The following is a 62,231-nucleotide window of genomic DNA, read 5'->3' as shown; positions in this document are numbered from 1 at the left end:
AATAGGCATATGGATCTCAGCTTTCAGCTTTTGATGAAGTCATTTTCATCACTAACACGGTAAGAACTACTCAATTGATTATTTCCCTTTTAAACTTGTTGATAAATGGATCAAATGCAGGCGAATTTTTACGGTTTTCTTATTAGCATATTACTTTTTTTCTGGATTATTCTCTTATACTGATGTTACACCCCAGTACTTAATCCAGTAAGGAAAATCTGCCAGCGTGACACTCTCGATCCTTGGCTCCTTTGCCGAGCTCTTTGCTTTCACTATGCACTCTAACCCCCTGCTTTTACAGTAAGTTCAATCTTACTCTTTTTAGTCTTCATGATAGCAATAGTCCATGAGTCTTAGCCATCATAGAAGCGAGTTTGCTCTTGTTTCCTTGCCTCAGGTACTTATGGTGCTGGAGTTTCTCTGACCGAGGCAGCGTACAAAGAAAAGTGTGGCTGACCCAGCACCACTGAAGAAGGTACGCTAATTGCTCTATCCCTAACACCTCTTCATAGATAGTCTATAGGATTCTCAACTTTGACCTTCTTGATTAAATTCCTACATTAATTACAAAAGAGAAAATTACTTTCATATTGTTTCTGGTTTCTTATTTTTATAATTGGTTATCCTCCCCTTAACTCTTTTGACTGGCTCCAATTTTTTTTTAAAGTGCCGGCCGGCCTAAAATATTTGGTCTCAGTCAAAAGTGTTGGGAGAGCATAAGCTATATATGATTTTCAAATAAAACTATATATGTATAATATATATATTTTTTTTTCTGGAAGAGTGTGTATTGTTGTATGCCCCAAAATTATTTCTACCGAAGAATCTAATTGTTGAGAGAGGGTATGTAGGCAGCTCAAATATGAGTGCAACCATATTTGCAGATCAGTCCTTGTTCGCGGGCCCGTAACCAGCGATCATTCAGATGGGCAAGATTTTTCAGAGTTGGTTTCTCAGATTGTTTCCATGAGTTTTGAATCCACTGGCTTGCATTGGAGGTTCATATCTTCTGACCATGGCTCCTTATCTATAGATAGTGAAATTTTTGTCAGCCACGTCTCATTCAAGTTTTTTCTTTATTTTCCTTTGAATTACACTGACTGGTTTAAATGGGGGTGATAAGACTCTTCTTGTTGATTCAATTTACTTGAAGTTACTGTGGCTTATGTTTTGTGATTATTTTCTTTCTTTTCAGGTACAATTTGATGGCTAATAGAGTATTACTCCTGTTGGCTATGGCATCGAGGAACAACCCGAATTCGTCTCCAAAAATCCTGTGTGAAACTGCTGGTTTGCTCTACTTCTTATGTTTTTCGTGATTTCCTCATTTTAGTTATCATGCTTTAATGCTGTGTTTTAGTTTTCTGCTCAAGCCTTATTAGTGAACATTCATGGTAATGCTTTACAGGTCGTTTCTTGAAAAACTTAAAGAGCTAGCAACGGTCCGGATTTGGGAAGCACCGTGAGAGGCCACAGAGGGATGAGCTAACCCACGGGCCACGGCCACTAAATTAGGTATAGTGCTTCTACTAACGATCTACATTAATACGCGATGCATAATCTTAGGATTCTCAACTTTGACTTCCTATATGAAATTCCTAAATTGATTACAAAAGGGAAAATAACTTGCATATTCTTTCTGGCTATCTTATTTTATATATAAAAAAAATGATTGGTTATGCTCCCCCCTTTATTTGTTTGACTGGCTTTAAATTTTTATTTTTATTTTTAAGTACCGGCTGGCCCAAATTTTAAAACTTTTTTTTTTTTTGGTTAGTCAAACTGTCGAGGGAGCATAATCAACCTCTTTGATTTTCAAAATACTATACTTATACATCTTTTTTGCTGGAAGTGTGTGTATTGTTGTACTCCCCAAAAATAATTTCTACCGAATAAGAATCTAATTTTTGAGATTGGAGTTGAGGATCTTAAGATTATGCTTTGATGTATTGTTGACACTGTATATTGTTTTGGGATTTGATTTCTAACATTTTTTACTTTTCGTGTCCTGTTGATATATGAACTACAATGGCTAGATCCCTCTCTCTCTCTCTCTCTCTCTCTAAAAAAGAAGAGAGAGAGGGTATGTAGGCAGCTCAAATATGAGTGCAGCCATATTTGCAGATGCATGAGACATTAAAGATGAGACATCAAATATGTAGGCCCGTCTCTTTCACTCAAAACCATAGAAACGTGTGAGTGAGCTGAATCAATACCAACGAATAAGGTAAAGTGCTTGCTTTTCCCTAATGTCTCTTCAAGGATAGTATATTAATAATCTTGATAACTAATGTAACTGATACTCTATGCATTCAAATGTATGTATGGTCTTTCCTGAGGAGTTCTCTTTTTTTTTTTAATTTTTTTTTTTAAATACTGAGAGGTAGAGGAATGTGAGTTAATTTGCGCGTTTTGGATTCTCAAGATGTGATGGATTTACATGAATCTGTAGGTTTTTGTGGGATTTATCACAGGTTCAGAGCTATTTTGTGGAGTGTCTAAATGGATTGTAAAAAAAGTAGATTAAAACAGTATTGTTTTTAATCATGTAAAAAATTAAGCAAGCCCTAAATATGTTTTGACTTTATACTATGCACTCTTTTCGGAATTTGTTCGTTAGAATAATAGTGAGGTGTGCGACTTTGTTGCAGTGCCTTCGGGTGTGAACAAGCTTACAGAGACAATAAGGCATTCCATGGTGGCGGCGAATCGCACTTCAAATTAGCCCGTGGAAGTCCATCTCATCTATGGTAACGTTCTTTCTCGAATCAGGATAAGAATGAATCAGCCTAAAAATCAAATTAGATGATGTGTTCTGTCTCAGGTACGTAGTAATGGAGAGTCACAATGCCTTCTTCATCACACTCCACCCCAACCAAAGACACCAAAGAAAATGAGAGGTTTTGATTTGTTAACCATCATGTTAATAAAATGAGCAGTGTTGTATTGTTGTAGTTCTAAAAAAATGAGCACTGTTGTATTATATTAGCTATAAAAAATTGCATCTTTGAAATGAAATACTATTCGTCTTGGTTATAAGGTTTTCTGCCCGGAAGGACAGCAAAGGTCCATTGGAGATCGGATTACGCACACAACGGAAATCGGAATGAGAATGAAGGTAAATAAACAGCCTCCTTTTTGTTCTCCTTATTATTTAGCATTTATTATTATTAAATGCTTTACTTAGTCTCATGGTAACACTTGCCCTTGTGTTTAGGTGCACATGCCATCTGCTCTGTGCGAAGCTCTGATGTAGCGATGAGCTGACCCACGACCACTGAATCAGGTACACTGCTTGCTCTTTCACTATTTCCTTTACTTAAATTTAATGTCTATGCATAATCTTAGGATTCTCAACTTTGACTTCCTTCATGAAATTCCTAAATTGATTACAAAGGGAAAATAACTTGCATATTCTTTCCGGATATCTTATTTTTTATATACAAAAAAAAAAATTGATTGGTTATTCTCTCCTTTATTTGTTTGACTGGCTCTAAATTTTTTATTTTTCTTAAATTGCCGGCCGGCCCAAACTTTAAAACTTTTTTTTTTTTTTCAGTCAAACTGTTGAGGGAGCATAATCAACATCTTTGATTTTCAAATAAAACTTTATATGTATATTTTCTATGCTGGGAATGTATGTATTGTTGTATTCCCCAAACATAATTTCTACCGAAGAATCTAATGTTGGAGATTGGGGTTGAGAATCTTGAGATTATGTGTTAGATATATTGTTGACATTGTATATTGTTTTGGCATTTGGTTTCTAACATATTTTACCTTTCATGTCCTATCGATATATGAACTACAAGGGCTTGATCCCTCTCTCTCTCTCTCTCTAAAAAAGAAGAGAGAGAGAGAGAGAGGGTATGTAGGCAGCTCAAATATGAGTGCAGCCATAATTGCAGATTCATGGGACGCCACAGATCGGTGCTCGTCACAAGCGGGTGGGGAAACGTGCGCCGAATCAACACCAGCGAATCAGGTACAATGCTTGCTTTTTCCTAATGCCTCTTCAGGAATAGTATATGCATAATCTTGATGACTATCATGTGGTCCTTAGCATCTGAACTTGAACTCTGACTCAGATACAAGAGATTGGATGGGATAATCTGGTGTCGCTGAGAAAAGATCTCAAGTTCCTTCGAGGAGAAAGTCCTTGCTCCTCAATGATAGAATCGATTCCCTTGCCCTGATCTCTGGTCTTCACAGAGTCTGTCCTTCTCTCCCAAAAGGTAACGGTCTGTCCCCATAACTTTTTTTTGTTGACCATTTTTTTTCTTTTAATTATTACTAAAAGACTTCTGTTCGTCCTTATTATAATATCTTGCTCACTCGAACTTTCCATGGTTGTCAATTTCATACTAGTCTATAAATTCTTCGTGTGTTCTTGTTTTTTTTTTCGTCTAAATAAAATGATGTTCGGGCTCCTCTATTTATGTTGTAGTGATTTCTTCGTTTTCTCTTTAGTCTTTATGCTATGTATCGGTTTTCTGCTCAGCCCATATAAATGAGCATTCATGTTTAATGCTTTTCAGGTTATTTTTATAATAACTTGAAGTGTCAGCTTCCTCAAACCATAATATCTTGTTAAAGGTAAAAGTTTTCTTATCACCTCTATTTGAACCATTCCTGTCTTTTTTCTTGTGTTTAGGTCTGCTACTGGTGCCGATCGAGAGGCGGTGGATCATCAAGGTTCGAAATTTAGTGTACTCAGAGGTAAAGTTGAGTTCCCTTGCAATTTTCTATTGAGCACTTACTTTATAAGAACTTTTAGGTATTATCTTGAGTCTCTTGAAAACTGACTTGTGAGCCCGTGAAATCGGAGAAACCCTCTCTCAACCAACGTTTCAATCTTATGAACATAAATGAAAATCCATTGGTTGAAACAATATGTTACCAAATCCTAGTATCTATTGTTTGCTTGTTTTCTTTAAACTAAGGTTTAGCGTGAAATTATGGGAAGATAGTATTTAACTTTAATATGTGATTTTTGCTAGCTCAATAATATTTTGTTTTCATTGATAAAAGACTTTACGCCGTCTATTTTCTCTGCTTCTACAATTGAAACCAAGCATTGATGATTAATGTTGCTCTGCTCTGCATTAATGAAGGCCTGCACTAATCAGGAATTTTTCTGGAAGACCTCATTCTGACACCAGCGCTGCTCAGTTGCAAGAAAACAGGTACTTGATTTGATATATACAATATATGATTAAGAGGTGATATGAGACTAGGGTCTGATCTCATCTCATTTGATTGTTGTTTCAGCCTTTGGATAGGACTTCGGATCTGGTGGATGTTTACTATCTAAACCCAGCAACGGTTCGGATTTGGGAAGCACTGTTGGAGGCTACAGATCGATGCTCTTCAGCGGGCTAGTCACCAGCCGCGTGGATTATGAATGAAGCTCTAATGTGGCGATGAGCTAACCCACAAGCCACGACCACTAAATTAGGTATAGTGCTTGCTATCTTCTACTAACAACTCTACATTAATACTCGATGCATAATCTTAGGATTCTCAACTTTGACTTCCTTTATGAAATTCCTAAATTGATTACAAAAGGGAAAATAACTTGCATATTCTTTCTGGCTATCTTATTTTATATATAAAAAAATTGATTGGTTATGCTCCCCTTTATTTGTTTGACTGGCTTTAAATTTTTTATTTTTATTTTTAAGTGCCGGCCGGCCCAAATTTTAAAACTTTTTTTTTTTGGTTAGTCAAACTGTTGAGGGAGCATAATCAACCTCTTTGATTTTCAAAATAAAACTCTATACATATACATCTTTTTTGCTGGAAGTGTGTGTATTGTTGTACTCCCCAAAAATAATTTCTACCGAAGAATCTAATTTTTGAGATTGGAGTTGAGGATCTTAAGATTATGCGTTGATGTATTGTTCACATTGTATATTGTTTTAGCATTTGATTTCTAACGTTTTTTACTTTTCGTGTCCAGTCGATATATGAACTACAATGGCTTGATCCCTCTCTCTCTCTCTCTCTCTCTCTCTCTCTCTCTAAAAAAGAAGAGAGAGAGAGAGGGTATGTAGGCAGCTCAATTATGAGTGCAGGCATAATTGCAGATGCATGGGACGCCACAGATCGGTGCTTGTTAGCGGGCCCGTCACCAGCGGGTGGGGTCGTTGGCGTCGAACAACCGCGGAAACGTGTGAGTGCGCTGAATCAACACCAACGAATCAGGTTCAGTGCTTGCTTTTCCCTAATGTCTCTTCAAGAATAGTGTATTAATAATCTTGATAACTAATGTGTTCTTAACTGATAACCTATGTATTCAAAGGTGGCGGCGAATCGCACTTTCCGTAGCCTGGATGAGTCCATTTTATCTCTGGTAACGTTTTCTCTCAAAGCAACATAAGATTGAATTTGGTTTATTCTAGAAACTTGATAACATTGTTGCGAGCCTAAAAATAATATTAGATGATGTGTTCTCTGTCTCAGGTACGTAGTAGAGGAGAGCCACAATGCCTTCTTCATCACACTCCATCCCGACCAAAGACACCGAAGAAAATGAGAGGTTTTGATTGGTTAACCATCATGTTATTAAAATGAGCAGTTTTTGTATTGTTGTAGTTCTAAAAAACTGAGCACTGTTGTATTATATTAGTTATAAAATAATGCATCTGTGAAATAAAATACTAAAATTTTTATTCGTCTTGGCTATAAGGTTTTTTGCCCGGAAGGACAGCAAAGGTCCATTGGAGATCGGATTACGCACACAACGGAAATCGGAATGAGAATGAAGGTAAATAAACAGCCTCCTTTTTTTTTCTTGTTATTATTCTTTCTTTGATGGGTTTTTGTCTTCCTTAGAAAACACTCTTCTTAAATGCTTTATTTAGTCTCATGATAACACTTGCACTTGTGTTTAGGGTTTTTTCGGTGCACATGCCATCTGCTCTGTGCGAAGCTCTGATGTAGCTGACCCACGACCACTGAATCAGGTACACTGCTTGCTCTTTCACTAATACCTTTACTTAAATTTTATGTCTATGCTTAATCTTAGGATTCTCAACTTTGACTTCCTTCATGAAATTCCTAAATTGATTACAAAAGGGAAAATAACTTGCATATTCTTTCCGGCTATCTTATTTTTTATATACAAAAAAAAAATGATTGGTTATCCTCTCCTTTATTTGTTTGACTGGCTCTAAATTTTTTATTTTTCTTAAATTGCCGGCCGGCCCAAACTTTAAAACTTTTTTTTTCAGTCAAACTGTTGAGGGAGCATAATCAACATCTTTGATTTTCAAATAAAACTTTATATGTATATTTTTTTATGCTGGAAGTGTGTGTATTGTTGTATTCCCCAAACATAATTTCTACCGAAGAATCTAATGTTGGAGATTGGAGTTGAGAATCTTGAGATTATGTGTAGATGTATTGTTGACATTGTATATTGTTTTAGCATTTGATTTTTAACATATTTTACCTTTCATGTCCTATCGATATATGAACTACAAGGGCTTGATCCCTCTCTCTCTCTCTCTCTCTAAAAAAGAGGAGAGAGAGAGAGGGTATGTAGGCAGCTCAAATATGAGTGCAGCCATAATTGCAGATGCGTGGAAGAAACACCAAAAGAGGTTGTTTTTATGCTTTAACAACCATCCAGCACTGCCTTGGCTTTCAAGGTCCAATTGCAGGCTCTCTCTCTCTCTCTCTCTTTCTCTCTCTCTCTCTCTCTCTCTCTGTCTCTCTCTCCTGTTTCATTTTATTTATTTTTGGCTCATATTTGTTTTGGTGAGTGAAATATACTTAATAGCAATAATATTTGTGTAAGCTAATCTTTAATGTTATTATTATATATTTTTTGCTACTTTTGGTTTTTTGAAATCTTCTCAACTGCTGGTATTGTTTGTTTTGTTTGTGCAAGTTATCTTTGGTGCGATTTATAATTAAAAAAATAAATAAATAAATAAATAAATTGGCTGCTTGTTTTGATGCTGTGAAAACTATTTGATTGTTGCTAATGTTTGTGCCAGCTTAATCTTTGGGATTTTTTTATTTATTACTATTTGGTGTGAAATCTTATTTATTGGTGGTATTTGTGTAACCTAATATATGGTGTATTTTGCTATTTTTTGGTGGGGTGAAATCTTCTTGATTGTTAGTATTGTTTGTGTAAGCTAATCTTTGGTGTTTTTTTTTTTTTTTTTTGGCTACTTTAGTGGTGTGAAATCTATTTTGATTGTTGGTATTGCTTGTGCAAACTTTTTTTTTTTTTTTTTAATTTAAATTCTATCTAATCAAGTCATTGTGTGTATAATATCTGCACCCTTGTAGATTTTGTATAAATAATTATGATTTCTAACATTGTATGAACTATAAAGGCTTAGGCTTGATCTCTCCTAAAAAGAGGGTACATTTGCTACTTCCTTGTAGCTCATTTATAGTATTTTCTTCAATTAATTATTATTAATATTTTAGTCTATTTTGGCAGGGATGGAAAGACTTTGCACAATGGCTCATTGCAACTAGGAACCATTTGCATTTTTTGTATATTTGTAATGCCATTTTTGGTGTATCAATCGGTTCTGCAATGTTTTTTATCCCTCTCTTTTTGTGGTGTTGAACTGAAAACAACTAGAAGGTGAACTTTTTTTAATTTGACACTAACACCCTTTGATTTTTTTTAATTTGACACTCTAACGCTTGAAAACTATTCGACATCATTACTATAAACATTTAAAATTAAAGAGAAACTTTTTAAAATTTGATACCGACATGCCTAAATTAACCTTTTTTTTAATCAGACATCTGAGGAAGCCCGAATCAGTTAGTACGTGTATCCAAACCCTGTAATACTAACTTTTTTATAATTATAATAATAATAGTAGGAAAAACTGCTTATCTTTATTCCATTAGCATGCATATTTGTTTGGCATGTTTTCACTAGTGGTCTACTTTCTTAATAAAAATGAAATTTGAGATATTTTTTAAAAAGAGTGTATTATTGAACTATTAGTTTAATTGTATTTGTTGCAACTAATCAATCATCTACTTTTTAAGGATTTATCTCAAGTTTCATTTTATTAGAGAAATAGTCCATCAGATTAAAGTTAAATAAATTAATTGTTCACTTAATTTAATTAGCTGAAGAGTAGTTGTAATTAGCCCATTTTTTTTTACCTCATTTTAAGAATCTAACCAGTACATCATTTAATTTTCATACAAACTCATTTATTGACAAATTTAACAAATTTTGACAAAACTTGCAGACTTTAAAATTACTTAAAAGTAGATTTGGAAAAGTTTTAAAATTCAATAATATATAATTACAATCATAATTAGCTACGAATATAATCAAAGAAAATTTAATTTTATGCGAGATTTTTAAGAACGCAAGATCGAGAGTTAAAACACACTTTAACATTTGAGGGAACACGAGACGCGACGACAAAGAAGAATCTTAGCCCGATGGAGATCCAACAACATAGAACACGTATGTGGCGAAGAAGAACAAATTTGGATACTTAAAAGTCCGTCGAGAAAAACAGATAGACGGGGAGTGAGTGTCGATAACAGATTGATGAGAGAGAAATCGAGAGTTAGAGAGAGAGAGAGAGAGTGGAAAGACTAAACTTGATGAGAGAGAGGGATGCATTAAATGAAAAGGGGAGAGAATTTAATAAGGAGGGTAAAATTGTTAAAAAAAAAATTATGAATTTACTGATTGAATTTGTCTTATTTGTAAGAATATCTTGATCAAATCCTTGAATTTTTACTATTATAGCATCCAAATCCCCATCTTCAAACCGAATTCCTACGTAATCGAAGTTGGGCTTAATTCACACCTTAAGCCCACAATATAAACGCAAACCCAAGCTACTCTTCCACATCTCACTCCTTGTTAAACCCTAACACATAAACCCTCATTTTCTCTCTCCTCTCCACTCTATCTCGCGGAAAAAAAAAAAAAAAAAAAAAAAAAATTTAACCCGCCCAAAACCCAGAAAGAGCAGAGAAGAGAAGAGATGTCTGAGAGCACAGAGTCGAAGTCAAAGCCTGAATGGTTAGAGCAACTCTCAGATGTTCCAATGGCGAAATTGCCTCCTCACGTGGAGTTTCAAAGGACACGTGTCGAGTGTAAAGCCGACGCTCCCATTTATGTACCCACTCTTTATCTATTCTCTCTTCTTCTTCTTCTTCTTCTAGAATGAAAAAAAGTACAGAAATGGAAATTCTTTAGAGTGTTGGTGTTGAATTTGAACGATTAGTTATGTTGACAATAAGAAATGGGGGTTCTTTGATTTTATCAGCTTAGGAAGTTAGCTCAATCTTAATTGACTGAAATGAATCACAAGGTTTTGGATTATCTCTCTCAAAAAACATGAGAGAAAAACTGTTTTTATGTTATTCTGGTTGAGAAGCAAATGTTTATAGTCATTTAATTTATTTATTTGAATTATTTTTTCGTTCGTTCGCAGACCGACACTTTGCAATATTCGGGCGCTTATGCATCTTCGGGCGTCGATAACAGCGTCCGATTGGACAATTTCTGCGATAATTTTCGGGTTCAAGTGAATAGAATCAGCCTCAAAGAGAAAGGGAAAGGAAAAGAGAAAGAGAAAGATGAAATGGAATCCATGGAATTCGATATGATTGGCATCGATCCCGCTATTGCTAACGCGTTTCGGAGGATCCTAATTTCCGAGGTAAAATTATATATAATTACGCTTTTGATTGTGTTTTAGTAATTTAAATTTCAGTTAGTTAGTCAGTCATTTAAAGAACGTTATTTAGGCTTTGTTAGGCCAATTTAGTCTCTCTTATAAGCAGGGAAGATTGATTGAATTTCGGGTCGTAACAGTTTCATACTTTTTTGTTATACGACGACAATCTATAATTTTCTCACATTATCAAGCTCTCGACTTTAATTTTCTTTGCAGATTCCGATAATGGCAATCGAAAAAGTTTATATAGCGAACAACACGTCGGTTGTTCAAGACGAAGTACTTGCTCACAGGTTGGGTTTGATTCCGATCAAAGTGGACCCGAGATTGTTTGAATTCGCAGGTTTGACTCCTATAAACCTAAACGGCAATATATACAGGACTATTTTCTGTGTTTTACTTGCTCTTGAAAGCTCTTTCTTTATATTTGATGTTTCGTGTAGAAAGTAACACTCCTAATGAAAAGAATACTATCGTTTTCAAACTTCACGTGCGATGCGAACAACCTCGCGGCGCGGGTGAACAGTCTTTTCAAGGTATAAACTGAAATGTCAAAATCGATAGTTGAAAAATATACTCTGCAAGTTTTTTTTTTTGGGGGGTCTCATATAAAGTAACGTGTGACACAGTAAAGTCGAACGATCTAAAATGGTTGCCAAACGGGAGCGAATTTCTTTTGGCATCGGAAGAGTCGAAGTCGGAGCCGTCTGCGAAACCGAGAACTTACACGTCGTTCACTTGCAGCCAAGAGACTATTCCGGAACTTTCTGAGAACCCGATTACCGCCATGTCAGATATTCTTATTGCCAAACTGGGTTACGGTCAGGTAAAACCGGCGACTTATCCTGATTTTTTATTTTCTTTACCATTCATATGCTTGACTTTGTGGATTGGTATAACAAGCCCTTAAGAATCAAGTTTTTTTTTTTTTTTTTAATATACAATTTATAGTCCCTATCTTTCGACCAAACCAAGATTCAAGGAAGGGAAAAATCAAGCATTTTTAATTGGAGTACTTTGTAGCTAAAACTCAGAACTTGTTTTATTTTTTGTTTTCTTCGGCATGACTGAAACCGATTTACTCATTTTGGGTTCCTCTTGTCATTTTGTATATTCAATTGACGTATAATATCTTAATCTATTTGTCTAAACAGAAATTGAGATTGGTTTGTTTGTTGTAGCCCCGATGAAGTATTTCGTAATCGAATTATGTTATAATTTTTTTTTTCCTCCACAGGAAATTGAACTAGAAGCACATGCCGTGAAAGGCATCGGAAAAACACACGCGAAATGGTCTCCCGTGGCCACTGCTTGGTATACCATGCTTCCCGAGGTACAACCGACACAAACTCTCTCTCGGAACGTTCTCATCGGGCGAAAGTTTTTTTTTTTTTTTTTTTTTTTTTTTTTTTTATAAATCTCGTGCTACGGTTTTTCTCTTCAGGTTGTGCTCTTGAAAGACATCGAAGGTGAGGTGGCCGAGGAACTCCATAGAAAATGTCCGGTTAATGTCTTCGACATCGAAGACATTGGGGAAGGTAAAACCGAGTTCCTTTTTTTCTTTTTTTTTTCTTTTCTTATCTTCTTTTTAAATTGGTCCGTAAAATATTATGTGAGTGGAGTTTTGGTGCCGAAGCGCTTATATTTTGAGGCTACGAGCAACATGTCTCTTGTAGGATTTCAGCCTTTTTCATTTAAAAAAAAAACATAAAATCCAACTGAATTGACGTTCATCATTGCAATGAATTAAATAGTTTTTTTCTATTAAAAAAAAATTAAGTTTATGAATCAAGTCGCTGGCATAGCATCGTATTCTGTTGATCGAATGTGCTGAAAAGCCCCTCTTTTTTCTCTATTCGAAATGAATCGATGTTTAGAGAGAGGCTATCGTTGATTGATTAGTTCTATTTTTTTTATTTTTTTTGCAAAAAAATAAATAATAAATGAATTTTGGTGATGGTGAAGCAGGTAAGAAAAGGGCAACGGTGGCTCGGCCAAGAAATTGCACGCTTTGCAGGGAATGCATCAGAGGCGGAAAAGAATGGGAGGACCGAGTTTCTCTGCGTCGCGTTAAAAATCATTTCATTTGTAAGTCTAATTCTAAGTCGTCGTTTCTGAAATCCGATCCTCCATTGTTGTCATTGTCTTTTTTTTCTTCTTCTTGAAATGCTTTTTAGTAACTTCTATTGGCTCTCTATTTCTTTTTTCAGTTACCATTGAATCGACGGGTGTTTTACCTCCCGATACGCTGTTCACGGAAGCCGTGAAGATATTGGAAGACAAATGTGAACGTGTGATCGCCGATCTTTCATAAAGATCGCGAAATTGAGTATTTGAATGAATTTGTTGAGAAGAAATTTGTTCCCTTTACTTTTGTTCTTGTACTTTATGAAATGAAATGAAATGAAGAGAAATGGCCTTTTTTTTCACTGTCTCCCATTAAACTTTTCATGGTTGGTTAAAAGACCAGAGACACCATTGCCAATAACATAAATAAAAAAAAAAACTATTGCTTTGTAAACTTTTGGCAATCGGACGGAATAATTTGGCTAGAATTCCGGCCATTTTTCTGAACGGAGATTTCGCTATGGAAATGGTCAGAATTTCGACAAATTAGAACGGAAAAAATTCAAATCATAAATTCCAAAAATAAGTAAAGGAAAATGTTCGGAAAGTTCCGTTCCGAATTCCGATATTGTGCTCAACGGAAATTCAATTCTGGTCTAGTTGGTGAAGGTTAATTCCCTAATTCTTCAACCATGAAACAGAACAATGATACCATTATTACTTTGCAAATTGAACCTAGCGAGAAACTTCATTAAAATGTCAACTGTTAATAAATTGGCCAGATTTTAAGAGAGGTTCATTCTTTTGCTGGTTTTGCGTTTCAAGTTATTTACAGTCACTGAACCCACCGGAAAATATATATTAAGAAGACAAAGCACTTACTAGTCTAATCTCGCATTAGAAAAGAATTGATCGTCATTCTTTTATAAATCACAGCGCATTTCAACAAACATGTGGTGTACAAAACACCGAATCATCATCGTCACTGAAATTCTCATCTCTCTGTCTCTACTGCGCGGAATCCTCGGAGAATCTGGCGTCGGAGGAAGGATGCGAAGCCGGTCCGGCTTGCTGAAGCTCGAGGACGAGCCACCTGACGGCCTTGCTCATCTGCTCCAACCTGACGGCGCTTATCGGCGGCAAAGAAGCCGCGGCGGCGGCGGCGGAGGAGGAGGAGGAGGAAGAAGAAGATCCGGTGGCCTCGTCGACGAGGCACTCCGATCCGATCCTCTGTTTGACGGACTCGACGAACTCCTCGGCCTGATCGCACGCCACTCGGAATAGCTCCCACCTCTGCTTGAAGTTCTCCAGCGCCTCCGTCTCCTTCGACTCCACCACCTTCGCCGCCGCCGCAAGGAATTCCTGGTACGCCTTGCTCAGAGAATCCACCAGATCATCCATCGAACCTTTTTCCAGGTCTTAGAGTCTAATACAAACTCCAAACTGGTTATTCAGAGCTATTTGGGCTTTTTTTTTTTTTCTCGTCAAAACGACATTTCTGTCTATAAACGACAACTCTGATTTTCCGTGAAAACGACAGCTAATACTTTAAACGACAAAGATCGAAACTTTTTTCGGGTGTGACAGAATTGAGACGGGTTATTGAGGTATTCGGGTTTAATTTTGCCCGGATTTTGATATATAGCTCAGAGAGACAAGACAGACTAAAAAACGACAATGCTGTTTTTCGTAAAACGACAGTGCTCTCGCCAAACGACATTTTTGGTCATTAAACGATAACTTTGCATTTCGTAAAACGACAGTTATATTGTAAACGACAACTGTGCTATGTTTTTTTGGGAAACGACAATCAAGCGGAGAAGGTAAAAAATATATATTTAAAAAGGCCTATCATATGAAAGAAAATGATATTCATGCCATTTTTACGAATTAATGTCAATTTTACCTTTTTCAACGTCCTTGTTTTTTTTATTAAACGACAATATCACTTCATCAAACGACATTCAAGCCTATAAGCGAGAATTCTGCTTTTTCATCAAACGATAATTAATCCTATAAATGACAACGCTGTTTCTTATAAACGCGAGCCAAATTTTGATACTTAACCTCAAAATTGTTACACAAAGTAAATGATAGACAATTAGTTTTGTTTTATTATCTTTCTTTTATTTTCAAAAATGACATATTATATTTAGTTATCTAGTAATATAAAAAGACTTTGTGGCGCTGTTATTGGATAATCCTTAGAATAAAAATATCTCCTTTTGACGAGTCTGTTGATAACCATTAAATTCTAAAATCAATATACCACACTTGAGATATAATTACCTTTCTTAAAGGACAAAAAAAAAGCTGAATAACAAAATTGTTAAAATTCTTCACCATTTTTTCCAGGAAAAAAAAAAAAAAAAAAAAAAGTGATTCAGTTTACACTTACACTATTAGTTTTCAATTCCTTTTTAACTTCTTCTCTTTTTTATTTGTTTGAGATTTGATAAGCAGTGGGTGGTGGTGGGCTTGTTGTCTAATTAACTATATATATTTATTAAAAAAAATTAGTGGGCACTGATTGGTACTAGCCTTTACTGCAAAATGCAATTCAATGTTCTAAAAATATGTCATGAAAAAACAAAGTAGGAAAGAAGAAAAAAAAACTAGTCCATTCATTCCTCTTTAATGCACTTGATTAAATTGGATGAACGTCGTTATATGGTTATTATAAGTAATTAAGACTTGTTTTTATGCTGGGTTTACCGTCGCACCAAAGAGTTATATTGCTATAACTGTTTTTTCTTCCTTTCTTTCCAACAACTGAATTCATATCATATAGTTTATTATACCTAAACTTCACATAGAAAAATTTGTAATAACATTTTATATGTGTATAATGCGTATATAACATGTTGCCAACAAGAAATGGACTATAAAGTATAAACCTTCATTATAGAGGTTTAACTATTCATATGAAAATAGGCATGGAATTATCTAAGTCGGTTAGTAATTAAATAATTCTAATTTAATATTAACATATTCTTTTAGCTGGATAATCATGTCCCTTTTGATGATTAAATACTTTTTATATTCTTCTCTCTTTTGAATAAAAGGAATTGAACTTGTTATTCTTCAACTTGAAGCTTTGCGGCAAATATAAAGAAAAATAAGGATATAATTTACAGAGCAATCAAGCCAATAGTCTAATTGTTCATTCTTTTTTTAAATAGTAGCTTAAGGTTTATTTTATTAAAAAATAGTTTATTGATTCACAGTAAATTAATTAATTAATTAATTAATTGTAGACTGGTGAACTATTTTTTTTTAATAAAATGAAAATTTGACTAAATTTTTTTTAAAAAATTCAGTGAAATAATTAATTACAATAAATTCCTATAAGTTAAGTAATTATGTCCGATGTTATGTAAGGCTAACATTATACACATCGATCAAGGGAAACAAACATACAAAAAAATCAACATTTTTTTACCTCATAAATCATCGTTTTTCTTTAGAATTTTGGTAGTCGAATGATTGAAATACTCTTATTCGTATGTGTTCATAAACTATATATGATCTTTTAAAAAAATAAAAATAAACTGCATACATGTAGAAGATAATCTATGCTGATTCGTCTATATATGGTGGCATATGCTCATCGGTTTTATGGAATATCGACATAAATATTTCAGTAATAAGACAGCTGAAATTTAGAAAGAAAATAAAAATAGAAACGTCTATAGTAGAAACAAAAATTATTATTATTATTATTATTATTATTATTATTATTATTATTAATTTCACTATTTTAGTAATAATTTAATCAATGCCCACTTATCAATCAATTTGGAAACATTAGGTGCGCATGTTAGGTATTTTTGTTTGTACAAAATTTTGAGACACCACGCTTTACTTATTACTTCTATCTTTTTGCATTAATTGGGTTCCTTTGGTTTCGTTTAAGTATAGATGATAATCTAAAAAAAGAATAAATAAATAAATAAAAGTATTGGTCCCTTTTTTGGAAGCTTTATACTTTTTTTTTTTTTTCGTTGGGAGTGATCTGATAGTCTTTTCTTTGTTATTGACTATTGAAAATTTGGCCCAAGCATTGCAGAGAAAGCTATAATACTTTTATTAATTATGTGTGTTATTTGTCATATTTTGAGAAATCATATGGTAAGCTAGTAGCCCCTACATACATTTAGTTTGCAAACAAATAAAACCGTTTCCAAGAAGATTAATTTTAAGTTGAGCAACCAAATTATATTTTGTTGATGTGATATTTGGTGACTGCCATGTAATAAAATGAAATATTCCAACGCATACATAATTACATATACACCACGTTTATACTAATAATAATACATCATAAGAGAGTCTTATTGTATTCAATACAATTCAAGTTAGTCATGTCACGGATGTAATTAATACTATAAAATGATTCTAATCACTCTAAAAGAAAATCGTTACTTAAAAAAAAAAAAAAATTATACGATTTAGTAGAACATTCAGCCTCTCTCAAATAGTTCAATAATTTAAATTATATGCTTTAGTATAACTCAATAATATGCACTCTCACCCTATCTTTTTCTTCTTCTTGTTGTGATAAACTATCAAAACTATGAAGTTATTGTCATAAACGTCTAGAGACCTATTACAGAGGTTCGGCAAAAGGGCCGTTTGGTTTAGTTTTCTAAACTCGTTTTCTGTTTTTGAATTACGTTTCAGAATATTTTAAATGTTGTTTGGTTATGCTTTCCATTCAATTGTATAGAGATAAAATAGAAAACAACTTTTCATTGTTTTATGTTTTCTAAACAAATTTCAAAGAAAACAGAAACATGATTCTAAATCTGTTTTCTGAATTTATAACCAAACAGTTTTTCTAAAACTGTTTTCTATAATTTAGAATCAGAAAACAGAAAACAGAGATAGAAAACATAACCAAACGGGGATTAATCTCTAAAGGTCGACGGTTTGTTTTATAGAATATTCTATTGGGAAAATAACACATATATACCCTGTATTTTAGTGGAATGTCGAGTTTAACTTTTAATTTTAAAAAATATCGAGTTCATACCCTATGTTTAACTAAAATGACAAAATTATACCCTGAAATTGATAACACTGTCACAAATATTCCTTTTATTGATATTAACTCTTATATAAGAAAAACCGAATCAAATCCAAATCAGTACCCTAATTTCCAAATTCCCAATTTTGAAATAAAAATAGTCTTAAATTGAAATTAAATAATAATATTCATATATCTCCAAAGATGACTTAATTCTGTGTTCAAATTGAACCTCTGAATCATGGATTCTCTGTTCGAATCTTGATTTTGATGACTATCAATTGTCGATTTTTACTTATTTGCCTCTTTCTGTGTTCTTCACGATTAAGAGACCGTTGTTTACTTTTTATTTTTTAAATAAATTACATATATGACGCGAATGAATAAAGATAATTGGTGTTTACATATATATATATATATATTATAGTCAACGCCAATGAAAATTCAATAAAAATTTAAGAAAAAGAAGATTCGTGGCACTGTTGTGTATTTTAAAGTATAATTTCATCATTTTAATTAAACAGAAGATATGAACTTGACATTTTTAAAAACCAAAGTTTAAACTCGACATTTCACTAATACACACACGAGATACTAAGTATGTTTCATTTTCCCTATTCTCTTTTGGTATAAAAGTTACACCGTATTTAATAATACGAAATTCACACTGAAATAGAGTTTATGGGAGATGCTCAAACTATTTTAAAGTTTAAACCTTGATAGTTACAATGCACATTAAGATGTGCATGCAAAGCCAATAATTTGCCAACTCCCCATCTCCACACATGAAAATTGGTCAAAAGGTCCACTCATCCTCTCTAAATAGTTCAGTAATTAATTCCTCACCGTCAGATCTAACTGATCATCATGTTCTCATCAAACTGACATGTTGTGGACCATTTTGCCCATAATTAATCCACATCCCAAAAACCAAAATAAATAAAAAATTAAATAATTGCAGCTCAATCCGAGGACCACTTGAAAATTGGGGCGACTCTTTAAATACCATTAATTAATTTCCTTGATTATTATTATTTTATTTTCTCCCTATTAAAATAAGAATAATACTTTGTATTAGAAAAAAAGTGGTTGTCACAAGCTATGGCTATATAGATAGTGGACAACTCTGGATATTCCCAAGAAATTGAAGCCCCAAATGCAAAACTTAAAAAGAATAAAAAAAGAAAGAAAGAAATAGAAACTTAATTAGAAAGTACACCACAAAAGCATGAGGGACAGATTGGAGTCTTTGGAGGCCCATATGTTGATTCAGACCCTTGTAATTTGGACAAATACATTGAAATAATTGAACTAAAAAAAGAAAAAAGAAAAAAGAAAAAAGAAAAAAGAAAAAAAAAAAGAGAAAGAAAGAAAAAGAAAAAACTTAGTTCAACTTTGACCCTTCTCTTTCTACTGTCCCTCTATCTCTACATGGATTGTGAGAGTGAGCCCACAGACCAAACTCTTTCTATAACACAAAAAACTGAAAAGCTTTTTTAACTCTCTCTCTCCTCTCTCTCTCACTCTACTCCACACATTTTAGAGGAAGGTGGTCTTTTTAATCTAAATACATAATTATTTTCCATTATTGATATTATTAGCAATACTACTCTCTCTCTCTCTCTTATTATCTGTGCCTACAGTAGTGACTAGTGAGTGCTCTTATTCTTTTCTCTCTCTCTCTCTCTCTCTCTCACGTCTAAAGCAGCAAAGTTCTGATCTTAGTGACTTCTCTCTCAGGTAACCCTTTTGGCCTTTTTTTTTTTTTTCCTTCTTCAAGCTGGTCCTATTATTTTTGCCTGGTGGGTTTCTCATATTTCCTTTTCTTTTTTATCTATCTTGTTTTTTAGCATCTGGGTCTTCGTGGGGCTTTTGGATCCAAAGAGGGTGGGTCTATTATCTTCTCTCTCTATGATGAGATCTGTATGAATGAATGAATCTCCTTTTGCTTTGTTCTTATCTTTTTTGCCTCTATGAGTGAATGGGCTTTTGGGTTTGTTGCAAAAGGTGCAGAGAAGCTACATTTTTGTTGGAAATTCAATTCTATTTTTTGTGGTTCATAAAATCACACAAAACGCTTCTTTGATCCCATTTTCCATTTTTTTTTTGAAGGTTTGTGCTTTCAGGCTAAAAGATCAGCATTTTTGAGGTAGATAATAATGATTCTTTGTTTTGATTGAAAAAAATCCACACTTTATTTGTCTCTCTTCACTCGATTCATTGCACCTTCTTTGGGATTTATCCAAGTTTCTGACTTCACACTTGAGAATTAGTTTGACCTGAAGTCTCAGCCTTTCTTTTTCCGAACTTAAAAAAGATGATTGCTTTAGTCTTATTTCTAAGTGGGTTTTGCTCATGATTCTTGTTCAGGTCTCAGATTTCCTTTCTTCACCTGAAAAGTTGATCGCTTTACTTACTTACTTCCTTGTTTCATTAATTTGGATAGTTTTCGTAATAAAGTTTGGTGCTTTTTTCTTGTTTTCAGACAAACTCTCGCCTAATGGCCGAGGATTCACTCTACTTTTGAAAAAAAGAAAAAAAAAAAGAAGATATCATCGACGATGTCCTCGAAACCCAGTTCATCGTCTTCCCCGGGAGAATCGGAGGACCCGGCGGCTTCTGCGGCGGAGAAGCTGAACGACGACGATGATCATCGGCGAGAAGAAGAGAAGAGAGCTTCGGCGGCGGCGGGGAAGGCGAGCCTCGGGAAGAGAGGCGATCCGGTGGAGAGCGGGAAGAGCAGCATATGCCGCGGAAGCACGAGCAGCGACGTGAGCGACGAGAGCACTTGCAGCAGCTTCAGCAGCAGCGTGAACAAGCCCCACAAGGCCAACGATGTCCGGTGGGAGGCGATCCAGGCCGTCCGATCGAGGGAGGGCTCGCTCAGCTTCGGCCACTTCCGGCTCCTCAAGAAGCTCGGCTGCGGCGACATCGGGAGCGTCTATCTCTCGGAGCTCCGCGGGACCAAGTGCTACTTCGCTATGAAGGTCATGGACAAGGCCTCGCTCGCGGGCCGGAAGAAGCTCCTCCGAGCCCAGACGGAGCGCGAGATCCTCCAATCCCTCGACCACCCGTTCCTCCCCTCGCTCTACACCCACTTCGAGACCGACAAGTACTCGTGCCTCGTCATGGAGTTTTGCCCCGGCGGAGACTTGCACACCCTCCGCCAGAGGCAGCCCGGGAAGTACTTCTCCGAGCAAGCCGTCAAGTACGAAATCCGTGTTTTGTCTGTCTGCTTGGGATTAGTGGGCTCTGATACCATGTTTTGTCTGTCTGCTTGGGATTAGTGGGCTCTGATACCATGTTTTGACTGTCTGCTTGGGATTAGTGGGCTCTGATACCATGTTTCGTCTGTTCTGTTCTGTGTATAGGATTAGTGGGCTCTGATACCATGTTTTGACTGTCTGCTTGGGATTAGTGGGCTCTGATACTATGTTTGCTTGGTATTAGTGGGCTCTGATATCATGTTTTGACTGTCTGCTTGGGATTAGTGGGCTCTGATACCATGTTTTGACTGTCAGCTTGGGATTAGTGGGCTCTGATACCATGTTTTGACTGTCTGCTTGGGATTAATGAGCTCTGATATCATGTTTTTTCGTCTGTTCTGTGTATAGGTTTTATGTGGCGGAGGTTCTCCTGTCTCTGGAGTACCTCCACATGCTGGGGATCGTGTACCGGGACTTGAAGCCGGAGAACGTGCTCGTGAGGGACGACGGGCACATAATGCTCTCGGATTTCGACCTCTCGCTCCGATGCGTCGTGAGCCCGACGCTCGTCAAGTCGTCGGCGGCACCGACGGACTCCGAGGCTCTGAGGAGGAACCCGGCGTACTGCGCCCAACCCGCCTGCATCGAGCCGTCGTGCATAACCCCCTCGTGCGCGGTCCCCACGACGTGTTTCGGGCCCCGGTTTTTCTCGTCGAGCAAGGCGAAGAAGGAGCGGAAGGCCCAGAAGCCGAAGAGCGAGGTCGGGAACCAGGTGACCCCGTTGCCCGAGCTCATCGCGGAGCCCACGAGCGCGCGGTCCATGTCGTTCGTCGGGACCCACGAGTACCTGGCGCCCGAGATCATCAAGGGCGAGGGGCACGGGAGCCCCGTGGATTGGTGGACCTTCGGGATCTTCTTGTACGAGCTCTTGTTCGGGAAGACTCCGTTCAAAGGGTCGGGGAACCGGGCCACGCTCTTCAACGTCGTGGGTCAGCCGCTGAGGTTCCCCGAGGCTCCCGTGGTCAGCTTCTCGGCGAGGGACTTGATCCGAGGCTTGCTCGTCAAAGAGCCTCAGCACCGATTGGCTTACAAGCGAGGCGCGACCGAGATCAAGCAACACCCTTTCTTCGAGGGAATCAATTGGGCTCTGATCCGGTGCGCTAGCCCGCCCGATATTCCCAAGCCCGTCGATTTCGATCGGATCTCGGCGCCGGTGGTCATGTCGTCCTCGGCGGCGACGACGGCGAGCGAAAAACCCGCCTCTCTCGCGCCCGGCTCCGCTCCTCAGCCCGACCAAAGCAATTATCTCGAATTCGATTTCTTTTAAGCCGGGGGTTTCGGAGCTATTAGCATTATTTATTATTTTTGCTAAATTGTTTTATTTCTTTTTTCTTCTTTTTCTTCTTGCTTGAAGAGCTTCTGAAATGGTTGTATCATGTGAAAAAGAAAAAAAAGTTAGTCCCTTTTTTTCTTTCCTTTATGCTTATTATAGTGATCTTATGTTTGATGTTGTGATACATTTTCAATACTTTTTTTTTGTATTACAGAAGCTGAAATGTTTAGTGCTCTGAGGAAAAAAAAAAAATTGTGAATCAAATTTCCAATTATTGGCTGTATATATAGTATTGGCTGTATATATAGTCTTTCACTACACTTCACATTGCTTGAGCAAAAATTTGGTACACTTTCTTTGATTATATAACATGAAATGAATCATAAGTTATGAAATACCATAGTGACATTGTCTCTTTTTATTGGAATTTGTTTCCAGTCTAAAAGAATATTGCTAACCTTAGCCTCTTTTTTATAATTTTTTATTTTATTTTTTTTATACCCCCCAGACCAATGCATTACGTCAATAGTTAAATTAGAGAAGTAAATTCCGAGTAAAAATATAAAGAAATAAATTAAGTGAATAATTAGAGTGTAAGAGATTTGCTTCCCATTAGAAAAAAACTGTTTTATATAGTGGTTTTACTTTGGGGACTTTGCTTTGATTTGCCTATTTTCTTCAAAGAAATGTCACTTTCAAGGACAATGATATGTAATGGGTTTGGAAAACAACCAATCCATGCCAATTTATCAGCAACGCTCCAATTTTAACGGAATGTTAATTAAGGATCATAGTATTGCACTCATAAGTATAAACACATATTAAAATAAAAATTTAAATACATTATTGACGAGAAGAAAAAAATAAATAAAAATAAAGCACATTTTTCTTCTTCTTTTAATACATAATAACATAAATATTTAGATAGTGATACGTACTTGGTTTGGAAAACAACCAATCCATGCCAATTTATTAGCAACAATCCAAATTTAACAGAATGCTAATTAAGGATCATAAAATTGCTATCATAAGTATAAATAGGTATTAAAATAAATGATAAAGTATTGATACAATGTTGACGAAAAAAAGCACAATCACAATTTTTTTTTTCTTTCAAGTCATAACAACATATTAACACTAGTCAACAAATATTAATTATATATGACTATGAGTTTGCACGGAATAATAAATGACTAACGTGTAATATTTTCCTGCATTATTATTAAACCATGATAACTTTATTTTCTTTTTAAATGATTGGATACTCATAATAAAAAATTTTACAATATTTTATTATTCTATAAGGCCATTTTGTGGAGTCTTTTATGCCAAATGCCGCTTGAAAAATCTTTCGAGGAAATTCCCAATTAAAACAATTCGTTAGAATATCACTGTTAAAGCAGAAAAGTTCTATAAAAGTATATACTTCGTGGTCCATATTTAATTCATATCTTTGATTTTGTTTCTTTGGGACCATTTTTCTTACTGTAAATAATTTTTTTTTTTCCTTTTTTGTTTAAGATTTTAGAAAAAATTCGTGGCGTCACATCTGCCTAATATTTATTGTTACTTTCAATATAGCCATGATTTGGAATAATTTATCCCTTTTCAACTTCTTTTATGGAATTAGTTTTCCTCTAATGATAATCCAAAAAATGCTCTGTATTAAGTTAATAAAATATTTGAATCTGAATCTACACCATGTTCTTTCCTTTTCTAAGAAATCCTATAAATGTATGCCAATTGGACAATGTTAGATCTTACAACTATAAGCCAGTGTTAATCTGACAACCAACAGCTTTTGTGTGTAACCAATTACTAATCTGAATTATTGATTAAAGTACTACGGAATCACAATAAAAGAAAATAAAACATAAAAAAAAAAAAAAAACAATAATTTTCTTAACAATTAGGATATACGTACTTGTTTTATTTCTAAAATTTAACAGCACAATGTTGAATTATTTGAGCATGTTCCATGTGAGATGACATACTATTATTACCCTTTGGCATGATGTTTGTTTGTTTTTTTCTTAATTAATTTCTGAACCGCAAATCTATAGCTATGAGATATAGGATATCAAAATGCAATAACACATGGACTTTTTTTTTTTTTTTTTTAATAATCTGAATAAATAAAGTTTTTTGCTAAATTGCTATTTTGGATGTTGTAAACCTAGCTATATCCCGTGATTGACTTTCACATTAAAAAAGAAATGATGAAATTAATTTAGGTTAACCCTAAATCCGGGAAATCGGAACGGAATGAATTCCGCTCCGAAGATCATAATAGAATTTCCGCTTGAACAGGTCGTTTTTTTTATTTTTTTTTTTTATTTTTTTATCTTAGATGTATCTCATAACTTTTTATTACCCTAGAATGAAAATTTCTTTCCAAATATGGCCGAAATTCAGACCGGAATTAATGTTCCAGACATGGCCAAAGTTCTGGCCAAAATAAAACGAAATTTTCATTATGGAAATATACCATTTTGAGAAAATGAAATACCATTTTATTAATACAACTGTGTTCCATGCCCAACTACCAATTTTTGGCTAACATCAATGATATAACGAAATTAAAAATCACGAAATTTGGTTCCATCAATCAAATTGTTGTGTGATTGAATTGAATCACATGTGATAAATTAAATCTGCGGTTGAAATAACCACACTCTATATAGAGCTAGGATTTATTACACCCTTATTTTCTTTCATCTTTTTTATTGTCTTTCAAAACTTTCAACTAATCTTGTTTTGGATTCTTCCTCAAAAGAAAAGAAAAAAAATAACATTTTTCTTTAACGAATAAATTGGATAGAAAAACAAAAATCACTTATGGACTATGATTCATTTCATTTAGGCCCAATGATTCTCTTTATTTATTTTGCTAGATCGTACTATATAAATGCAATAATTTTGTGGCATGAACTTGACTATCATTCTAGCAAACATTTCCTTCTAGTAGAATAATATTTGTCTACTAATCATATTCGAAGCCATAAAATTTCTAAGGAAGACTAAATATAAATTTATGACGCCGCAAATTGATAACTAACATGGAATAAATAGAATAAAAAAATTGCTATACTCACTACGACCAAAAAAAAAGATGGGAAAATTTTATTCGCATCTAAAGATTAAAATGTCACATTTAAAAGTACTTCACCTCAAAAAAGTATCATTCATCGAAATTGAAATTGTTGTTGCATAATAATTAATCTCAATATATTTTATCCTCCACATAAATTATTATTATTATTTGATAAAAAGCTCATCAAATGAATATATTGCTAAAAGCAATCACAAGAATAATGCAAATAAAATTCAGAACTTCTACAATAAGAAGATGAAAAATGAACCTTAAACAATCATAAATAATACAACAAAATAATATGTAAGTTACCCGTTTATGCAAGTAATAAGTCATTATCATATAACTATACGAGTCACGAATGGAGATGTTGATCTTCGCTTGTTGAAGATTGCGGTTTTAGAGACCTTATCCGACTGAGATCCACACTCAAAGAAGAAAATCTTATCTTAGATCTGGAGAGAAAAAAAAAAAAACCAACTCCGATTTAAAATTGGGTGGTACATAACTAGATCTAATAAGTCTGAATTATTGAAATGAGGAAGCAAAACATAAAAATAAATAAACTAAAGCAACCAAGAAAGCATGAAAAAAAATGACAAATCCACTTATAGCCTCACCAACTCTCTTCAGCCATGCTCTCCTACTCACCACTCAGAGCCTTGTCACATAATGGACTAAAATACCCCAGTTGAGGAAAACCATAGCTAAACACCATGGACTTCGTTGATGTTGTCGAAGGAATACGACCGGAGACAAACATCCACCTGAAGTCGGAGACACCATGAACCCGTTGAAGCCCCCGTTCACCAACGAAGCCCGTCTGGAACAGAGAAGCGGCACATGGGCCGAGGAGCCGATCGAATCCAAAAGATCCGCTCCATATTCCGGTTTCAGATTTCATATATGAACCTGGACTTTAAACGCTTTCCAGATTTGCTCCATAGATATTACACATCTATGTCTACAAACAGATAATCCAAAACTCACATATGATACTATTTTGTCGCATATATTTTATACTTTATAGTGGTATACTATTAATCACATTATCCTCTCTTTCGGGTCAACATTGTATATTTTGAGGTTATACGCTGTATATTATTTTAAAAATCAAATCTGAACCTCGCTTTGTCTATGTTTATATATACTGTTGATTCCTATTTGACATAGTTTTATGTTTGGCAAAACAAATTGTAACAGTTGTTCAAGTCAAAGTTTCAAAGAGTTGTTCAACCTACGGAAAGATATCGGGGTACTTATGTTTTTTTTCTTCCTCCGCGCGAAAATAGAAACTAAACACTCTGTTTGGTTCCGAGTTTCATGGATATATATTATATCGGATTTGCTAGGAGAATCCGATTTATTAGATTTCGCGAAAGATTAGAAGGTCAATAATATAAATCCACTAGGGTTTGGTTTGAGCGAATTTTTACTTTTTTGTTTGGTTAAATTCACGGTGCCATAACTTGAGTTCGTCTCTCTACTATGGAGATCATCATCAACAACGAGCTCAAAGAAACTTATAATTTGTGTACCTTTGTACTGAATGTGTGAGAGCGTGTGTTTTTGCACTGACGTTCTTGTCAATCTTCGGGTGAGGATTATGTGAAAGTAAGAGGGAGTCTAAAACTTAAGGGGAGCTTAGGTTACAAGAATAAAGAGAATGAGGCAAAGATGAAAGTGTTTGCGAATGAGAGTTTTGTCAAACTTAATATTCATGTACTTTTGACTATTCGTATTAGTAGATTGCTTTTCACGCCGGACGTATCAGTCCATCTGAGTAGGTTCTTTATCAGCGAACAATGTTACCAATCATGCGTATTCTTTATTGCTTTCAGATTATTGTTTGATTGATTATTGATTTAATTAACCTTGTTAAAATTATTCAGTTGTTTAACAAATAGTCAAAACAACTTAATTGAACAACCATCTCATAACGATAAGTAATTACATATATAATCACTTCGACGACACATACTCCAACATAATCATGATAGGCGCAAGAGAGAATTGCGATGACTTGTATTTATAATTATATATATATATATAAGCGCCTTCAAACCTAATAATGAAAAAATGTAATGTACACTGGATTAGTGGTAAGATGACAACTCAAAACGAATTCGACAAGTATTAAGATATAATCGACCAAGAAATAAGATCTCCAAGAGGACAAAAAAAAAAAAAGGTAAAACAAGAGCAACTTTATGTTTTCTTCAAGAAGCACAATCAAACAAAGCAACTAGCTTGGAATTAGCGTCACTTGGCTAATTGGATTTTTTTTTTTATTTGCCTAGCTTTATGTATCCTTTTATTAATTTAAAGCTAAAAGCATTTAATATATAATGGGATTAAAATGAACAAAGCAGATGAAAAACTAGAAGGGTAAAGTTTTCACCGTGTTCATGTGCTACTTTTTACTAGAATAAAAGTTTCCAATAATAATAAATTATTATTATTATTATTATATATTTGCCAAAGTGGAAAGAGTTCATGGGTTTGAGCCGGTAATGGTCAAACTTTACTGCCTTCTTTTCTTTTCTAGCTTGAATTTGGATGACATATGTAAATTATGTATTTGGTGTTCCAACAAAACCAAAGACGTTGTAGTTTGACATGGCTTTGTCTAATTGATTGAAATTAATATGAAAATCTCCCCTTTTAAAGTGTTTGAACTTTTATGAAAATATTCGTTTTATTTTAATTTCTCAATAAATAAATATACATGTTTTTTTTTTAATTATCGGTTAATCGGTTATTATAAATGATATGTTATCCGAAAATTACTCCTTTAGGTGCAAGAAAAATATTTGTTCGATGTAAAAAAAGATTGAGGAGGCATGTATCATGATAAGTGATAACTAAATGCTAATTGATACAACCATTTCTAAATACGTCTACAAAATCTAGAAGATTTTTTTGGACGTTATTTACAACCCAATCTTGTAAATGACAATTTATCCAAACTATATTATTATATAGCCTGTTAACCGACCAAAAAAATAGGTTTTCGTTTAGTTGGTTGGCATATTGCTTTCCCATAACTTAATTGATCTTTAATATCTATGTGAATTTTCAAGGATCAAGTGATTGTGTCCCATTCTCATTTATAGACACTATTATTTTTATTTTTATTTTATTTTAATTTTATAGATTTTTTAAAAAAAATTTTATTAGCAACTAAGTCTCACCAAACTTATTATTTACGAAATAGCCAACGTTCCGTTAATTATAATTAATTGCCTACTTATTCTATTAATTGTAATTAGATTGATGATTGACAATTTTGTCCAAATAACTTAATTGATAGACAACAATTATTTGGACAAAATTGTCAATTTTTTTTATTATAGTTAATGGTTGACAAATTATAATTAATTAAATGTTAATTATTATGCAAACTTAGAGTTTTATATGATTATATAACTTTTTTTTTTTTTGCTAGTTAATTTTGTAGATCTTGCCGAAAGCACTTCATAGAATAGAATGCCTAGAAAAGGGTAAGTAGAGTAAAACAAAAAAAAAGAGGCTAATTTAATCTATTTCCTTGGGTATATCTTCTGTTTTTAGCCAGCTAAAAAAATACTATTTATTTTTTATTGGGAAACAACCTAAAAAGAATTGAAAAATGCATATAAAGGGCTGATTGATAAGTATAGATTCACATTCACCCACTATAAAAGTTTTTCTTACAAATTTTTTACCGATATATAAATTATGTGTATAATTTTATTTGGGCAACTCTCTCTCTCTCTCTCTCTCTAGCGTGAAGTTCATTTCAAGCTTAAAAAGTTCGTCATTGTAAGAGCTCTGTACAACTGCAGAGAGAGATAGAGAGACTCCGTGATTGGAGGCAATTTAGCCACAACTTTGATTTACAAACAGTTTTCTCAGCTCATATCATTACTTCCATTGATTGAATTGAGAGAAAAGAGGAAATGGGTATTGTGAATCAAGACGCGATCAAGGAGTTTCACTTGCTATTGAAAGAAGGTTTGTAATAATAAAAAAGTTTTTCGCAGAAAAAAAAAAACCATTTGATCTCTTTCCTTGATCTGCTAAAAAGTGCTGTCCTTTTTTTTTTTTGGGTTTTTGTTGCAGTTGAAGAGCCATTGAAGAAAACATTCCAGGTGAGAAACCTTTGAGCTATTTGTTTTAAATAATTATTTTATCAAAATATTTTTTGTTTTTGTTTGATCTGTTAGCAAAGACAACATGAGTGAGAACCTTAGATTGCTTCCATTTTTCTTTTCCACTTTGCTTTAGAAAAAATCCAACATGTTAATCTGAATTTCATATTATTTATACTGATTGGATTGGAATAATGAAAAATGGGTAGTTCTGTGGAATGTCTGAATAAACACTGCAGCAAATCGGAACTGGATAATATTGTGTCGAAAGATGATAAAGCTCGAGTCTTGATCTTGTTCTCTACTTAAAGATTCAACCTTGAAAAATAAAGTTAAAAACTTTCACTGAAAGTTGTATTTTTTTTTTCTTTTGTTGATCTACAGAATTTGCATCAAGGTTATCCAGATGAAGCATTGGATCGATTTCTCAAAGCGAGAGATGGGAATATTGGAAAAGCTCATAGGATGGTGTGTATTCATTTTGACATACAATAATTTTTCTTTTTAACTAAATATTTTCATAATTTAGTCACTAATAATCAAACTTTTCAGCTAATCGATTGCCTACAGTGGCGTGTGCAGAACGAGATCGATAGTATATTATCGGTAAGTGAGTGAAATCGGAAATCCTGCTTGTTGTTGCTAGCCTTTAAAAACACTTCAATGAGTTTGTGATCAAGATGAAAATTTTGATGTTTTTTTTTTTTACAGAAACCCATTATCCCCGACAATTTGTACAGATCAGTCCGAGATTCTCACCTTGTGGGATTGTCTGGTTACACAAAAGAGGTAGTCCGAGCTTAGCACATATGTCACTAATTAAAATATGATTCCGTGTAGACGTTTATTTTTCTTTTCTTTCATTTTAGGGCGTACCTGTAATTGCTGTCGGTGTTGGGCTCAGCACATACGACAAAGCATCTGTGAGTGTATAAATATAACTCTTCTCGATTGCGAAACTAGCGGATATCGACTTGATTGTGTAATCCATGAAAGTTGGAGTTTGTTTTGATCGTTTCCTTTGTAATGACGTCGTTCAGGTAAATTATTACGTGCAATCGCACATTCAACTGAACGAATATAGAGACCGTGTGGTTTTGGTGAGCACTCAAAGCACTTTTTTTTTTCTTTTTACCCTAGTTAAACTTCAAAATCTTTTGCCTTTTCCCGAGCTTTAGTTTTAATATTTTTTGGTCTGTGATTAAAGCCCGCTGCGACTCAGAAGAATGAGCGGTATATTGGTACTTGTGTGAAGGTTTTGGACATGACCGGTCTGAAACTTTCGGCCCTTAATCAAATAAAGGTTGGTCATCAAATTAACGTATATGAAAATAAATCCCTTGTTTTGGTCGGATTGATGATGATTTTTTTTATAAAATTTCACTGCAGCTTTTGACGGTAATTTCTACAATAGACGACTTGAACTACCCCGAGAAGACAGATACGTACTACATCGTTAATGCGCCTTATATATTTTCGGCTTGTTGGAAGGTTTGTGCTATATATATATATATATATACGAGTTTTAATCAATTTCGAACATAGACAGTGAAAGAAAGAATAAATCTTTGGATTGTTGTTTTAGGTTGTGAGGCCTCTGTTACAAGAAAGAACGAGAAAGAAGATTCAAGTGCTTCAGGGTTGTGGAAGAGACGAGTTATTGAAAGTACGTTACTTTACGGACTAATTTGAACTTCTGAACCTTTTTTTTTTTTTGGTTGATTGCTTTGGCCTTAATTATTATTTTTTTTTTGCAGGTAATGGATTACGAGTCGCTCCCACATTTCTGTAGAAGAGAAGGATCGGGTTCTTCTCGTCATTCCGGGAACGGGATCGTCGATAACTGTTTCTCGTTGGACCACACGTTCCATCAAGAGCTCTACAATCACGTGAGAGGACAAGCCTCGGAGCTATCCGAGTTGACCAAAGAAGGGTCGTTCCACGTGAAGTTCCCCGAGCCAGACCCGGACGATGCAGAGATCGCGAGAACCATCGAGACCGAGTTCCACAAGCTCGAGAACCAGAAAAACGGGGTCACCAAGTCGATGAACGGCCTGAGAGTCAACACCATTTAAAAAGTAGTTCTCTCGGCCAAAGTCAAACGCCACTACTACTACTACTACGACGACGACAACGAAGAGTTGTTCGATTATTATTATGTAATTGCAAAAAGCTTTTCGCATCGGCTCGATGCAGGCTTGCGATGAGACAAAAGACAAAAGGACAAGATTCATAACACCACTGAGTGAGTGGTTATATATATATCTCGTGTGTGAGAGAGAACATATAGGCGAAAGAGAAGAAGGGGAAGGAAAAACAAAAACTGTGTGGAGTAAAACTTGAGCTCCTTCACAAAATTTATTGCTTCTTTGAAGCTTTAACACAATTCAACCTTTTACCAAGCGGAATTGTGAATTTTATCAAATTTCAAGATTAGAGAAGATATCTCTATTTATATAGCTCAATACAAAATTGGGTGATATTGTCCGGATAGAGATAGTTGCAATCCCAAATTTTCTATGCAAAGGTGTGCAATATTATTCTCAAAATTAACCTAATTATTGATCTTATATTTCACACATGAATGGTGATGATGAATGATATCAAAAGGATCTGCAAGAAAGCATCTTTAAGCAAATGCTCGAAGATCGGATCGCTTTCTCGAGCATCACATAAGACTCCTGAAAAAAAAAAAAAAAATCCATGAGAAGAGTTCAAATGTTTCGGACGATGAAGAAAGAAATTACGAAGACGACCTCTCGGGCCACGGACTAATTACGAAAACGACTTTCCGGTTTTCTTCGTCTTCTCGTTCGGGTCGAGCAGCGACTCTATCGCCTCGACGATCCCTCCTCTGCCGTCCGATTCCTCTTCGGCCCGAGCCGCGGGTGGCGTTGACCAATGGTTGACCGCCAGAAGAACGGTCGCCGCGGCCGAGAACACGCCGCCGGAGACTAGAATTCTCCGCCGGAGCGGCACGACTGAGTTGCGTCTGGGATGTTCTTTGTCATCTGAAAAAACACAATGCTAAAGTTCAAAGACTTGAGCTTTAAGTTATCACAAAAAGAAAGATTATCACTCAACGGATTTTGGCTGGCTTTGGGGATTTGTCTGAGCTGTTTGAAATCACCGTAGAGAATACTTTTGACGAAAGAGCAACTTCCATTTTTTTTTAATCAATTCACCTTTATTTTAGCCACAATAGTTTCACCAAGTTAAAACGTATCAACAAAATCTAAATCCAAAATAAATCATATAATGAAATAAATGGACGATTCAAGCATAGCCATAGAAGAAAGATCATACCTTTTTTTTTCTCGTTGCTCGCAATAACAAGCTTACTTTCGGAGATTTTTATATTTCACGTTTTATTGATTGTTTTAGTCCCGACCGGAAGAAGCCGAGGAACGGGTTCTGTTCTTCCAAATGCCCAGATTTATGTCACCATGAACACCAAATCTTAATACATAAAATAATTAAAATTTGCTCGGAAGTCAAACAACCTATAGTTCACTCCTAGACTCAAAAGTGCTTTACTCTTAGGGTTTGCAATGTCTTGAGCCCCTTCTGTTTGGGGGTTTCCTGTTCAAGTTATTTTCTAGTTTTCAGTTTGATCTGTTTTTATGTTTCTATTTTGTCACTTGTGTGTTCTTCTTCAGACAATTTATACTTATCTCACGTACTTGGATTCAAAGCCAACAACAAAACAGATACGAATTCAGACCCGAAAAAACTCGTAGACCTATTAAAACGTGATACTCAATAACTAAACACATCAAAGTTCTATCTAAGATTTACAATAGCATAAAACTTCTTAAGCATGAGTTTTATGCTTTTTGCATGTTAAAAATATAATGATAAAATTGGTTCAAGCATGGGATATATATTTCACATCCTGATCATAGAGTCGGGGATTAATTATTTGACACTGAAATTACAAGCACAAAAAGTGAATTTTGACCAAACTCGGGAATATGTATTTGTTAGCTTCCCATCAAAATAAATAAAAGACCCAATTTAAGGTAGATATTTTTTTTCGAAATTTAAGGTAGATAATCACGTTCAACTTGATTACACTTAAAAAGAACAGAGAAGAATGGCAAATCCTCTGGTCCATTCAGATCATATTACATGAAAATAGAAAGACGAAAAAAAAAAACAAGTGCATCTTCAAACAAATGTAGAACTCGCAGCACCACTTCTCGTGCTCATTCCTGAGTAGAAAAAAGAAAAAAAAAAGAGAGTTAAAAATTTGAACAACCATATATATATATATAAATATCAAAGAAGAAATTGCCGAAAATCACACCTTATTTCCTTTGCTTTATTATGTCCGCTAGACATTTGCAGTATTGTTGTCTAGCAATCCTTTTTTGAAGCCAAAAATCGAATCTTCTGGTGAAGAACAGAGCGTACCCAATGGATACTCCGATTCCGAGACCTGCACCGTATCCAATAATTGCAAAGAGCTTCCACGTCAGTGTTTCTTTTATGCTTTGTTCGTCGTCGCCATCGTCAACCTCTTCATTGTCATCCTCTTCGTCGCCACATGGCTTCGTCAATGGAAATCCACACAACCCCGAATTTCCACCATATGAATTGTTGTTGAACGTATCGAACTGTCCTCCTCGAGGTATTTTTCCACCCAAGTTGTTGTTGGAGAGATTTAGAAAACCGAGCTGATTCAGGTTCGATGCCAGTTGTTGCGGGATCTCTCCGGCGAGCTCGTTGAATGAGAGGTCTAACCACTCGAGATTACTCAAATCTCCCAACGAGGGTGGGATCGGACCGACGAGATTGTTGTGAGAGAAATTGAGGCCTTTGAGCGAATCGAGCTTCCCGATCGTTTTCGGAATCGCACCCGTGAATCCATTTCTTGAGAAATCAATCGTTGTGAACAAGGTTTGGATTTTCTCCAGCTTGATGTACTTTCCTTTCATTGTCACCGCCACAGAGTCTTTATAATAGGGAAACCTTGTGTATCCCAAGTATTCCAATTTATTTGCATGCGCACCGATCATTGCCTTGAAATTCTCAAAATATTTTACAGGCAACACACCCACAAACATGTTGTCGGAGAGATCCATGATTCTCAAAGTCTGAAAAGGAAAGCTACTCTTGGGATTCGTTATTGCACCGTGAAATTTGTTAGACCTCAATACAAGAACTCGTAGCTCTGGAAGAGACTCCAAGAACTGAGGAAAAACGCCATTTAGCTCATTGTTTCCGACATCTAGAACTTCCAAACGCTTGGAGTTAAGCAAAGATCGCGGCAGCGGGCCTTTCAATTTGTTTCCGTTGAGGTTTAGCGTTCTCAAAGAGCTTCCGTTTGAAAACGCTGAAGGAATAATGCCATCAAAGTTGTTCATTCTCAAATCCAAAACTGACAAAGAGTTGCTGAAATTTCCAAGGCACGGAAGGATACTGCCGTTGAAGCTGTTGTTTGACAGGTCGAGAACTTCGAGAAAATTGAGGTTGCAAATCAGAGATGATATTCGTCCACTCATTTGATTGTTGGATGCAAAAAATGCAACTGTAGACTGAGGCAGAATCGGAAGATGGCCTTGAAGCCGATTAGATCGGAGGTCAATGTATTTGAAACTATGATTCAGTGGAGGAACTGGGCTTATGTGTGTAAATGAGTTGTAAGAAAGATTCAGACTACTATCTGAATCTGTGGCGAGATTCCACAACCATGCGGGAATACTCCCTTCAATTTTGTTTTGGGAAAGGTCTAGAATTACTAATTGCTCAAAGCTTTTCAGACCGTTTGGGAACTGAGAAATATTGCAAGAAGACAATCTCAAAGATGAAAAAGTATTTGACTTCAAGACAGTGTAGTTAGAATGGGGGATGGAAATAACAGATAATAAGCTATTAAAAGAAAGGTCCAGATCATAAAATGTTCTAAGCTCTAAAAAATGTTCCAATATGACGACACCACTCAATTTATTGTTCCTTAGATCCAAGGACTCTAGATTTGGAAGGGAATATAACCAAGTGGGTATTGTCCCATAAAGAAGGTTGTTGTTTATACTCAAGTCTTCTAAGTTCAATGGAAGAGGTCCCAAGAGTTGATGAGTTGAAGAGTCACATAGAAAAGCTTTTTTAGTTGATGAGTTGCTACAAAGATAGGGTAGCTGGCCTTCGAGTTTGTTGTATGAAAGATCTAATATTCTGATTTCACTGCTGAATAATGTTGGAAAGGTAATATCTATTTCTATTCCTATGCTGGAAACCTTCAAATCGTTGAGTTGACTGGTCCAATTTTGTTTAGGGAATGAAACAGTGAGACTTGGGCTATCTACTAAATGGAACTCTGTAAGGTTTGGCAACCGAAAAATATGTTCTGGAAATCTCCCTTTGAGTTGGTTGGAATCAAGACCAAGATATGTAAGAGAAGTTGAGAGGTTCATGAAAGAATTGGGTAAGACGTCAAACATGTTGACATACTCTAAACTCAAGCCTGTGAGAGAAGTTAGGTTCGTCAGGATTCGTTTCAAGCTACTTGTCTCGGCTCTTAACTCTGAATATTGACTGATTTCAAGTGTGAGCAAGTTAGACAAGTAAGCAAGTTCTGGAGGAATATGGCCACTGAAATTGGATTCTACAAGGGAAAGATAAAGCAAGCTGGGAAACCTACCAAAGTTGGGTGAGATTGAAGATCCTTTGAAATCATTTTGAGAGAGAGAGAGAGATCGGAGATGAGTGAGAGAGAAAAGGCTGCTGTTGGAGTCCATGACACCTTCTAGCCCGCTGAGCTCGAGACCAACGACGTGACCGGTCACATCGTCGCACGTGACTCCATCCCAATTGCAACAATCTTTGCTCATATTCCATGATTCAATACCGACATAATCGTCATCTGTGATAATATGAAAAGAGTTTTTGAAAGTGAGCAAAGAAGATCTTTCATGAGGATGACAGAGTATTGGCGAAGAGTTTGTTGAAAAAGGATTAAGGAAGAAGAGAAACAGAGGAATCACACACAAAACCCAACCCATTATCTGATCTGAGTAGTGATGAGATATTATGGTATGAGGTTTTATTTTATCACATTCGAAGATACAGCTTATATATAAGTTATGTTACTGATGTACGTCTATTTATTACTGATGTGATAAGCATGAAAGAGAAGTGTGAATAAAATCAAACAAATAATAAATACAAAAATATGTTACTGATGTACGTCTATTTATTTTACATCTTATTAATTATTATGCAAAAAAAGACTAGACTGGCTAGTGAATGTTCTATCAGCATTGAATAAATATGTGGGTCCACATCGCTAAGTATCGCCCAAAGACTTCTATGCAACGATGCATTTGTCGATAATAAACAGAGTGACATCTATAATTTAATTTCTATGTTAGTCAAGATAAACTTGCTTGTGTTTACTTTTCAAACCCAGAAAAGACTCACTCAAGACATGATGGAAAAATAAAAATGTATTGGCTGGCTAGTGAATGTACTATATCAGCAATTATGTAAAAATATCGTTACTTGATATTGGGTGTCGTATCAGTTTAACAACTTGATAATGCCTTACGATCGACAACAATATTGTCCGTAATAAGTTACCTAAGAGTATAACTAAATTTATGTTGGTCACAGACTTGCGTGTGTTTACTTTACAAATCCGAAAAACTTCATGGAAAGTTGTTTTGGCTAGTTACTGACCGTTCAATAAGGATTAATATCACTTGAACCACATCTTTAACGTGTTGATTACATGGTGATTAAAAACTTCATTCAGAACTAGACGTTCCAATACTTGCTTGTGTTGATTTTTTGGCCAGCTCAGCTAAGACCAACGACTTCATGGAAAATTGTATTGTCATGTCAGTTTCACAAGTTGATAGAAGAAAAAAAAGCATCGTTATTGTGAACATGACTGGGTCTATAAGACTCTGACCACAATAAATAAGGAAGTATTTCATATTGTTTATTTGACTTTGTCATGACAAAGTGGTGGTGAGGAATGTGTTGTAGGAGAAATGAAGAAGAGAAAAAGAGGAAACACCCACAAAACCCAACCCATTATCTACGAAGGAGAGGACTATGGATGATGAGATTCTTTAAATCCACAATAAATAAATAAAACATTTGGAAATTGTATGTGATATAGAGTTGCTTGTGTTTACTTTAAAATCAGGAAGGAAAAAAAAAAGGACTTGAAAGACTTTATGGAAAATTGTATTGCGTGGCTAGTTAGTGTTGTAAAATTAATGTTGGGCCACGTCGTTAAGTATGCACAAAGACTTCTATTTTCAACCATGCATTCGTCAATATTAAATGGTGTGAGTGTGACCAATGGCGGACCCCAGAATTCTTTTTTAAAGGGGGTCAAAAAAAAAATTTGACTGTAAAGTAAAAAAAAAAAAAAATTGAAAATTATTTGGGTTGAAATTTTGGTTGGAGGGGGGGCCAAGGCTTCTTCATGTTTCTACCTGGGTCCGTCGTCCCTGAGTGTGATATCTATAATTTAATCTCTATGTTTGTCTAGATAGACTTATTTTGTTGAGTTTCCAAACCATAGACGACTATAAAGACTTGACGAAAATATTATTCGTTGCCTAGTTATTGTAACTATCAGCAATTGTGTAAAAATGTTGTTTTTGGGTGTCATGTCAGTTTCACAACTTGACAAATGAAGAAGAATTTTTATTTTTTTAGCAAAAGAGTCAATTTAAACGTTTAGATTTAGCAAAATAGTCAACGTTTTGTAAATTTTAGGTAAATAGCCACTGCATTTTATTTACAAGTGTATTTTTACAAAACTACCCATAAATAAGTTCAATTTTTTTTTGTATTTATGGGTATTTTTGTAAATATACGCTTGTAAATAAACATAAATAAAATGCAGTGGCTATTTATCTAAGATTTACGAAACGTTGGTTATTTTGCAAAAGCAAACGTTTAAGTTAGTGTAATGACTCGAAAGTTTAATCTTAATATTGTAAATTAAGTTATTGCGAAATATAAAAATCTCCGAAAGTAAGCTTTGTTATTGCGAGCAACGAGAAAAAAGCAAGGATTTAAATACCGGGGGAACCGGACGGGAACCGGTCCGGTTCCCCCTTTTTGGAGCTCCCCGGCACCGGAACCACCAAAACCGGAAGTTTCCGGTGGTTCCGGCGGAGGCGGCGTCCGGCCGAGCGCGCGAGGAAGAAGACCCGGCGAACCTGGGATGGCGCTTTCCACGAAGCTCGGCGAGAGAACCTGGGTGGTCGAGATCTGAGCGCCGTTCCCCTGGGGTGAAGGACTTGGACGAGAAATCAGAGAAACATGGAAGAAATTTTGAAATCCCAGACTCACCCCTTGGCCCAACGAAGAAGAAGGAGAGATAGGGTGAGTGGGACACGTGGCTGAATCTCGTTGGCTCAAAGAAGTGATTTTTATATCACTTTGATTTTTTAAAGGGAAGTCTGTAGTACGGTTTATTTAATTTATTGATTCAAATTGATTCATTCTTTCTTATATATATAAAAGGTTTCTCATAATTCATTCGTTCTCCTTACCTTAATATATTTCAAATTAATTCGATAAACTCATTATCCCAAACCCAAAATGATGAAAATAATTCTTAAAAAATTAATTTACATAATTTTCTCGTCTTTTTGACGTACTTAATTTACAACATTAAACTTAAAATTTCGAGTATGACCATTGTATGTTCGCTATGAGTAGTCATTTCATTTATATCCATTTTATGTTGAATTTGTTGAACTATAATATTTGATGAATTGCGTTGTATTTTATCATTTTGTTTTGTACTATTGAACTTATTTTTGTTGTGTTTGTAATTTTATATTGTGTTGAAACATTTTACACTATTTTTAATTTTATGAATTGTATCCTACATACTTTGTATGCTTTTTTGTATATTTCTTTTATGAATTCCCCTCGGTAAATACGGTATTTGACGGTATTCCTCTACGGTAACGGTAAGTTCAACGGTACCGGTTTCCTTTTTTTTTCTCGCTTCCCCCGGTATTCCTTTACGGTACGGGGGGTTACCAGTAAATTCAAAGGCCCGGAACGGTAACGGTAACGGTATTTCGATCATTGGAAAAAAGTCGGAGATTCTTGGGCAACTGGCGGGGACAACAGTCCGTGGCCCGAGAGGTCGTTTTTGTAATTATTTTTATTTTTATTTTTCAAAGCGCTACTTTAAAAAAAAAAAATTAAGATATGGGCCTTATTATTTAGCCCATAGGCCCAAGTCGTTTTCTCGCGCGACAGAGAGAGAGAGAGAGAGAGAGCTAGCTAGTTTTGACGGTGAAGCTCCATCAATGGCGATTTCTACTTCTTCTACCGTCTCCACTCTAATCAACCACCGTCAAGTTCTCTCTTAACCTTCCCAAGCCTTTCAATTCTGAGAGAAAACGACTCTATTCCAGCAAGAACAACGCCGGATTCTAAACCAGGTATTTTCAACTGCGAACCTCAATTCTCTCGAGCCTCATTGTCTTGAATGTACTGAAATGTGAACGCGTTCGCAAAGATATTGTTTCCTTGATCTTATGAGTGAAAATGTCCTATAGTCTTTCAAATTTGTAGATTTTGGCCTGGAAGCTTGAATTTCGCTGTGCTCCGAATTTTTTTTTTTTTTTTTTTTTTTACCAGCTGTAAAGAATTGACTCCATTGAAATGTGATTGAGATACACATCGATGATAATCATAGAAATGATGATGTTGCTCTAGCAATTAGAACGGTACTCACTCGAATCAGAACACTTTTGTTTCGCTTTACTTTTCTTCGTGATTCGCTCTTCACATATTTTCTTTTTAAGCTTTGGAAATCCTTCACTTGATTATATTGACGGTCCTGCAACAATGATCCGTTTTGATTCAGGAATCGATGAAGAATAACTTTCATAAATCGGTATGTTAGTAAAGCCAAGCTGAAACAAAAACACAATTGAAGTAAAGTAAACACAATCACAACACTAATCACAAGCACAAACAGAAAACAGAGAATTTGTTTATGAGGTTAGGCAAAACTATGCCTAATTCCCCGGAACTCCCTGAAAATGTTCAAATCTCTTCACTCACAAGCTAAGTATTGAAAACAAGAACACAAATAGCTTGAAGAACTTCCCCGAGATAAATTTCCTATCTCATGTTCTCTCTCGCTCACACCCGTTTGTATAGAGTATAGTTGACAAATAGCTTGAAGAACTTCCCCGACTCAACCATTTACCTTAGTTAGCTTACAACGACTTAAAACGATATTTATCTGTATACTATAAACATCCAATGCGATCCCAAAGCTTTATCATCTTTCTCTTTGTTGAACTTGGGTCGTCGGAGTCATCTTCAACTAAATGGTATAGCGGACTATTTGGTTGGAAATATTGGTTTTTTTTTGTTGTTGTTATATTCAGGATTCATGTGGTCCACCATGTTTGGATTACGACTTACAGATTCCCGACTCGGAAAATGTGACACTCAGGTAAAGTCTTTGTTTTTGCATTTTCTGTTGGGAATTTGACTCGGCTTCCATATTATTTCCTTGCAAGGGATGTTTATATTTTTTAAATTTCTAATCGCTAAATTGGTGCTTAGCATTTTCGGCACTGACACTTCATATCATGCAGGCAAATTAATTAACATTTTCTGTTCTGTGAACTGTTCACATATTACTAATTTCCAGTTTCATTACAAAAATGTCATGGTGTTGATAACTGAATTTCGAACGAACTCAAGCATGTGCTAGGGCTCTTCCACAAGCGACTGAGTATGACTTGCACCGCGTCGGAACTGTGCCAAGGTTGAATATTAACACTTTTTCTCAATGAATTTGTTTATTATATTTTTTTTCCTTTCGAAATTACTGTACAACAACACATGAATTTTATTCTCCGCAGTTCCAAGGGCGTTATTTCACGGTCTTGATACCGAGAACTAGGAAAGATTATCACCGTTGGATCAAGTCAGATTAAATGGGCACCGAAAATACGGTTTTGGCCTTCATATAAAAACAATCAATAAAACGTGAAATATAAAAATCTCCGAAAGTAAGCTTTGTTATTGCGAGCAATGAGAAAAAAGTATGATCTTTCTTCTATGGCTATGCTTGAATCGTCCATTTATTTCATTATATGATTTATTTTTGGATTTTGATTTTGTTGATGCGTTTTAACTTGTTGAAACTATTGTGGCTAAAATAAAGGTGAATTGATTAAAAAAAAAATGGATGTTGCTCTTTCGCCAAAAGTATTCTCTACGGTGATTTCAAACAGCTCAGACAAATCCCCAAAGCCAGCCAAAATCCGTTGTGTGATAATCTTTCTTTTTGTGATAACTTAAAGCTCAAGTCTTTGAACTTTAGCATTGTGTTTTTTCAGATGACAAAGAACATCCCACAAATCCCCAAAGCCAGCCAAAATCCGTTGAGTGATAATCTTTCTTTTTGTGATAACCTAAAGCTCAAGTGTTTGAACTTTAGCATTGTGTTTTTTCAGATGACAAAGAACATCCCAGACGCAACTCAGTCATGCCGCTCCGGCGGAGAATTCTAGTCTCCGGCGGCGTGTTCTCGGCCACAGCGACCGTTCTTCTGGCGGTCAACCATTGGTCAACGCCACACGCGGCTCGGGCCGAAGAGGAATCGGACGACGGAGGAGGGATCGTCGAGGCGATAGAGTCGCTGCTCGACCCGAACGAGAAGACGAAGAAAACCGGAAAGTCGTTGCCAAAGGCCTATTTGAAGTCCGCGAGAGAGTTGGTGAAGAATCTCCGAGAGTCGCTGAAGGAAGACCCGTTGGAGATGGCTAAGTTCAGGCGGACCGCCGATTCAGCCAAGGACTCAATCCGAGAGTTCTTGGGCAACTGGCGGGGACAACAGTCCGTGGCCCGAGAGGTCGTTTTCGTAATTTCTTTCTTCATCGTCCGAAACATTTGAGCTCTTCTCATGGATTTTTTTTTTTTTTTTTTTTTCTTTTCAGGAGTCTTATGTGATGCTCGAGAAAGCGATCCGATCGCTGGCCGGGTTTTACTCGAAGGCTGGTCCGTCGGCGATTCTGCCGGAGGAAGTCAAGTCGGAGATTCTGGAGGATTTGGATTCGGCTGAGGAGTTTTTGTGATGAAATTGTGTTGTGAATTGAAGATTGATCATTGTAATTTGTAGCCATTGTTGCACTGTCCATCGCCCACTTGGTGTCAAGAAAGTTGATATTCAAGGAACAACGGCTTTTGCTGATACCAAAAAAAAAAACTAAAAAAATAAAGATAGATATATTGAATAAAAAAAAAAAGAACATTTAACATATACAAAACCATATATCAAATGCAGAAAAATAAAACAAAACAACAAAACCAAAAAAATCATACATCCTTACAAACATCTTCCTCCTCCAAAGGCAGTCTGTGTTGTGTGTGTATGTATATAAATATATTGTATATCTTCTTCTTCCATGGATGCATTATAAAGTATATATACCCATATATATGCATTTGTTTTGTGAGAGGACTATCTGGAGTGATTTCTGTAAAAGCTATACGCGACGGCCACGGAAAGAGCAGCGAAAGCTACGGCGAGAGCGGCGTAAGTGTCGTCTCTCTCCCAATTCTCGAGCCACGTCGGCATCGAAACGACCCTCCGAGAACTTGAAATCCCTTTTCCGCTATTCCCCCGAGAAAGATTTTTCCTGATGCTCGGTTTCTTTTTCTTCGTTCTATTCTTCTTCTCTTCTTCCTCGGACGCATCGTCGGTGTTTTGGCAGCAAGAAGAAGAGTTTCCGTTGCTTCCGTTTCCGATTCCTTTGCAACAACCCGTGACGATCTCGACGGGTTTGGATCTCGAAGCGTTCGATTGCTGTTGCGCTTGCTCGTTAGAGTCGTCTTTTACTTCGTTTGCTTCTTTGCCCTTTTTACCGTTCATTTGGAGTCTCGAGTTCTGAGATCCGATCTGCTCTTCCTTCGATAAACCCATCTGACCCCTGAAAAGTAAAAAAATCAAGTTTATGTACATTCCATTAGTAATATTTCTTGTTTAAATAGTCCCGGCTTTGGCAATGAATTTGGATATTTCAAGAGTTTAGGGTGATTCGAGAAACGCTTGGCTCTCAAACAATCCATATCTAAAATGTTCAATGTCTTTCCTCTTTTAATCTCCCCGATATTTATAAACTAATACAACTTCTAGTTATTGTATATAAACCCCGTAGCTATCTACTAATTATTTCAACTACCCCAATCCCGTAGAGTCTTAACAGAAAAAAAAAAGTTTCCGAAATTTATTTCACCTCCAAAGTCTGTCTACAATTTCTCCTTTCCCAATATGCAACTCGAGCAACGCCGTTACATCTTCTGGGGTCACATATCCATACCTGAGAAAAATAATAAAACAAAAAACTAGTTGAACAAAAAAAAAATCAATATCGACATGTGGAATTTTTTTTTTTTTTTTTTTACCCTTACCAGTGTCCGGTAATTTCTCCATTGTGATTACCGGGGCTGAATATAATCACATTCCCAGCGTACTTATGTCCCCCGATGTGTGAACAAGGGCTAACAGAGACTTTTCCAAGAAGACCGTGCAACTCTATCTCGTCCCTGAATCTACTAACCAAAGCCGGTCCACAAACTCCGCACCGACGGTCCCGAGAGCCGTGACAGCACACGAAAATATACGAACCTTGCAGAGATTCGGGGGTCATTTGCAGCCAATCGCTGTCATTCACGAGCACTTCTTCGACGAATGTTTCCACGTCAAAGTGTGTCAATCTCCTGTAATAATTGGGTCAGAACTCGATTCATGGAATAGATATGGAAGCAACTGAAAGTAAACAAAAGATGAGAGATTGTGAATGAATGAATGACCTGTATCGAACCATGTCAGGGAAAATCAACACGTCCCCGTTTGATGTCTCTGTGCCATCGTGTCCCTCGCATATCGTTAATCGGGTCTAGAACAAGAAAGTCTTGAATGAGAAACGAGAATGAAATAAGATTTACTTTTATATAATATCAACAGCTATGCTAGAAGGTAGATATTTTATGAATATGGTATGAAAGGCATTATATTATGTATCCACCAAAGAAATTAGGATATTAAAAGAAGAAAAAAAAAAGGTTTCACCTTTATTCCAAAGTTTAGGCCATAAAAGGCAACTCTTTTACGTTCCGGCTTAACGAAGGTCAAACCGATATTAAATGAACAAATGCAGATATGAAAACTATTCCAACATATCACTCAACATATTCTTATGTGAGGACTATTTTAGCGTAAAGCCTCGAAATTTCCATATTTAAATCAATGCAAAGTTCAGAGCTTGTATACATTACATTTTTATCCGAAACAACGATAATCAAATCCAAACCATACCAAAAGTGACAATCATTTAAGCCTAAAACACCACAAAGCAAACTCAAATACATCGAACAATTACGTTTAAAAGTAACCAAACAATACATTCCCACTTTTAATTACCAACTAAGCTTCAAAGCAAAAGCTTCTTCACAATAAATGGAATCTAATAACTAGCATTGCAACCAATCCAACTCGCTCCAATGTCAAAATCCTCTAGAGTAAGTAATCTAAACTCTTAGACTTAGAAGTATCAAATTAGAAAGAAAAAGAAAAAAAAAAAAAAAAAAAAAAACACCAACAAATCCAAAAGGCCAACAAGTAATTGTTAGATTACCTAAACAAAACCTCATTTACATTTCTCATGAATCAAAGGACCCAACTTCACAAGCCAAAATCCTAAAAAATCTAATAAAATGAGCACCTATCCCAAACATAAACTCATTCATGATTCAAAATCTAGAAAAATCTTACTCTTTTAAAAAACAAATACCTTCAAACATGTCATAAAAGCATAATAAACTAAGGAGAGAAAAATTAAACTATATGTTTTCCTAAAATAAAAAAAAAAGCTTATGTTGTAATCCACATTTATTCACAAGAAATCAGAAACACAGAACCAATTTTAAATGACAAGAAAAAAAAAAAAAAAAACCAAGAGTTCAACTATTGAAGACCGAAAATATATACATATTTCAACTTTTGATGAGCAAAACACCTGAAATCAACAAACGTAAAGGAAATAGGACACACTAGTCTATAAGAAATCCAAAACACATAGAACCACTTCAAATTCCCAAAATGAAAAAAAAAAAAAAAAAACCAGATTTCAACTTTAAAACCCAAAAAAAACACCTGAAATCAACGAACCCTAAGATTTAAAATAAATAAAAATCCAATTCCCCCAAGAAGCTTGTTTGTAAGCCACATTGGTTCACTCGAAACACAAAGAACCTATTCAGCTTCCCAAACGAACGAAGAAAAAAAATAAAATGAAGCAAAGATTCAAACTTTAAAAGACGAAAAAAACCCTAAGAATCGGAGACCTGTCTTTTGAGGCGGGGCTTCCGGGCGGAGAGGGCGGCGGAGAGGAGGCGAGGGACGCGGTCGAATTCAGCGGCGGCGATGCGCGGCGGCCAGACGCGGGGGTTCTTGTAGCAGAGGAACACGTGGCGGTCGTAGAAGTCGACGGTTCCGGCGAGGGGCTCGGCGGCGAAATCGGGGCGGGAGAAGCCGAAGTCGGAGTCGGCGGAGGGTTCGGGAGCGGAGAGAGAGTATTCCGACGAGAGGAACGACGAGTCCAGCGGGTCGGAGGACGACGACAGGGACGATGACGTCACCGCCTCGTCTCTCAAGCTCATACTCGCCGCCATGAAAGAGAGAGAGAGACTGTTTGTGTTGTTGTTCCAAAGCAGTGGGAAGCGGAGGGTTGGAAGTGAATAATAGAGAGAGAGAGAGAGAGAGAGTGAAAGAATTGGACACGTGATCACCAAAGACGGTCTTTTTTTTTTTTTGTTTTTTGGTAATTGTTTCATTTTATTCTTGACCAAGAGAGGGAAAATATCAAATATGTCGTTTCTATTTACTTTTGTAAAAAAAAAAATAATAATAATAATAATACGGGTTACCCACACTTAATGGTCAAAGTTAACCCCCTTTCATTCCGAATTCGAATGAATCAAATCATGGTTAAGAACTTCAGAGATGGAACAGTAAATAAAATAAATAATTTAAGAAATTCTGTGATGTGATTATTTTCTTTAATTATTTTATTGATTATTATATATTTTTTATGATGTCGATATATATATATATATATATCGATTCCAATTTTGATTCTGTTTTTTTTAATAAATGTTTTTTTATCAACTAGAATATTCTAGGAATATGCTTCTATTATAAATATAAAAAGAAAAAAACTATATTCTATAGGCAATTAGACGTGTGGTAATCCAGTTTAAAAAAAAAAAATAGACGTGTAGTAAATTGTAATATTATATGGTATCATAAATATGATTTTTTTTCATTGTCGATATATTTAACATTCACCTATGCAAGGTTTTGTTTAATTTTTTTTTTTTTTTGTCTGCGAAGCAAATCCTTACGTATTTCAAGAGTTTTTTTTTTTTTTCAATCTATTATATCTCATTAATTATAGCACAAACAAAAAGCTAAAGAAAAAAAACGGTTCCAAAAAATAAAATAAAAACAGGCAAAAGGAAAAAACCGGAAAGACAGATTTTTTTTTTTTTTTTTAGAACTATTCACACTTCTTACACCAAGCAAATAAAAAAACATGAAAAAAAAAAAAATCTACAAACTTGTCTCTCATTCATCCATATACACAAAAAATCACACTACCCCTTTTAAACTTAGTAACCAAAAAAAAAGTGATTCAAATTCCATCATAATACACAAACAAAACACAAACACCTTTCTTTTTTCTTCAGTAAAGTCTCAACCTTTTTTTTTATTGACTCACATTCACACACACTCTTTCAAACCGGTCTCTCTCCGGGAAGATAAGACGGCGATCCTCCTTCGATCTGATTCCTCTTCCGATTGAAAATCCCGCTCAAGTTCGGCAACAACGCCTTCTTCGACGCCGCCGAAGATTTCTCCTTCTCCAGCTTCCTCTCCCTCGCCGGAGAGAATCTCGCCGGAGAAGTCTCCGGCGAGGCCTCAACGGCGGCGGTCTCGGCCAGAATCCGAGCCGCGGCCTCGGCGGCTTTTTTCCGCTCCTTCTCGCGCCACCTCTTGAGCTCTCCCTCGACCGCCCTCTTGGCCGCCTCGGCCATCTCGGCCCTCTTGACCGCCTCGGCCGCGGCGGAGCTCATTTCCCCGATCTCTTTCCGGGCGTTTTCCAGTCTCTTGAGAGCCTCGTTCTCGCCGGCCCTCACCGCCGCCGCCTGAGCCTCCGCCGCCGCCACCTTCATCCCCGCCAGCCTCTCCGACTCCCCGACCTTCCGGCTCAGAGACTCGAACTCGTCCCTCGAGATCGTGATCCCCGTCCCGCCCGAGCTCGAGATCGACGTCCGAGCCGCGTTCGTCTCCTCCGAAACCGCCCTGATTCTCCCGAGCGCCTCTCGCTCCGCCGATTTCGCCTCCTCGGCCTCTCGCTCCGCCGCTCCGAGCCTCTCCTCGGCCTCCCTCGCCGCCCGCTTCGTCTCCTCGGCCTCGTTCCTCAGAGCCTCGGACTCGGCTCTCGCTCTCTCGGCTTCTCTCTCGGCCTCCTCGGCTTCGAGCGAGAGCTGGCTCAGCGTCGAGACCATCTCGTCGCACGAGCTTCTCGCCCGGGTCTCGCCGGCGAGCCGGGCCTCGAGCTCGGATTTCGCCTCGCGGAGCCTCGCGCCGAGATCGCCCGCGGCCGATTCCGTCTCCGCTTCTCTCTCCCTCAGCTCCGAGTGCTCTCTCTTCGCCTTCTCGAGTTCGAGCTTCAGCGATTCGACTAGGCTCTTCAGCGAGCTTTCCTCTTCGGCGACTCTCTGCAACGAGCCTTTCGCGTCGTCGAGCTCCGAGGTCACGGTCCGCACGGACTCCGAGTCCGAAGCTTTAGCGCTCTCGATTTGCCTCCGCGCGTCGCCGATCTCGCTCAGAGTCTCGGCGAGCTTCGATTCGAGGCTCGAGCACGATCCGGGGTCGAGCTCTTTCTTCAAAAGATCCAAACTTTTTGCCGATTCCTCGAGCCGGGACTTGTGGGACCGCCTCTCCGAGTCCTTCTCGGAGAATATCTTGGCTTGCTCCGTCTGGGCTTGCACGCACGCGAGCTTGACCTGCTCGGCCGATCGCTTCGCCGAAGCGATCTCCTTCGAGAGCTCGCCGATCCTCTCCCGATTCGCTCTCTCTCCGTCTTTGGCCTCCGATTCTCGCTTCAGCGCCGCGGATTTCTCTTCCGCGGCGACGTCGCTGTCCCGGCGAATCTTCCTCAGTTCCTGCTTCGCCGCGTCGAGTTCGGTGATCATCGCCGAGTACTGAGTCCTCGCCGACTCGAAGTCGAGCTTCCACGAATCGACGTTGTTCCCAGCGCCATCGACATCGTTCGCCTCTCCGTGTTGCTTCGCCCGAGCTTTCGCTTCCTCGGTCGCCTTGAAAGCCGATTCCTTCGATTCGCTCAAGATCTTCAGCTTGCTTTTTAGCTCTGCGACTGTAATCTTGGCCTTCTCGAGCTCGGCGAGAGCGTGGGTTCTGGTCGTTTCGGCGTTGGAAAGTTGGTCCTTCAACTTCTTCAGATCTTTCTCGGCCAAGTGAAGCTGTGTTTCCTTGGCCAATACCTTCTGCGATATCGAAAAAAAAAAAAAACAAAGCACGGCCTTCAAATGAGAAAAAGCAAGCGAAATACCCAAGAGTTCGGTGATTAGTACAGCGAAACTCTAATTGACACGATCACCAATTAAACAGAAGATATAAAATTGCCTTTTGCATCTCAATTTACCAAAAACTAATTTCGCCAATTAAAAAAAAAAAAACTTTCCTTTGGGCAAAGTTAACAAGGACAAAACAACCGAAACTGTCGATTACAACATGATTTTTCAAAATGAACAAAGCATTTCAATAAAACTCAATATGAATGATATTTCTCCTTATTCTCAATTTCAAATACAAGCCGTTTCAGTAACATCTGTTTAATTTTTTGAACGGTTAAATAAAACCCCAAGCTTATTTCAATCAAATGAAATGAAACTTTTCAACAAAACTCAATACGCACTTACGCATTTATATTGATCCCACTCGTATTGTGATGCAAAATCACATTTTTTTTTTCCTTCTCAACTTCGAATACAAGCCGTGTCAGTAAAAAATAAAAAATAAAAAAAATTGTTTACCTCAGCGGAATAAGGTTTAGGCTTCCTAATAGCGGGTCTCTCTCCGGAGAAAGCACCTTCGCCGAACAGCGTGACCGCATCTTTTACGGACTGAAACGGCGCTCGAGTGTCGATTTCTCCGACCTCGGCTTTTGCATTCGGAGAATCTCGAGCACCCGAACGGTCCTTCGCAACCATGCTGATTCTTTTCCGTCTCTGATTTCACAACATAACAAAGTTCAAGGAAAAAAAAAAACCTAAAATGATTATGGCTGCTAGATGAAATGCAAAGAAAATGAACTTGAAGAAACAATATTGATTCTACTAATTCATAGCAAACTAATCATCATCAAGACACTACCACGAGAATTATTTATCGTATCTCAAATTAAAACCATGCTTATCCAAGTTCTACACATTCATATAGAGAGCATATCGATCGTTTACCAAAGCTCAGAGAATAGATTCCATAAAGGAGAGAAAAAGTTTCAATTTTTCGGATAATGATTGTGCTACATGAAAAAAAGATGAATTATGCGCTTGAAAACCCTTACCTCAGTTTTTATTTTTTATTATTTTATATAATTATCCTCAATAAACCCAATTTGAATTCACTCGCTTTCAATGATGACAACCCAGTTTCTTTTTGCAATTCAAGTCGCCATCTGTAAAAATTGAAAAAAATATCACTTTAAGAACTAAATTAAATACCCAAATCAAACGAACATATTAAAGCTCGAGCTATGGTAAAAAAAAATTTGGAAATGGACCGTGATAAGAAAAACCCTAAAACCCTAGAAATCATCACGCAGAACAGAACAGAGGTCGTAGAATAATTCAAACGCTATTCGAGACACTTACACGGAAATCTGAGGGTTTCAGTGGATCATCGGCGAGTCGTCTTTGAGCTTTTTCGAAAGTCAAAAGTCTCTCGAGCGTGTTTGAAGCTTTTTAAAAAAATTTAGATAAATATTTATATATATATATAGAGAGAGAGAGAGCTACGAAAGCTGTTTTACAGAGCCTGAAAAGGGTTTTTGGTTTGAGAAACTTCACGGGTTTGTTAAAGGAGATAACTTTAGTTGAGGTTTCTTAGCTGGTTAGAAATGGCTAAACAAATTTAGTGTTTTAACTTTTTAGTTTATAGAGATTAGAGAGAGAGAGATTGAAATTTTCAAAAAGGTGTTGGAGACAAATATTTTATATCATCATGCAATGAAGTTCGTGAGAAAGATCGTGTGCGCTTTGCTTATCGTGAGCCCTCTTTTCTTGTTCAACTTCAATCAAATGGCTGTACTTCATAGTTAATGGACACCATATAAGTCAACGAGGTCTTTCCTTTTTCTTTTATTTTTGTATTTTTATATTTTCTCTTACATTTTCTTGTCGAAGGTAAAAGTATTCACCATGAGTGAGCTTAAGGATCTAATATGAGATACATCATATACACATATTTTTTAAGAATAATTGTTAGCATTCATTTAATAAAGATTGAGCGAGCATAATATTCAAATTCAAATATTATGAGCTATGGGAGATCTCATTGAGGTAATAAAAAATATTCACATTTCTAACTAAATCATTGTTCATAAAGAATAATTGAATCGAGCGATTGACTTGAAATCCAAGCCATGTGTTATTATGCCATTGGTGTAACAAATTTGGACATTTATGGCTCGACCAATGTTTAACATTTGAAGTAAAACCGTTGAATGGTGATTTGCATTTTAAGTACATCGTATCCGTTGATAGATTTTGCATTTATCGTATTGATGTCTTTTTTGATATCGAGATGAACAGAGTGTCATTGGGTTAGACTAAATTAATTGTTGGTCGATCATGAGTCACGATGTCTAAAAAAAGTTGATATCACCAAATGCTTTAAGAAAAAAAATTTACTATTTAAGACCTCGTATGATTCGCTAGACTGATAATGTGTATATCTATACGATGAATATTTTATCACCGTAAATAAGGAATATATGATTATATGAATGTTGTTAGATGATCATTTGAAAAACGATGAACTTTATTTATAAAATTGAAATAATACACCAAGAAAGATCCGCTTTCAAGGCTATCGAACTAGGCTCACAAGGCATGTTTCAGCTCATACGATGCAAATTTTGAGTTAACATACATACTCTTACTTTAATATAAGTTCAAATTTGACTTGTTGATGCATGTAGTCCATTTAATTCATTACGTTATTGAATAGTGCAATATCTTTGTTGTATGTCATATCATTGGATAAAAAGTCTCGAAGTAGTTCACTCTTAATCCTTCTTCAATTTAAAAAATCCATTTTTTTTTGTAAACTATGTGCATGTTATCACTTAAAAGAAATGTACGTTTTGTATATCCTCTTAAGTGAACATCATAATTCAAATTAGGCCGAATTCAAAGGGACCAACTTTAGCGACTACAATAAGCACAACCTTAGACGATCGAGACGTTGTAGGGATTGCCATGTCAGCTAATTACTTTATCCAAGGACTAAACTAATTATGTTTTCCTGCTAAATATGTGACTTGTGATCATGAACAAAACCTAAAGAGAGTGACTTTCTCTATATTTGTGTTATGCACTAAATACTATTATTATATTCATGTACATTATCTAATATTCATATCATAATCTATTGAGCAATGCTATTCAACACTACTCACGATGTTGAACGATCCACTCACAACGCGACACGTGGATGTTCAGTGCCACGTGTCGCGTTGTGAGTGGATCGTTCAACATCGTGAGTTGTGTTGAAAAGCATTTCCGTAATCTATTTTGTATAGCCCGAGTTTGGCTTCTAGTTATGTAAGCCTTTCTCAATATCTATCTTTATCTATATTCATACTTCATGTTCCAATGCCACACCGCTTTATAATAAATATTTTTTTATTTTTTGAATTATATTCCTTCCATTGTGCTTAGTTTATTAGTTAAGTGTGGGGTTTGGGTCTTTGAGAAGCTCAATTATTGGCGGTCTATGCTTTATGAAAACGGATGATTAAGATTAAACACGTGTAAGAAATATTTCACATTTTACTAGTCAAAGATAGAAAAAAGGAATAAACTTTTTGGGACAATTTACAATACTCTTCGTCGTATAATTTTATAAACGACGCTGATTGGAGATGATTCAATATTATTATTGAAGAATTGAATGGTAAACGCTAAACAAAAGAATCTACCAATCTAGTATCTATCTGCATTTAGTATTTTTGATATATGGCTCTATGTTGTATTTAATGGCCTACATGAGTCATGACTTAAATAATATATGGTAAATAATGAGTATAATAAGCTAAAGGCAATACTTGTCCCACTCCCACATATATTTTTATATTTATATGTTAAGAAAGTGGAGTTGAGACTTGAGAGATAACTATAATGGTTGAGTTGAGTAGGAGAAGAAATCAATGATGTCCAAATAATAGTGATAGTTTTCAGGGAATGTCACTTTATAATTGGCACAGACATGAAAGATCTATTTTTTTATGACACATGTAATAAAAAAAATTGCTGTAAAAATATCAGAGTATCAGAATATATAAATGCATCATTTATATATTATTACTATATGCATTTGAAAAAAAAAATATAAGAGAATTTAAATTCTTTACAATTAAATATGAAATTATGAATCATAAAAGGTTAAATTTTATTTTAAAAAATTATGGTGTAGGGTGGGAGTTGGTTTATATAACTATTCATTTAAAGCATGCCCATCATCACATAACAATTCCATTGTGCCCTATTTTCCTTTGTCCTTGAAGTTTTTTTTTTTTTTTTGAGTAATTTGTCCTTGAAGTTTAATTGTTCTGTTTTGTGGGGTATTTTTGCAGTGTTTAAATATCATCCATGGGTTGTATAGTATATAAAATAGGTCCACACGGCTTTAAAAGTGTACGGATCATTACACAAATAAATCATTGGAAATGATAAAGTTGCCCAATATCTTAATACCTTTTTAAATATCTAACCTCTTCTTGAACTTTTTCCATCGATAAACTGTAATATTGAATAGAAGTGCGGTGTTTCATGAGTACTCTTGTTCCTCAAAACAAATAAAATTAAAAAAAATTAAAAAAAAGAGCACTCTTGTAATGTAGCTTGTTATATTTCATATATAACCATTTTAAAAGTTGAAGAGAGCAAAAAGTGCAATGAGCATATATAGATTCTGTTCCACAATTGACCTATCTGGAAGTGGTCCAAGTGGACATGAATATTAATGCTTTAATATATATATATATATATATATATATATATATATATATATATATATTTCACCAAAATTAATTAAAAATATTTTTGTTATTTAATATCAAACTTGTTATTTGTTGACATACAAATCAACAAATCTTGATATTTGTTGACTTGTATGTCAATAAATATCAAAATTTGTTGACTTGTATATCAATAAATATTAAAAGTTATGGACGTGTATGGAAACAAATTTTGGAGGTAAAAAAGATGACAAAGCTCATAGCGAGGAAGAGGTCATCGTGGCGGAGGTCGCAGTGGAGTTGGTGGTGATATTTTGAACCAACGATTGTAATTATGTGTACATGAGAAACACAAAGAGAAAACAGAGAGATGATAGAACAAATAAATTTAAAGGTAACAAAATAATTGCAACATTAGCTTCACTAATATAATTGTCCATATTATAATTTAGGTTGATTTTGTGAGAAAAAAATGTGTAGCTATTAATAGTCTTGTCATTTCTCTACTATACCATGTACCACAATTGAGCTCTTTGGAATTGGACATAAATAAATGTTTTCTTTTCCACCAAAATTAATTAAAAATGATTTTTTTTCTCTATTTATCATCAATTTTCTTTTCCACCCTATTTTTTTTTAAATCAAGATATATTTTAATTTACTAATAACTATAGATGGATTTAAAATATATAAATAGCCATTGCGAGGGATGGATAAGGAACTAGTAAAGGGAAAAAGAAATACTTACTACTCAAAGATAGGGAAAAAAAATGGATAAACCTTTTGGGCCAATTTACAATACTCTTTGTCGTATACTTTTAGTAACGACAACTTATTAACAAACGAGTTTCATGTACTTTGAGCTCCAAAGAAACGAGAAAAATATAAACCACAGTTGAGTGAGACTGAAATCTGTATCACCACATTTTACCATTTTATTCAATTTTCACTTCCCTGTGTATCAATATTTCAGCCAAAAAAAGTACAAGTCTCCATTTAACACATGGAAGCAACGATGACAAAACTAGAGAAAAAAAAAAAAAAAAAAACCCCCACAAACATCATCACCAAAACCGTGGGTCTCTCCTGAAACTCATCAACCTTCCAAAAATAAACAAAATAAAAAAAAATAACAAAAATCATGCAATGATATAATTACACAATCTATTATGTTTGGATTGTCTATAAAAAAGGCTGTGACTGACTTACTCGGTGTAATTTAGAACCGAATCAGTTTGTTTGAACAGTTTATCGGCTTTCACATAACCAAGAATAAATAGGGCTATGATTTTTGGTGATTGAATCAGGCAGTGACGAGCTTACAGGTTTGTTCGGAGAGAGAGAGAGAGAGAGAGAGAGAGAGAGAGAGAGAGAGAGAGAGAGAGATTGCAGAGAGCTGAGAGTAAAGCAATATTGACTTGGGAAGCTTAATTCAAGCATTTTCCAATCCAAACACCGAAGCTTTAAATCATTGTGTAGGGTTTTTGAGGATCATAGCAAGGCCTGAACAGCAAATAAATCATTGCTTTCTCTCATATGATTTTTTTTTTTTTCCATTAAATTCAACTCAGCTATGACTCGTACTATCTTGGAGAATAAAAAAAAATGTCTTAATACAAAATAAATATGATTTCAAAATTACATATTTGTTGGTGAGAGTGAAACACCAAGCTACAATAAGTTATGGTAAATACCAAAGAGACAAAAATAAACAAAACTTTTTTGGGACTTTAAAGCTGCCATTTCATTTCATGGCTGTGTGTTGTTGTGTTACTTTGAAGTTTTTCTCTTCTTTGAGACTTCCGTTTCCCTCAAAGCCTTTCTCTTCTCTTCCCTGCACAAGTTTCAAACAGAGACACCAATAATCAACATTTGAAAAAGATATACGCATATATAAAAAAAAAAAAAAAAATAGAGAATAATCGAGCATCTCGATTTTACCTTGTTTTCGAGATTTCCTCTCTCGACGGGAATTTTCTCTTTTCCCACTTCCGAGGCGGCCGGGTTTCCTTTTGACCGTTCTCTTTGACTGATTTCTCGATTTCTTTCTTCGGCATTGACTTCGGTTTAGCGATCTTAACGGTCTCTTCATCTTCTTTTTCTTCTCGTTCTTCACCATCACTGTTGTTCTCAGCTTCTTCCACCGTTTCTGATGGTTCAGATGATCCGGGGGCCGATTTTGCATTGCTCATCTTTTTCAGCTGTGAGAGAGACACACAACAATGCCCGAAGAAGTTAAATTAACAATCTAGAGAGAGAGAGAGAGAGAGAGAGAGAGAATGTACCTTTGCAACGAAAAATCCATCCATGTTATGAACATGAGGATAAAAACGCCTCGTCTTGTCTAAAGAAGTGTGGAATCGGTGTTCCCTAAATCGGATAAACCTGACACGAGTAGAAACAGAAAAGGTGTAGTTGGGTTAAGGAACAATTATATATTTCTATAAAAATAAATAATAAAATGAATTAAAGAAAAAAAAATATATATCTTCATCCTTACCCTGGCTCGCCGAAGTCAAGCCCACATGGAACGAGTTTGACGTTCCTCCTCTTGAGCGCATAATCAATAACTGCTTCGTTCTGTAAGATATTGCCAAGGAATAAAAATGCAGTGCAAAAAATTCGAAAGGGTAAATTCGGAAGAAGTTTTAGTAAAAACAAACAAACCTCGGCAACCATTATCGAGCAGGTTGAGTAAACAACGTATCCTCCGGTTTTCGAATTAGCATCGACCATGTCAATTGCGGCAAGTAACAATTGCTATTAAAAATTATCAAAAAGTTGAGAGAAATACTTGTTTTTTTCCTCTCGATATTATAAGAGGGAAAAAGAAATGGGTAAAGATCGTGGTGAATTGTTGTACCTTTTGCAAGAAAACGCATTTCTGTATTTCTTCCAAGCTTTTAGAAGTCTTAACAGACTCGTCTTTAGAGATAACCTGGCAAATTTGATCTCTATTGATTAAGAAAACACACTAAAATAAAATAAAAAATAAAAAAAATGAAAGCATTGCTCATTCTCTTACCCCGGTCCCACTGCAAGGAGCGTCTAGTAACACTCTATCAACTGCGTTGACACCCAAAACTCGAGGTAGCTGAAAGAATAATAATATTAAAGAAATAAACAAGTTTATGTATATAAAACACAACGGTATATTAGAAATTTACACATGTATTAGAGATTATCTAACCTCTTTTCCGTCGTAGTTACAAACTACAGTGTTCGTGACTCCCATTCTACTAATATTAGCAGTGAGCGACTTGAGCCTCGGAACCTTGAACTCGTTTGCATATATGATTCCTAATAAGTTTGGCACAACCAAGAACATCTCAAGAAAACAAGAACGAAAAGTATAGAGAGCTTTGTACAAAAACAAAGTAGAGACATAGAATCAAACACAAAGACTTGGGTGAACAAAAAGGAGGAAAAAAATGGGTTGAAAATATTACCGCTATTTTTCATCAGAGCGGCAATGTAAGTAGTTTTACCACCAGGTGCGGCACTGTAAAAAGAATAAATTATAAAAAAATAAGTGTAAAAAGATATGTACAAAGCCTATAAATATGGTAAAGTTCAATTATTCACTCACGCCATGTCAACGACGCGCTCATTTTCTTGAGGTGCTAGTGCCATGACGGGCAAAAAAGAGCTCGCACTTTGGAGCTGAAAAATTGAAACCACAAATTAAAAATCATCAATTTCATGTGCTAGGACTTTAGAGTACAAAACAATTAGTCAATTCTTACGAGTGGTTAGCTTGTAAATACAAAGATGTAAATATCAATTGGCAGAGGAAATCAGTTGGGTTTTAGGCTTTTCCCTTTCGGGAGATTTCCGGGTCTCTCAAACACTCGAGTTTATCTTGTTATCAATGAAATGAGAAGGTTTCTAATAAACAAAGTGCCAAACTTTAAAAAAAAAAAAAGAAATGAAACACTCAAACATACCATATAATGACCAGCCATGTACTCTGGGGTTGCTCCAACTGGAACTTGTGAATCATAGACAACAAGTCCAACCTGAAATAACACAATCCAAATTAACAAAGAAAACTCTCTCCGTGTGTGTATGTGTATATAAAGAAAAATAGATATACGAAATAGTCACTCAAAATTAAATTAGCCAAGGTTTTAAACTTTCTAACAAAATAGCCAAGGTTTATAGTCAAAATAGCCAAACTTTGAGGCTGTCAATTATATTTTTGACACACTTATATAAAATGCATGTACATGGTCAAAAAAAATATTAACACCTAGTCATTGCAATTTTTTTTTAATCTTTGGCTATTTTGCTGATTTTAGACAAACCTTGACAGTTTTGAAAATTCATTAGTGATATTTGGTTATTTAGCAAGAATAATATATATATATATATATATAGATAGAGAGAAAGAGAGAGAGAGAGAGAGAGATTACTTTGGACCATTTGCTCAAAGGATCCAAGTTTACTCCTCTGTTTATCAGAACATCTGCCAAATCCCGTCTACGAGTCTAAGCACATAGAGAAAATATTGCAATCATTAGTAGTCAATGAAACAACTTTACGATAAATCAATAATTGATGATCATATTAAGTGTATGAAAAGTGTTTGTAGCATTATTTGTGGCACCTTTAACGTGTTTGTCCTGATGCATAAAGGTCGAGGCTTTTCAAAGGCTTCGATAAGTTCAATGAGCTCATTAACCGGAAACATCTAAAAAAAAGGATAACGCAAATTGTTAGTACACATAAATGATAGAAAGAAGATGTGAAATTATGAACTATAATCACTAGACATTTATCGAATCAATAACGCTCAAGTACCTCGACTAAAGCTCCGATCATGAATTCGTTGTAGCCGAAAGAAGAACTCAAGTCATGCTTAAGCTGGTCGACATATTGTTTTCTCGTTACGCTTTCTTGCCTCAAATTATTAAAATTTGACAACACCCGAGCAACTGAAAGAACAATTTCGATTCGAAATCTGCAATTCAGTAAAAAAAAAAAAAAAAAAAAAAAAAAAAAAGAAGAAACTCACTGTCTTTAATCCTCCTCTGGATATTTTGCAGATCGGGAACTCCGTTTGCCTCTTCTTCGAGCTCCTATAATAAATCATTGAACAACAAAAACATCAGCAAAAAAAAAAAAAAAAATGACCAGGTAACTTGTACTATAGTGCAGTGAAGACAATGACCACCTTATTAGTCGGTAATATGAATTCATCGGATTCGAATTTAATGTTGTCCTGAAATTCATCAGCCGCTTCTTTTTCCTCGCGATCCTTGTCATCATCAAGGACTTCTGATTTTTTCACTAAATCATCTCCATCCGAGCCTGAGTCTGAGTCTGAATCTGACCCTGAATCCTTCTCTGTAGCAACGCAGTTATAACCGATGTAAAAAAAAAAAAAAAAAAAAAAAAAAAAAAAAAAAAAAAGTACCTTCGTTGTCACCTCCTTCAAGGAAATCATCAGTAAAAGGATTATCTCCGTCTTCGGAAATGTCTGAGCCCGAATCAGAGTCGCCGAGCGAGACTCCCTCGAACTCTTCGAGATCCTTTACTTGCTCTTCGTCCGAGAGATCAGAATGGTCGGAAATTTCTTCTTTCTTCGAGTTTTTTGCGGTGACGAAACTGCCCTTTTGATTCTTCTTCGGCGGAGGAGCTTTCTTTCCCTGGAAGCCTTTTTTCTTACTAAGAGCTCCGGCCATTAAAAAAACCTGTTAAACAGACACCACAAATATGTAAATGAGAAAGCTTTTGAGCGAAATAGTTCAGCTTTGAAACGGCGTGTTTCAATTTCGCTAGGGTTCCGGGATTTGTGGGTGCTAAAAAAATCGCTAGAAAAAATAGCAGAACAAAGGAAAAGGGGTGCTATGCAATGCAATGAACGAAAGAAGCAAGCTTTTCTGAATAGAAAGAAAAAGAGATAGAGAAATGACTTTGGAATTGCTAAAGACTATCTTTTTATTTAGTTTCAATATAAACCCATAAAGCCTAAGAAACCAAAGCTCTTATTTCTCTTCTTCTTCTTCTTCCTTTGCTCGCTTCTTTAGTTTCAGGCGGCGGGTACAAGGTTTAGAAGAAGGTTTTTCCCTTTTTATTCTTAATTTTTTTTATTTGCACCAATTTTTTTATATTTTTTATGTTGGCTAATTTTTCAAACAATATTACTTTTATTATTTTCTACCGACCTGGAAAAACGCATAAGGCATTTTTTTTTCTTCTTAATTAATATATATATATATATATATATATATATATATATATATATATATATACTAGAATTTTTCGTTGCAAAGAAAAAGTTCATGAAAGCTCCAAAATATACCTGTAAAGTTGTTAAAAAAATACTAAATAATTATCCAATGATGCATGATAATCTGCAATAACATTTCTCAATAAGATTTAAAGCATGATAAAGATTGAAACATATACATATATATATATATATATATATAAATAGTGGAAAATCATAACAAAACATTTAAAAAAATGACTCTTCTGAAACTCAATTTTAAGAGTAAAACAAAAAATTAAGTCCTGCAAGTATCGAGTTTTCAACTTTATAATTATATCACCGATAAATTGATAAATAAGTAAATAATCAATGCCCAATATTTAAGCTGAAATTTTTTAGACTGTTCAGCTAGCAAAACCAACGTCCCTAGTAGAGGTATACACACAAATTAAAACCGCAAATATTGAAGCTTTTTTTTTCTTTTCTCAAGCTCAGTTATGGCTGTAACGAGATACAATACAAAATCACTGTTCCTGAACCGAGTTTCCGAATAATTTTACAAACATAAATACTGTAAACAAAAAATTGCACAAATTAGTTGAAATTTCGATGCTTTGACTTGAATACACGTGAACGTACCTTTGACTTGGCTTGGCCGAAGTGATGATACGGAGCGAGATAGGTCAGCTTCAAAACGACGTGTTTTGATTTCGCTAGGGTTCTGGGTTTATCAGAGACGGAGAAGAAAGAAAAGGGTAAAGAGAGTCATTGGTGGCGATGAAGAGCGTTTGTGAAGTTTGAATTGGGCTTTAAAATTTATGGGCCTATGTTTGGGCTTAAGCCCAATTCTTTAAAGTTTAAAGCCCAAACCTTTGAAGTTTAAAGCCCAATTCTTTAAAGTTTAAAGCCCAAACCTTTGAAGTTTAAAGCCCAAACCTTTAAAGTTTAAAGACCAAACCTTTAAAGTTTAAAGCCCAAACCTTAAAAAAATGTGTCTAGCACTCTTCGCTAGAATATTAATTTTTTCTTCAAATCCAAGAGCAATAAAATTGGCCTTAAAAATGTGTCTCACGCTTCTTGAGTTTTGGACTGAAATTGATTTGCCATTACCTTTACATTGCAACTACAATTTTGGAAATTATCAACAAAGAAACATGAATGGCTTTATAAAAAAAACAAACATAAAAGAGGAATCACTCGGTAGGTGACCTTATTTTGAAAATCACTACATTTGTATGAAGAAAAAGAAGAAAAATTATACGGTATAACACTTACCATTTGAAGAAAAATGATCTATATTGGTTTAATTTGGGTGACAACACATGATTCATATATTCGGATGGGATTTTTCTTTTTCCTGCAAGGACATTAACATAAAAGTTAATATTAAATTTTGTAATTTATGTGTGTGCTCATTATAATTGAATATACACTATACTATTAGTGATGTGAGAATGACATCACTTAAAAGAAAAATGTATTAAAATGAAATTGAAAGGCTTAGCAATTACAAGTTACAGGTTGATGCGTTTTGCAGCTTCAGCACAGATAAGATAGCACTACTAAGGATATATGCAAATTTCACAAATCAAACAAAATTGTTTTCAAAAGTACGTCATAATTATGAACCCATAATAATGATTGATATTCAAAGTTTTCAACTCCTCATAATAATGGAGTTTCCACACGCGAACCATCAACCGTGTTGGACAAAAAGTAGTGAATTTCCTTCAATACCACCACTACAATCGGCAATATAGCCAAACCAAGTTGAACTCAAAATTGATATTAAATTCAATATTGACAAATCTATATATATTCCCATGCATCATCATGGGATAAATTACAAACCCTACAAAAAAGTAAAGAAAAAAAAAGCCTAAAGGATAAATATTGGACATTATGGAAACACATCGTACCTTTGTGTTTATCTTAAAAAAGTATCCCACCTATATATTATTCTTCCTAAAAAAAAAATTAAAAAATAATAATAATAAAAATAAAAAGGCTATTATTTATTTAGAATTGAGCCAAAAGAAGCTCGAATTCGTAGAGCATGCCAAAAAGCAGCATTTGATTATTAAACAGTTACTAGAATATAAACTAGT

At 35.6% G+C, this 62,231-nt stretch overlaps 10 protein-coding genes and 1 long non-coding RNA gene across 20 annotated transcripts; 6 read left to right on the top strand and 5 right to left on the bottom strand.

Annotated features, from left to right (window-relative positions):
• The first annotated feature begins 2,658 nt into the window (after nt 1–2,658).
• Nucleotides 2,659–3,280, top strand: LOC149398818 (uncharacterized). The gene is made up of 4 exons (XR_016296950.1): nt 2,659–2,750; nt 2,825–2,900; nt 3,041–3,118; nt 3,218–3,280. It is a non-coding gene; the product is annotated as an uncharacterized LOC149398818 (long non-coding RNA).
• Nucleotides 3,281–4,131: 851 nt separating this feature from the next.
• Nucleotides 4,132–6,969, top strand: LOC149398817 (uncharacterized). Of its 2 annotated transcripts, XM_089615769.1 has the most exons (9): nt 4,132–4,235; nt 4,655–4,719; nt 5,115–5,186; nt 5,272–5,458; nt 6,033–6,207; nt 6,305–6,355; nt 6,466–6,541; nt 6,692–6,769; nt 6,897–6,969. In XM_089615769.1, exons 5-9 carry the CDS (start codon nt 6,094–6,096, stop codon nt 6,938–6,940), a joined length of 363 nt encoding a protein of 120 aa, XP_089471895.1. In that variant the 5' UTR covers nt 4,132–4,235; nt 4,655–4,719; nt 5,115–5,186; nt 5,272–5,458; nt 6,033–6,093; the 3' UTR covers nt 6,941–6,969. The 2 variants fall into 2 exon arrangements, with proteins under 2 accessions (XP_089471895.1, XP_089471896.1); XM_089615770.1 differs by lacking the exons at nt 4,132–4,235; nt 4,655–4,719; nt 5,115–5,186; nt 5,272–5,458 and having other exon boundaries at nt 5,971–6,207.
• Nucleotides 6,970–9,867: 2,898 nt separating this feature from the next.
• RPAC43 (RNA polymerase I subunit 43) lies at nt 9,868–13,138 on the top strand. The gene is made up of 9 exons (XM_089615314.1): nt 9,868–10,133; nt 10,452–10,679; nt 10,914–11,040; nt 11,141–11,233; nt 11,327–11,523; nt 11,935–12,030; nt 12,142–12,235; nt 12,666–12,785; nt 12,908–13,138. Exons 1-9 carry the CDS (start codon nt 9,999–10,001, stop codon nt 13,009–13,011), a joined length of 1,194 nt encoding a protein of 397 aa, XP_089471440.1. The 5' UTR covers nt 9,868–9,998; the 3' UTR covers nt 13,012–13,138.
• Nucleotides 13,139–13,693: 555 nt separating this feature from the next.
• Nucleotides 13,694–14,217, bottom strand: MED32 (mediator of RNA polymerase II transcription subunit-like protein). The gene has a single exon (XM_089615315.1). It carries the CDS (start codon nt 14,163–14,165, stop codon nt 13,773–13,775), a length of 393 nt encoding a protein of 130 aa, XP_089471441.1. The 5' UTR covers nt 14,166–14,217; the 3' UTR covers nt 13,694–13,772.
• Nucleotides 14,218–19,368: 5,151 nt separating this feature from the next.
• On the top strand, nt 19,369–22,516 carry LOC149398814 (serine/threonine-protein kinase D6PKL2-like). Of its 6 annotated transcripts, XM_089615309.1 has the most exons (5): nt 19,370–19,533; nt 19,644–19,680; nt 19,906–19,942; nt 20,279–21,001; nt 21,408–22,516. In XM_089615309.1, exons 4-5 carry the CDS (start codon nt 20,355–20,357, stop codon nt 22,324–22,326), a joined length of 1,566 nt encoding a protein of 521 aa, XP_089471435.1. In that variant the 5' UTR covers nt 19,370–19,533; nt 19,644–19,680; nt 19,906–19,942; nt 20,279–20,354; the 3' UTR covers nt 22,327–22,516. The 6 variants fall into 6 exon arrangements, with proteins under 6 accessions (XP_089471437.1, XP_089471435.1, XP_089471433.1 ...); XM_089615307.1 differs by lacking the exon at nt 19,906–19,942; XM_089615310.1 differs by lacking the exon at nt 19,370–19,533 and having other exon boundaries at nt 19,664–19,800.
• Nucleotides 22,517–29,145: 6,629 nt separating this feature from the next.
• LOC149398813 (SEC14 cytosolic factor-like) lies at nt 29,146–31,961 on the top strand. Its single transcript, XM_089615172.1, has 11 exons — nt 29,146–29,422; nt 29,531–29,559; nt 29,944–30,027; nt 30,112–30,165; nt 30,271–30,348; nt 30,429–30,482; nt 30,600–30,659; nt 30,767–30,862; nt 30,949–31,050; nt 31,145–31,225; nt 31,317–31,961. Exons 1-11 carry the CDS (start codon nt 29,368–29,370, stop codon nt 31,632–31,634), a joined length of 1,011 nt encoding a protein of 336 aa, XP_089471298.1. The 5' UTR covers nt 29,146–29,367; the 3' UTR covers nt 31,635–31,961.
• A 1,532-nt stretch (nt 31,962–33,493) lies between these two features.
• Nucleotides 33,494–36,602, bottom strand: LOC149398812 (receptor-like protein 9DC3). The gene is made up of 2 exons (XM_089616069.1): nt 33,869–36,602; nt 33,494–33,773 (listed from the first exon to the last, which is right to left on the bottom strand). Exon 1 carries the CDS (start codon nt 36,561–36,563, stop codon nt 33,870–33,872), a length of 2,694 nt encoding a protein of 897 aa, XP_089472195.1. The 5' UTR covers nt 36,564–36,602; the 3' UTR covers nt 33,494–33,773; nt 33,869.
• A 3,207-nt stretch (nt 36,603–39,809) lies between these two features.
• On the top strand, nt 39,810–42,714 carry LOC149398811 (photosystem II D1 precursor processing protein PSB27-H2, chloroplastic-like). Of its 3 annotated transcripts, none has more exons than XM_089613946.1 (5): nt 39,810–39,989; nt 40,950–41,017; nt 41,272–41,335; nt 42,030–42,427; nt 42,513–42,714. In XM_089613946.1, the coding sequence occupies exons 2-5, from the start codon at nt 40,955–40,957 to the stop codon at nt 42,648–42,650; spliced, it is 663 nt and encodes a 220-aa protein (XP_089470072.1). In that variant the 5' UTR covers nt 39,810–39,989; nt 40,950–40,954; the 3' UTR covers nt 42,651–42,714. The 3 variants fall into 3 exon arrangements, with proteins under 3 accessions (XP_089470072.1, XP_089470073.1, XP_089470074.1); XM_089613947.1 differs by having other exon boundaries at nt 40,189–41,017; XM_089613948.1 differs by having other exon boundaries at nt 40,189–41,017; nt 41,219–41,335.
• Nucleotides 42,715–42,782: 68 nt separating this feature from the next.
• On the bottom strand, nt 42,783–46,293 carry LOC149398810 (Sucrase/ferredoxin-like family protein). Its single transcript, XM_089615932.1, has 5 exons — nt 45,922–46,293; nt 44,389–44,474; nt 43,987–44,295; nt 43,812–43,895; nt 42,783–43,505 (listed from the first exon to the last, which is right to left on the bottom strand). The coding sequence occupies exons 1-5, from the start codon at nt 46,246–46,248 to the stop codon at nt 43,037–43,039; spliced, it is 1,275 nt and encodes a 424-aa protein (XP_089472058.1). The 5' UTR covers nt 46,249–46,293; the 3' UTR covers nt 42,783–43,036.
• Nucleotides 46,294–47,187: 894 nt separating this feature from the next.
• Nucleotides 47,188–50,836, bottom strand: LOC149398809 (WEB family protein At5g55860-like). Its single transcript, XM_089615152.1, has 4 exons — nt 50,539–50,836; nt 50,232–50,342; nt 49,699–49,893; nt 47,188–49,149 (listed from the first exon to the last, which is right to left on the bottom strand). Exons 3-4 carry the CDS (start codon nt 49,873–49,875, stop codon nt 47,374–47,376), a joined length of 1,953 nt encoding a protein of 650 aa, XP_089471278.1. The 5' UTR covers nt 49,876–49,893; nt 50,232–50,342; nt 50,539–50,836; the 3' UTR covers nt 47,188–47,373.
• Nucleotides 50,837–55,506: 4,670 nt separating this feature from the next.
• LOC149398808 (25S rRNA (cytosine-C(5))-methyltransferase NOP2A-like) lies at nt 55,507–60,898 on the bottom strand. 2 transcript variants are annotated; one of them, XM_089615487.1, is made up of 18 exons: nt 60,763–60,898; nt 59,326–59,602; nt 59,083–59,255; nt 58,924–58,987; nt 58,710–58,843; nt 58,516–58,599; nt 58,322–58,396; nt 57,854–57,925; nt 57,496–57,569; nt 57,356–57,408; nt 57,097–57,206; nt 56,932–57,000; nt 56,770–56,844; nt 56,574–56,666; nt 56,407–56,486; nt 56,192–56,291; nt 55,848–56,107; nt 55,507–55,740 (listed from the first exon to the last, which is right to left on the bottom strand). In XM_089615487.1, the coding sequence occupies exons 2-18, from the start codon at nt 59,591–59,593 to the stop codon at nt 55,677–55,679; spliced, it is 1,848 nt and encodes a 615-aa protein (XP_089471613.1). In that variant the 5' UTR covers nt 59,594–59,602; nt 60,763–60,898; the 3' UTR covers nt 55,507–55,676. The 2 variants fall into 2 exon arrangements, with proteins under 2 accessions (XP_089471613.1, XP_089471612.1); XM_089615486.1 differs by having other exon boundaries at nt 56,407–56,666.
• Nucleotides 60,899–62,231: the final 1,333 nt, after the last annotated feature.

Source organism: Urtica dioica, chromosome 5 (genome assembly GCF_054948205.1).
Source record: "Urtica dioica subsp. dioica isolate 48M chromosome 5, U.dioica_male_clone48M_v1_H2, whole genome shotgun sequence".
NCBI classification, from domain to species: Eukaryota; Viridiplantae; Streptophyta; class Magnoliopsida; order Rosales; family Urticaceae; genus Urtica; species Urtica dioica.
The sequence above is the reverse complement of the archived record's forward strand: the minus strand, read 5'-3'. Positions and strand labels throughout refer to the sequence as shown.

Excerpts from the sequence above, each read along its gene's own strand:
- LOC149398812 (XM_089616069.1), bottom strand. The coding sequence starts at position 36,563 with ATGGGTTGGGTTTTGTGTGTGATTCCTCTGTTTCTCTTCTTCCTTAAT.
- LOC149398813 (XM_089615172.1), top strand. The coding sequence starts at position 29,368 with ATGGGTATTGTGAATCAAGACGCGATCAAGGAGTTTCACTTGCTATTG. Across the intron at positions 30,349-30,428 it reads TGTCTGGTTACACAAAAGAG|GGCGTACCTGTAATTGCTGT; the intron begins GTAGTCCGAGCT and ends CTTTCATTTTAG. Across the intron at positions 30,863-30,948 it reads CGGCCCTTAATCAAATAAAG|CTTTTGACGGTAATTTCTAC; the intron begins GTTGGTCATCAA and ends ATTTCACTGCAG.
- RPAC43 (XM_089615314.1), top strand. The coding sequence starts at position 9,999 with ATGTCTGAGAGCACAGAGTCGAAGTCAAAGCCTGAATGGTTAGAGCAA. Across the intron at positions 10,680-10,913 it reads GGAGGATCCTAATTTCCGAG|ATTCCGATAATGGCAATCGA; the intron begins GTAAAATTATAT and ends TTTTCTTTGCAG. Across the intron at positions 11,041-11,140 it reads GAGATTGTTTGAATTCGCAG|AAAGTAACACTCCTAATGAA; the intron begins GTTTGACTCCTA and ends TGTTTCGTGTAG.
- LOC149398809 (XM_089615152.1), bottom strand. The coding sequence starts at position 49,875 with ATGGTTGCGAAGGACCGTTCGGGTGCTCGAGATTCTCCGAATGCAAAA. Across the intron at positions 49,150-49,698 it reads CTAAACCTTATTCCGCTGAG|AAGGTATTGGCCAAGGAAAC; the intron begins GTAAACAATTTT and ends TCGATATCGCAG.
- LOC149398810 (XM_089615932.1), bottom strand. The coding sequence starts at position 46,248 with ATGGCGGCGAGTATGAGCTTGAGAGACGAGGCGGTGACGTCATCGTCC. Across the intron at positions 44,296-44,388 it reads CCTGACATGGTTCGATACAG|GAGATTGACACACTTTGACG; the intron begins GTCATTCATTCA and ends CAATTATTACAG. Across the intron at positions 43,506-43,811 it reads ATTGTAGACAGACTTTGGAG|GGGTCAGATGGGTTTATCGA; the intron begins GTGAAATAAATT and ends TTTACTTTTCAG.
- LOC149398817 (XM_089615769.1), top strand. The coding sequence starts at position 6,094 with ATGGGACGCCACAGATCGGTGCTTGTTAGCGGGCCCGTCACCAGCGGG. Across the intron at positions 6,208-6,304 it reads AATCAACACCAACGAATCAG|GTGGCGGCGAATCGCACTTT; the intron begins GTTCAGTGCTTG and ends ATGTATTCAAAG. Across the intron at positions 6,542-6,691 it reads GACACCGAAGAAAATGAGAG|GTTTTTTGCCCGGAAGGACA; the intron begins GTTTTGATTGGT and ends CTTGGCTATAAG.
- LOC149398811 (XM_089613946.1), top strand. The coding sequence starts at position 40,955 with ATGTGGTCCACCATGTTTGGATTACGACTTACAGATTCCCGACTCGGA. Across the intron at positions 41,018-41,271 it reads TCGGAAAATGTGACACTCAG|CATGTGCTAGGGCTCTTCCA; the intron begins GTAAAGTCTTTG and ends AACGAACTCAAG. Across the intron at positions 41,336-42,029 it reads CGCGTCGGAACTGTGCCAAG|ATGACAAAGAACATCCCAGA; the intron begins GTTGAATATTAA and ends GTGTTTTTTCAG.
- LOC149398814 (XM_089615311.1), top strand. The coding sequence starts at position 20,355 with ATGTCCTCGAAACCCAGTTCATCGTCTTCCCCGGGAGAATCGGAGGAC. Across the intron at positions 21,002-21,407 it reads TTCTCCGAGCAAGCCGTCAA|GTTTTATGTGGCGGAGGTTC; the intron begins GTACGAAATCCG and ends TTCTGTGTATAG.
- LOC149398808 (XM_089615486.1), bottom strand. The coding sequence starts at position 59,593 with ATGGCCGGAGCTCTTAGTAAGAAAAAAGGCTTCCAGGGAAAGAAAGCT. Across the intron at positions 56,667-56,769 it reads AATGCGTTTTCTTGCAAAAG|CAATTGTTACTTGCCGCAAT; the intron begins GTACAACAATTC and ends AATTTTTAATAG. Across the intron at positions 56,108-56,191 it reads ATGGATTTTTCGTTGCAAAG|CTGAAAAAGATGAGCAATGC; the intron begins GTACATTCTCTC and ends TCTCTCTCACAG.
- MED32 (XM_089615315.1), bottom strand. The coding sequence starts at position 14,165 with ATGGATGATCTGGTGGATTCTCTGAGCAAGGCGTACCAGGAATTCCTT.